General features: G+C 48.4%; 5 protein-coding genes across 19 annotated transcripts; 2 read left to right on the top strand and 3 right to left on the bottom strand.

Annotated features, from left to right (window-relative positions):
- Nucleotides 1-6,521: 6,521 nt before the first annotated feature.
- Nucleotides 6,522-36,828, top strand: SGF29 (SAGA complex associated factor 29). 4 transcript variants are annotated; one of them, XM_061401553.1, is made up of 10 exons: nt 6,522-6,716; nt 17,656-17,745; nt 19,812-19,887; nt 20,112-20,184; nt 33,949-34,013; nt 35,000-35,129; nt 35,205-35,351; nt 35,578-35,613; nt 35,711-35,873; nt 36,626-36,828. In XM_061401553.1, exons 2-10 carry the CDS (start codon nt 17,671-17,673, stop codon nt 36,740-36,742), a joined length of 882 nt encoding a protein of 293 aa, XP_061257537.1. In that variant the 5' UTR covers nt 6,522-6,716; nt 17,656-17,670; the 3' UTR covers nt 36,743-36,828. The 4 variants fall into 4 exon arrangements, with proteins under 4 accessions (XP_061257537.1, XP_061257535.1, XP_061257534.1 ...); XM_061401551.1 differs by lacking the exon at nt 6,522-6,716 and adding an exon at nt 6,780-7,041; XM_061401550.1 differs by lacking the exon at nt 6,522-6,716 and adding an exon at nt 9,576-9,782.
- A 153-nt stretch (nt 36,829-36,981) lies between these two features.
- Nucleotides 36,982-40,817, bottom strand: LOC133238443 (sulfotransferase 1A1). 9 transcript variants are annotated; one of them, XM_061401559.1, is made up of 8 exons: nt 40,729-40,817; nt 39,238-39,422; nt 39,005-39,130; nt 38,819-38,916; nt 38,177-38,303; nt 37,966-38,060; nt 37,289-37,469; nt 36,982-37,163 (listed from the first exon to the last, which is right to left on the bottom strand). In XM_061401559.1, exons 2-8 carry the CDS (start codon nt 39,383-39,385, stop codon nt 37,051-37,053), a joined length of 888 nt encoding a protein of 295 aa, XP_061257543.1. In that variant the 5' UTR covers nt 39,386-39,422; nt 40,729-40,817; the 3' UTR covers nt 36,982-37,050. The 9 variants fall into 9 exon arrangements, with proteins under 9 accessions (XP_061257543.1, XP_061257544.1, XP_061257540.1 ...); XM_061401560.1 differs by having other exon boundaries at nt 39,238-39,418; nt 40,729-40,815; XM_061401556.1 differs by lacking the exon at nt 40,729-40,817 and adding an exon at nt 40,282-40,371 and having other exon boundaries at nt 39,238-39,418.
- Nucleotides 40,818-41,658: 841 nt separating this feature from the next.
- SLX1A (SLX1 homolog A, structure-specific endonuclease subunit) lies at nt 41,659-44,745 on the bottom strand. Its single transcript, XM_061401565.1, has 6 exons — nt 44,579-44,745; nt 44,014-44,065; nt 43,514-43,852; nt 42,130-42,257; nt 41,866-41,953; nt 41,659-41,784 (listed from the first exon to the last, which is right to left on the bottom strand). Exons 1-6 carry the CDS (start codon nt 44,743-44,745, stop codon nt 41,755-41,757), a joined length of 804 nt encoding a protein of 267 aa, XP_061257549.1. The 3' UTR covers nt 41,659-41,754.
- A 421-nt stretch (nt 44,746-45,166) lies between these two features.
- BOLA2B (bolA family member 2B) lies at nt 45,167-47,918 on the top strand. Of its 2 annotated transcripts, XM_061401567.1 has the most exons (4): nt 45,167-45,250; nt 45,340-45,437; nt 46,830-46,898; nt 47,321-47,918. In XM_061401567.1, exons 1-4 carry the CDS (start codon nt 45,188-45,190, stop codon nt 47,499-47,501), a joined length of 411 nt encoding a protein of 136 aa, XP_061257551.1. In that variant the 5' UTR covers nt 45,167-45,187; the 3' UTR covers nt 47,502-47,918. The 2 variants fall into 2 exon arrangements, with proteins under 2 accessions (XP_061257551.1, XP_061257552.1); XM_061401568.1 differs by lacking the exons at nt 46,830-46,898; nt 47,321-47,918 and adding an exon at nt 45,738-45,880.
- Nucleotides 47,919-48,167: 249 nt separating this feature from the next.
- On the bottom strand, nt 48,168-53,592 carry CORO1A (coronin 1A). 3 transcript variants are annotated; one of them, XM_061401543.1, is made up of 11 exons: nt 53,507-53,592; nt 51,777-51,975; nt 50,491-50,613; nt 50,264-50,393; nt 49,993-50,177; nt 49,715-49,834; nt 49,419-49,523; nt 49,160-49,305; nt 48,991-49,048; nt 48,682-48,897; nt 48,168-48,381 (listed from the first exon to the last, which is right to left on the bottom strand). In XM_061401543.1, the coding sequence occupies exons 2-11, from the start codon at nt 51,972-51,974 to the stop codon at nt 48,277-48,279; spliced, it is 1,386 nt and encodes a 461-aa protein (XP_061257527.1). In that variant the 5' UTR covers nt 51,975; nt 53,507-53,592; the 3' UTR covers nt 48,168-48,276. The 3 variants fall into 3 exon arrangements, with proteins under 3 accessions (XP_061257527.1, XP_061257528.1, XP_061257529.1); XM_061401544.1 differs by lacking the exon at nt 53,507-53,592 and adding an exon at nt 52,908-52,998; XM_061401545.1 differs by lacking the exon at nt 53,507-53,592 and adding an exon at nt 52,878-52,964.
- Between the last annotated feature and the right edge of the window lie 14,399 nt (nt 53,593-67,991).

Below are 67,991 nucleotides of genomic sequence, written 5' to 3' on the forward strand. Positions count from 1 at the left end.
AAGAGTCGGGCACCACTGAGTGACTAACACTCAAAGAAGGGAAACCGAGACTCAGAGAGCGACTTGCTCAAGGTCACACGACTGATGAGTGGTGAAGGGCTCCTCTCACCGTTTGTCTGACCCTAGTTCCAGGCCTCATTCTAAGTCAGCACAGCTGACCAAACACTGGCAAAGATTTGACAGCCGTGTGTATGGAGGCAGCTGTCAGGGTTTCCTCCTTCTTCCCTTCCTCCCAAACAGTGCCTACCTTGAACCAGGCCAGCTACCCAAGATGAGAGGAATGACACATTGCGCCCTCTGGAAGTTTGGCGCCCTCTGGCGGAGGTGCATCTTTAGCAAATCAGTGCACATTTCCTATCCATAATACCACACAACCTCTCAGTACACTACCTTTTCATTTTACTTTCTCCATGGCATTCAATTATTACTAATCAAAACTATCTTTGTTTACTTCTCCATGATTTGTCCCCACTAGTTTTGTTGCTGTTGTTCAGTTGCTCAGCTGTGTCTGACTTTTGCAATCCCATGGACTGCAGCATGCCAGGCTTCACTGTCCTTCACCATCTCCCGGAGTTTGCGCAAATTCATGTCCATTGAGTCAGTGACACCATCCAACCATCTCATCCTTTGTTGCCCCCTTCTCCTCTTGCCCTCAGTCTTTCCCAGTATCAGAGTCTTTTCCAATGAGTTGGCTCTTTGCATCAGGTGGCCAAAGTATTGGAGATTCAGCTTCAACCCCACAAGTTTAGTTAGTAGTTAAAGGAGTAGGCTCTGCAGCGAGACTTCCTGGGTTCAAAGCATGGTTCTATTAATACCAGTTGTACCTTTAGACAAACTACTTAACCTCTCTATTCTTCAGTTTCCTCATTTGTAAGATGAGATTGATAATAGTACAATACCTACCTGCGAGGATTGTTGGGAGGATTAAAGGACCAATTTTTATAAAAATTTAGTACAATACCTAGGTGGCTCAGATGGTAAAGAACATTCAGTTCAGTTCAGTTCAGTCACTCAATCAGGTCCAGCTCTTTGCGACCCCTTGGACTGTAGGACACCAGGCTTCCCCGTCCATCACAAACTCCTGGAGCTTGCTCAAACTCATGTCTATCAAGTTGGTGATGCCATCCAACCATCTCATTCTCTGTTGTCCCGTTCTCTTCTTGCTTTCAATCTTTCCCAGCATCAGGGTCTTTTCCAGTGAGTCAGTTCTTCGCATCAGGTGGCCAAGTATTGGAGTTTCAACTTCAGCATCAGTCCTCCCAATGAATATTCAGGACTGATTTCCTTTAGGATTGACGGGGTGGATCTCCTTGCAGTCCAAGGGACTCTCAAGAGTCTTCTCTAATTGCAATTCAAAAGCATCAATTCTTCGGCGCTCAGCTTTCTTTATGGTCCAACTCTCACATCCGCACACTACCAGAAAAACCATAGCTTTGACTAGACGGACATTTGCTGGTAAAGTAATGTCTCTGCTTTTTAATATGCTGTCTAGGTTGGTCATAGCTTTTCTTCCAAGGTACAGAACATAGTAAGTGTTCAATAAATATATATATTTTGGCTTCGAACATGCAGGACCTTAGCTCCCCAATCAGGGTTTGAACCCAAGCCCCCTGCACTGGAAGCGCAGAGTCCCAACCACTGGACTGCCAGGGAAGTGCCAATGGATGCAGTATTGATAAGACTGTTAAATACACATACTCCCTGAGAAATCTCCTACAGAAATACCCCCAGCCTCGTTTGTAGTTATGAAAAACTGGAAACAACTTAAGAGTTCATCAGTAGGTGATTGATCAACATCCTTCTGTGAAATATTCTGTAGCCATTAAAAAGAATAAGCTAGATTGCTAGCCTTGATGAGAAAGCTGTCCATAAATCATTATTAAATGAAAATATTAGGTTAACAGAACATCATGTATACTATAATTCAAATTTTTGCATTACATCTATTGAAATAATATAGATAATGAGTTATTCATTTCAGCATAATACAGGTGTGACATTTCTCTTGGTAAGTAAAGAAGATACATGACCAGATAAAACAACAGTAGAAAACTCTAGAATAAGAAATTCTATTACTGGAAGTCTCCCTAGAGATCAGCAAACCCAACCCCATTTAGCAAACGAGGAAGTATGGACCAGAGTGACTAAGATTCTCTGCTCTACAGATGTTAGGGCATTAACCATATGCCAGGGACTTCCCTGGTGATCTAGTGGCTAAGACTTCCAGTGCATGGGGCCTGGGGTTTGATCCCTGGTCAGGGAACTAGATATAGATACCACATGCTGCAACTAAGAGTCCCTATGCTGCAACTAAAGATCTCGAATATGGCAATGAAGATTGAAGATCCTGAGTGCCACATTTAAGTCTCAGCACAGCCAAATAAATAAATATTAAAAACACAAACTGTATCCAAGTTACTTGTTTGGTGCTGGGATATAAAAGTAAGTGGCACATGGTACCCACATTCAGTGGGTTTGTAGACTAGCTACTGTTACCAGACAGTGTGATAAGTAATGAGAGAAAAACAAATTCAAACTGCAAGGTGGACCTCATCCAGACTGGTAATTCCCATAGAAGGTCATGTGTTAGCTGACTTGGAAAGGATAAGCAGAAGTCAGACCAGGAGGCTGTGAAACAGGGTCCCAGGAAGGGGAAAGGGGAGAAAGTGTAGTGCATCTAGTTAACCAAAGGAGTTGGAGTACAAGGAAATTCTACTCCTGGATTTGGGAAACAATAGTCTCCTGTCTTCCAGTTCAGGGCTGTTTTTTTAATACTGCCTGGCTCTCTAAGTCTGTTGACAAGTACAAGATGATTCAGCATGTCTACAATTTTCTGACATAAAGAAAAGAAAACATACATGACTCACACTTACCCAGGTGTAGACAATTAAGGTTTTCTAGGAACTTCCCTGGTGTTCCAGTTGTTATCTGCCTGACAATGCAGGGGACATGGGTTCAGTGCCTGGTTTGGGCAGATCCCACATACTAAGGGGCACAACTAGGCCTGTGTGAAGCCTCTGTACCACAACTAAAGAAAGGCCACACGTAGCCAGGAAGACCCTGTGCAGCCAAAATAAATAATTAAAAAAATAAAAAAGATTTTCCAAACCCTGTTGCTTAAAGTGTCTTTTTAAACTGGATCAGTTCAGTTCAGTTCAGTCGCTCAGTCGTGTCTGACTCTTTGCGACCCCATGAATCGCAGCACGCCAGTCCTCCCTGTCCATCACCAACTCCCGGAGTTGACTCAGACTCACGTCCATCGAGTCAGTGATGCCATCCAGCCATCTCATCCTCTGTCGTCCCCTTCTCTTTCTGCCCCCAACCCATCCCAGCATCAGAGTCTTTTCCAATGAGACAACTCTCAGCTACATGTAAACAAATGAAATCAGAACACTCCCTAATACCATACATAAAAATGAATTCAAAATAGATTAAAGAGAAAGTGGAAGACAGGATACCATAAAACTCTTAGAAGAAAAGATAGGACACTCTATGATGTAAATGGCAGTGAGATCTTTTTTGATCCACCTTCTAGAGTAATGAAAATTAAAACAAATGGGACCTAATTAAACTTAAAAGCTTAAGCACAGCAAAGAAAACTATAAACCAAATGTAAAGACAGCCCTCAAAATGGGAGAAAATATTTGCAACCTAATGCCCCTCTGACCAGAGAAGACTCTTAAGAGTCTCTTGGACTGCAAGGAGATCCAACCAGTCCATCCTAAAGGAAATCATTCCTGAATATTCATTGGAAGGACTGACGCTGAAGCTGAAGCTCCAATACTTTGGCCACCTGATGAGAAGAAATGACTCACTGGAAAAGACCCTGATGCTGGGAAAGATTGAGGGCAGGAGGAGAAGGGAACGACAGAGGATGAGGTGGTTGGATGACATCACTAACTCCATGGACATGAGTTTGAGCAAGCTCCGGGAGTTGGTGATGGACAGGGAAGCCTGGCGTGCTGCAGTCTGTGGGGTCGCAAAGAGTTGGACACACTGAGGAACTGAACTGAACTGCCCCTCCCACCACTGGGTGCCAGCCCAAGGCTAGATACCCAAGGGAGACCCTCCCCTCCGTCCCTACCTCCCACTCTCTCTACCCAGGGGAAGCCTGGGTCCAAGGGACTGCTGCCCAAGCATGTCTATAGTCCTATTTCTATAATAAAAACTATTTTAATTATTGAAAAAAAGGGGAGTGAGCAATGGAGTTGTGTACCAAACTCTCTGTAAAGGTTATATCCTCAGCTGGGATTCTGGAGAACTTTTACTTCCTCCATTACAGATGCTAGATCCTGTCAACATTTGACTTTTTCACAGTGTATGAGGAGACTGGTGGGCAACAGTCCATAGGGTCGCAAAGTTACCTGTTTTAGAAGGAGGGGAGAAAAGGAAAATGTTAAGGGTCAGTTTAATTCTTCCCTTTCCTTTACTCAATTGCACGCATACTATGCCACCTTCTGGTCAAGATATGGCTTTTTGTCTGTGTCAAGGAAAATCACCATTAAAAGTGAATACAATGGTTACAGTATCTCCCACCTGCAGGCCAAGGAGGTCAAGGTGAAGAGAAAACTTTTTGTTTTGCTCAAATGGGTGAGGAGTGGGTGTGAACAGGGTCAAGCTGAGTGACTGTAGGTTTTTTTACATAGAAGGTGCCTGAAGCCCTCTTGTAAAAAGCCAGTCCTCAAGCAGGAGAAAGCAAAGAGGAGAGACAGATGACAGCATGGCTTTCAGCAGTGTAACTCTATCAAGGGAGGAATTCAATTCAGTTCAGTTCAGTCGGTCAGTCATGTCTGACTCTTTGGGACCCCATGAATCACAGCACGCCAGGCCTCCCTGTCCATCACCAACTCCTGGAGTTCAATCAGACTCACATCCATCGAGTCAGTGATGCCATCCAGCCATCTCATCCTCTGTCGTCCCCTTCTCCTTCTGCCCCCAATCCCTCCCAGCATCAGAGTCTTTTCCAATGAGTCAACTCTTCGCATGAGGTGGCCAAAGTACTGGAGTTTCAGCTTTAGCATCATTCCTTCCAAAGAAATCCCAGGGCTGATCTCCTTCAGAATGGACTGGTTGGATTTCCTTGCAGTTCAAAGGACTCTCAAGAGTCTTCTCCAACACCACAGTTCAAAAGCATCAATTCTTTGGCGCTCAGCCTTCTTCACAGTCCAACTCTCACATCCATACATGACCACTGGAAAAACCATAGCCTTGACTAGATGGACCTTTGTTGGCAAAGTAATGTCTCTGCTTTTCAATATGCTATCTAGGTTGGTCATAACTTTTCTTCCAAGGAGTAAGTGTCTTTTAATTTCATGGCTGCAGTCACCATCTGCAGTGATTTTGGAGCCCAAAAAAATAAAGTCTGACACTGTTCCCACTGTTTCCCCATCTATTTCCCATGAAGTGTTGGGACCAGATGCCATGATCTTCGTTTTCTGAATGTTGAGTTTTAAGCCAACTTTTTCACTCTCCTCTTTCACTTTCATCAAGAGGCTTTTTAGTTCCTCTTCATTTTCTGCCATAAGGGTGGTCTCATCTGCATATCTGAGGTTATTGATATTTCTCCCGGCAATCTTGATTCCAGCTTGTGCTTCTTCCAGCCCAGCATTTCTCATGATGTACTCTGCATATAAGTTAAATAAGCAGGGTGACAATATACAGCCTTGACATACTCCTTTTCCTATTTGGAACCACGGATTAGTAAAAAGAAAGTACTCTGTGTAACTCTCTCCATGTGCCCTCAAGCGACCTTCAGTGAAGACTGCTGTGACTTTTCAAGGCTCTTTGGGAAAGCATTTCAGATGTGTTAGATGAAGATGGATAGACAAGGAAGCCCCAGATTTCTTTGCCACACTGTAGCTTTCTCAGAAGGGCTTCCCAGGTAGTTCAATGGTAAACAATCTGCCTGCCAATCCAAGTACTCGCGGGTTCAATCGCTGGGTGGGCAAGATCCCCTGGAGGAGGGCATGGCAACCCACTCCAGTATTCTTGCTTGGTGTATTCCATGGACAGAGGAGCCTGGCAGGCTACAGTCCCTAGGGTCGCAAAGAGTCAGACACGACTAAAGCAACTTAGCACATACATGTAAGAAATTAAAAGATACTAGGATGTAAACCATCATAGTTAAATACTTGCTCCCAGAACTGTAGTACAGTCCCGGAAAGATCCCCTAAAAGCATGATTTCTGGGTCTACAGGCATGCTTGCTTCTATTTATTTTTTAAAATTAAAAAATAAACTTTATTTTTCTAGCAGTTTTACGTTTCCAGAAAAATTGAGGCAGGAAGTCCAGAGAATTCTCATACGCCCACTGGTCTCCCTTCAATCAATCATCTTCTCGCTTAAAAAAAAAGTATTATTGTTTTATAGAGGCTTTGGGGAGTGGGAGAGAATACAGAAAACACACAAAGACCCTGGTTTGATAAAATAAGGTTCGGCCGAAAAGCCCGGAGCAGTGTGTCAAGGCGAAAACTACATTTCCCAAAGGGCAGCGCGGCACGTCACAGAGGATGACGGCGCATGCGTGGAGGGGGTCCTCCGCGCTGCGACTAAGCTCATAAAAGGGAAAAAGACTGTGTGGGGCTCATCCTGCCGCGAATCTCGAACGTAAAGGGCGTTGTCATCTGCAGACTCTGAAAAGCATTCGAGGGGTGGCGCGCCTGCTCCCGCCGTCGCAGTTTCCAGCGCGACGTGCTTGTTCCACCCGAGGCTCTGTCGGTAGGTATGGGTCGCGGTCTGGGACACCCCCCTTCCGCCGCACACCCCCGCCAGGAGGATGGCGGGAGCGGAGGACTGGTGGTCCCCATGCCCCGGCCTCGCTGAGGCGGCTCTTGAGGGGCGGCGCGCATGCGCCTTGGCGGAGAAAGGCGGAGCGCCGGGAAGGAGAGCTAGTGTAGACCGTCTGTACCGTCTGCGCGTGCGCCCGCCCGCCTTGCGCGGGTGGGAAGCCGCCGCACGTGGAGCTTGGCACAGTGGCCCGGGGAGGTGGGGTACCCAGGCCAGGTGCTAGAATACAAGGGCAGAGGATGGGCCCCGAACCATGGTAACATTTGTTATTTGCTCACGATATGCCTATCTTAACCGAACAACCTCATTCTTCATTCATATTTCTCTTGGCGCCTCGTTTCTCTGCCCTTGTTTGCTGCCAAAATTTCGGTCTGTACTCACTAGCACTTTTTCTCCTCCAAACCCACTCCAGTCGGGCCTGGACCCCCACCCTTCCACTGAAATAGCGCCTTGTCAAAGCCACCAGTCATGTCTAGTTCTCAGACCTGTAGCAGTATTTGATGCAGTTGATCTCTTTTTGCTTCGGAATGTGCTGAAGTGTGACAAAACTTGGAAGAGTATAGATTTTATAGTTTGCAGGCTTGCAGTGGCAGCTCGACTACTTGTATTTCCTGAGTTACCTAGCATAACTTCACCCAACTGAACTAAAGTTTCCCCAGCTGTAAAGAAGGTGGGCTTGTAGCATTGATGTACGCATAAATGAGAGTCACCTGTGTAAGCTTCAGTACCAAAGCCTGGTAGGTATTGGGTAGGGGGTGGAGAAGGCAATGGCAACCCACTCCAGTACTCTTGCCTGGAAAATCCCATGGATGGAGGAGCCTGGTAGGCTGCAGTCCATGGGGTCACTAAGAGTCGGACACGACTGAGCGACTTCACTTTCACTTTTCACTTTCATGCATTGGAGAAGGAAATGGCAACCCACTCCAGTGTTCTTGCCTGGAGAATCCCAGGGACGGGGGAGCCAGGTGGGCTGCCATCTCTGGGGTCACACAGAGTCAGACACAACTGAAGCGACTTAGCAGCAGTAGCAGCAGCAGCAGGGTGGGATAGGTGGAAATCATCAGGTCTTCTTAATTTAAAAAAGGAAGCTAATTGAGGGACTTCCCCGGTGGTCCAGTGGTTAAGAATCTGCCTTGCAATGCAGGGGACTCAGTGTCTGATCCCTGGTCAGGGAACTATAAACCAATGTGGAGTGGGGCAGTTAGGCCCAAGCACCACAACTACTGAGCCCACAGCCACAACCAGAGAGTCCATGGGTCCCACGTGATGCAGCGAGGATGCTGCATGCTGCAGCTAAGACCTGATGCAGCTAAATGAATGAATGAATAAATATTTTCTAACAAAACAAACTAATGTAGATTCTTACTGATGTGGCTAAATTGACGGTATGGGATCTGAATGTAGTCTTGGATGCCTTGCTTCCCTTTGACTCATGACAAAGCTTTTATTGTCCTAAGTCCTATGTGATTATTTTTAGAGTGGTTTAAGTATAGACTGTTTTCATTTGTATGAGAGGGTCAGACAGCAGTTTTAGGCTGTTTGTTAAGCAGTTAATATGTGCTTTTCCTTGCAGCCTTGGTCCCTATGAATTACCTCTTTTTAGTCAAACTTCTCAGTTGCAGGTAACAAAAAGGTAGCCCAAACTAGCCTAAGCAGAAAAGGAGTATCTATTGACTCTAGCCTAAGCAGAAAAGGAGTATCTGTTGACTCTAACTAAAGAGTCCCAGGTGTACCAGCTTCAGGTATGGCTGTATCCAGAAGCCTTGGTTATGTCACCAGTATTTTCTGTGTCTTTTCAGCTCTGCTTTCCTCCATGTTGATTTCTCCCTCAGGTAGACAAAAATCTCCATCAGTTCCAGGCTTCTATGCTACTTTCTTAGCCAACAGAAAGAGGTCTTTTTTTTTTTTTTTTGTAGATCACTTCAGCAAGAGATTTAAAATTGATGTTAGCCAGATTTGGGTCACATATCTCTTCCAGAACCAGTTGTGCTGGACAGGAAGACTGTAATACTTCTGTGGACCCAAGTGGTGTACCCAGCCTTGGAGCCAAGATAAAGGATGGTTTCCCAAAGGGAAATTAGAGTACTATTACAAGACTTAACTGTTTACTTAGGGAAAAGGAACAGGTTTCTTTAAAAAGATTCACATGTGACTGCTCTTAGCAGTTTTATTCATAATGGCCCAGAATGGACATAGACGCTATTCAGAGAAAACAGGTTAAATAAACTGGTTTGTTCATACAATTGATGCAACTCAGCTATAGAAAGGAACAAACTCCTAATACACACAGCAACACAGATGAATCTCAAAACACATTAAGTAAAAGAAACCAGACACTCAAGTATACAGATGGCATGGTTATATTTTTGTGAAGTTCTGGAAAAGGCACAACTGGTCTGTAGTAGAACACAGCAGAACAGTGGTTCCCCTTGTGGGTAGAAGTAGAAAGTCAGTGGAAAGAAGAGGGTTCTAGGACCCAAAAGGTTTAGGGTTACTGGGCCTTGCCTCAAAATTCATAAGAATTCTGAAACCTTATGGGGATTACGTAACCGCTCCTTGGTTTGAGACTAATGCTGAAATCAACTGGGACCCTTGAACTTGGATAACAGGCAGTTTGGGCTGAACATTCCGTTTCCTCCCAGCTGGGAGCTCCTTGGCTTTTTGATTTAGCTATGGTTCCAAGTCTGCGTTCCCACTTGTTTTGCAACAGCAAGCTTAGTGTTTTGAGAGTGGAGAGCTACAGGAACCTTTACTGAGAGTGTATTTTCTGGGGAAATTCAAGTTCACAGCTGACTGGATCTGGAGATAGTAGTGTGTGCTTGCTCAGGCACAGAGTTGTGTCTGACTCTTTGCGACCCTATGGACTGTTGCCCACCAGGCGCCTCTGGCCATGGCATCCTCCAGGCATTTGCCTGGAGCGGGTTACCATTTCTTCCTCCAGGGGATCTTCCTGACCCAGTGATCAAACCACATCTCGTGTGTCTTCTGCATTGGCAGGTGGATTCGTTACCACTGAGCCACCTGGGAAGCCCAGAGATAGCAGTAGTTTGTTGTAAAATGAGGTACTTCTCCCAGGCAGGGTGCTACCTAATGGGCAGAGCTCAAGCGGGGGAGGGCCCCTTAAATGATGGCGGCCGTGATCACTCCCACATGCTTGGGATGTGTCAGCATTTTCTGTTGCTTGTGCCTTTGACTGCTTTGCTCAACTTAATTATACAGTTCCTTATCTTTTCCTGGTACTGCCTTATCTACATTTCAGAATTACTTCACATCAAATAGAAAGGAAGTGAGATGAGAGCATTTAAAAAGTCACAAGTCAGTGTTTTTTTGTGTGTGAGTGCGTCCTGACAGTTGGTGTAGGGGCTTCTTCTGCCTTAAGACTGGCCTCTCATCAAATTTGGGGCCCTCCTTTCCCGCCACTGCCTTCTGGTTGCAGGATGAGGCCGTCCCTAGCTTGGTATTTGACCTACTCCTCCAGACCAGGTGGATCAACTTTTTCACTTAAGTTTGCTGACAGTTTCAACCGCAGTTTCGTGTGTCTGTTTCTGCATCTACTCATTGCAAAAGGTTCTATGAGACAGCACTTTTTTTTTTCTTAAACATGCGTGGGATCTTTGTGGAGAAATACCCAAGAAACAACAGTGTTTGCTTCAAGGAGTGGGCGATTTCCTGACACTGCTTATCAGTGGGATTATTGATGAAAGGGGCTTGTTGAAGACAGTAGAGATGATGATTATTGCCTGTGGAGCTTTCTAGGCTGTGTGGAGAAGAAAAGATCTACCTACATCTACTGGCTGAAAAGCTGTTATAGATCTAGGTGAAAGTGTTAGTCACTCAGTCATGCCCACCTCTTTGCAACCCTGTGGAATGTAGCCCTCCAGGCTCCTCTGTCCCTGGAATTCTCCAGGCAAGGATACTGGAGTATCCTTGCCATGCTCTCCTCCAGGGGATCCTCTCAACCCAGGGACTGAACCCAGGTCTCCTGCATTGCAGGCAGATTCTTTATCTTCTGAGCCACTAGGGAAGCCCAAAGGTCTAGATAGGTTCCAGGAAAAGTCAAATAAGAGTTAAGTTAGGCTTCTTTAGGGTTAGTCAGACAAAACCAGTCTTCAGCTGGTTGTTGAGGAAAATGTACCCTGACAAAGAAGGAAAGGGTAGGTCTTCCCTGGTGGCTCAGTGGTAAGAATCCACCTGCCAATACAGGAGACACAGGAAACATGGGTTCGATCTTTGATCCAGGAAGATCCCACATGCTTCAGAGCAACTAAGCCCATTTGCCAGAACTACTGAGCCTGTGCTCTAGACCCCAGGAACTGCAATTACTGAAGCCCATGCGCCCTAGATCCCGTGCTCCACAACGAGAGAGTAGCCCCTGCTTGCCACAGCTAGAGAAGAGGCCGCACAGCAGGGAAGACCCAGCACAGTCAAAAACAAATAAGTAAAATGAAAAAGAGGGAAAGAATGTGCCTTTCAGGCTCTTTGGAGGGCAGGGTGGGATGGGACAGGGCATCTGTGTTTGATAGTCTATAGATAAGACACATTGGATGGAATGTCAGCAGATGATGGCACTAGATAGGCCTCAGGGCTGGATCCCATCCTTCACCCTCCTGTCCCTTCACATGCAAGCCTGTTCTCTTATCCTGGGACTTGTTCTCAGTGTGCTTCTGCTCCTCAGCCAACATGCTTCCATTTCCTCCACCTGTAATCCCTCTGTCTACTTGCCTCCCCCCAAGCTTCTACCCCCGTCTCTGGGTCACAGCCCTGCTAGCCAGGAATTGCTGTCTTCATTGCTTCCACACCCTCCTGCCTGGCCCCTCCCGTTGACAGTGTTTCCCCCCTCCCAAGGTCATCAGTAACACCCTGGAGACCGTCCTTTTCTGTGGCATGTGGTATTATCCGTCACCCTCTCATGTAAACTTTCCTGCTTTGAGGGAGATTAAGATTTAGAGATATCATTGCACAGACAGGGCCGGGGGAGGAGGTTACGTAGGAGTGAGAGGGGACAGCAGCCCGGCTTGAGCCCTGAGGAGCGCCAGCATTTATGATTCTATTGTTTTATGTATTTTGCTGTGCTGGGTCTTCGTTGCTGTGCGGACTTCTCTCTAGTTGCAGTGAGCAGAGGCTGCTCTGTAGTTGAGGTGTGCGGGCTTCTGTCTTTGCAGAGCCCAGCCTCTAGGACATGCGGGCTTCACACGGCACATGGCTCAGCAGTTGTGACTCACAGACTTAGTTGCGCAGTTGTGGCTCCATGGCCTGTGGAACCTTCCCAGATCAGGGATCGAACCTATGTCTCCTGCGTTGGCAGGCAGATTCTTTACCCCTGAGCTACCAGGGAAGCCCAGCTCCAGCATTTAGAGAATGTTCAGGAGGGAGATCAGCCCAGTAGACTGAGGAGGAGCTGAGATGAGGTGTAGGCACCCCACACAGCAGGGAGGCCCTGAAGCCAGAGGTGGAGGAGGGAAGGGACACCTGTGCCTGCATGCTGACACATCAGGTCGGATAAAGCAGGAAAGGATCCAATGCTTTGGCCTGTAGGAAGTGATTCACTTTTCTTGAGAACATTTTCGCTGGGCTGGTGAGGATGAAGCTAGCTGAAAGTGGGTTGAAAAGTGAAATAGGGGTGAAGAAGTAGAGGGGCACATGCTTAGACAACTTTAATTTTAAAGTGGAACCAGGGATGGGTGGGTCCGTGAGGTGAGCATGCGGTTAAGAAGCTTTTATTTTTAAGATGGGTCCCTGCCCCAAAGTGTGCTTGTTTGCTTGTAAAGCATAGGAAAAACATGTCAAGTGGTGCAAGAGGAGATGGGGTTCAGAGCACAGATGAAGGAGATTTTAGTCTTCAGTAAGTGAAAGGACAGTCTTCTGTCTTGAGGGGAAGGCGGAATGGAGCTCTGCTGCACGGGGTCATGGTTTTGATGGTGGGATCGTTTGCAGAGACCTCATGGTCTCTGGCTTGTCATCTGAGCAAAGTAGGAACCTTGGACGTCAGTAAAGGAGACCCAAAGTCAGGTATGAGGGCAGGAGCAAAAGTACTGAGGAGAGACGACGTTTGAAGTGTCCAAATTATCAGAAAAGGTAACTGATTTTTCTAGTAGCAGAATGGGAATACTTGCTGTCAATGTTTGTATAAAGTAAAACCCACCTGTCCATTTGGGGGGCTTCCCCCTGTTTTAATATGCACAGGGTAGGCATGTAGAAGGCAGGTGGTTCCAACCAGGATTCTGCTTTATGTGGCAGGAGAGAGCAACATTTTTCCATGCTGATCTGGTCTTTCCCAGGATCTTCCCACGGGACTCATCCTTGGTCCACACCCTCACCTTGGTTGTGGTTCAGTGGGGGCTCTTTGCTCAGCAGATGACCCTTATGCTATTCATCCTCAAATTTATTCACTTTGAATCTCTTAAACTCTAGATTCCTGATTTCATGTGGTTCTAATTAGTGCAACTAGACTTTTTTTTTCTTAAGGGACATGTTATTTGTATTGAAATGCATTATATAAGGCCTGCAGTGGTAAAATCCCATGGATGGAGGAGCCTGGTAGGCTATAGTCCATGGGGTCACTAAGAGTCGGACACGACTGAGCGACTTCACTTTCACTTTTCACTTTCATGCATTGGAGAAGGAAATGGCAACCCACTCCAGTGTTCTTGCCTGGAGAATCCCAGGGACGGGGGAGCCTGGTGGGCTTCCGTCTATGGGGTTGCATAGAGTCCGACACGACTGAAGCGACTTAGCAGCAGCAGCAGTGGTAAAAATAGCACTGCACATGTGAGGAAAAAAAGATGTGTCACAGCTAAGTTGGACTTCATAAAAATTGAGAACATGTGCTTTAAAGGACACAATTCAGTAATCACTTTTATAAAACCAATAAAAACGGGCAAAGGGCAGTTCTCCCAAGAAGATACAAAAATGGCATTTGAACATTGGAAAAGATGTTCAACATCACTAGCCATCAAAGAAATGCAAAGCAAAACCATGGTTAGCATTTCATACCTACTCAGATGGCTGTAATCAAAAAGGTAGATAATATCACGTGTTGATGCAGATACCAGAGATAGCAGAACCCTCCTATGTTGCTGATGGAGATATAGATGGCACATCCACATTGGAAACAGTCCAGCAGTTCTCCAAAGCTTCAACATAGAGTTACCATATGACCCAGCAGTTGCACTCCTTGGTACATGCCCAGAAAATGAAAACATGTCTGCAAGTATTTATAGCAGCCAAAAAGTGAACACAACCCAAAATGTCCATCAGTTGATGAGCTGATATACAAAATGTAGTATATGCAAACATGGAATATTATTGAACAATCAAAGAAAATAAAGTGCAGAATAGGTAAATATCTAGAGACAGAAGGTAAATTAGTGTCTGGTGAGGGCTGGCAGAGATGGAGATGGACATGTATTTAAAATGTGCATTTCAATCCGTTCAGTCGCTCAGTCACGTCCAACTCTTTGTGACCCCATGGACTGCAGCAAACCCGGCTTCCCTGTCTATCACCAGCTCCTGGAGCTTGCTCAGACTCATGTCCTTTGAGTCGATAATGCCATCCAACCTCTCATCCTCTGTCTTCCTCTTCTCCTCCTGCTTTCAGTCTTTCCCAGAATCAGGATCTTTTCAAATGAGTCAGTTCTTCACATCAGGTGGCCAAAGTATTGGAGTTTCAGCTTCAACATCAGTCCTTTCAATGAATATTCAGGACTGATTTCCTTTAGGATGGACTGGTTGGATCTCCTTGCTGTCCAAGGGACTCTCAAGAGTCTTCTCCAACACTGCAGTTCAGAAGTTTCAGTTCTTCAGCGCTCAGCTTTCTTTATGGTGCAACTCTCACATCCATACATGGCTACCGGAAAAACTATGGCTTTGACTAGACAGACCTTTGCCTGTAAAGTAATGTCTTTGCTTTTTAATATGCTGTCTAGGTTTGTCATAGCTTTTCTTCCAGGAGCAAGCATCTTTTAATTTCATGGCTGCAGCCACCATCTGCAGTGATTTTGGAGCCCAAGAAATATCAGTATTAATAGTATAGCTGATTAACAATGTTGTAATAGTTTCAAATGAACAACAAAGGGACTCAGCCATACATAAACAAGTATCCAGGGTTTTCTGTGTACAAGGCCATGTTTTCTGCAGGTGGAGATAGTTTTACTTTTTTCTTTCCAGTCTTGGTCCTTTTATTTCATTCTATTGCCCTAACTAGAACCTCCAGAACAGTGTTGACTTGTTGCTGATCTTAGCGGGGAAAGTTTTAAGTCTTTCACCAGTAAGTATGATGTTATCTATGGATTTTCATAGATGCCCTTGATCAACTTGAGGCAGTTCTCCTGTATTCCTGGTTTTTATATTACTTTTTAAAGAAACAAAAGCAGAAATTTTAAGAAGATATGAATATTTACATACAAGGAATTCAGTTTACTTCTAGGAGGGATGGGGGAGATTCAGTGTGAAGCTGATCTTTGTGGATATGGAGATATATTAATTGAACCACCTTTCCCAGAAGGTAGGGGGATCATGTAAAATTTCAACATCCTAAAAAATTTTCCTTTTTTCTTCCCATCTCCTTTTCTCTTTAAGCATGTGTCCATTTTCACCTAGTTACAAAAGCTTACTTAAAAAAAATTTTTTTATTGAGGTATAGTTGATGTTGTGTTGACTACTGCTGTAAAACAGAGTGATTCAGTGTTTTATATATGTATATATATACAGACACACACACACACATTTTTAAAATCATTTTTTAATTTATTTTTACTTTCTGGCTGTACCATACGACTTGTGGGATTTTGTAGTTCCCCTGACCAGGGATTGAATTAAGGCTCTCATCAGTGAGAGTGCAGAGTCCCAACCACTGGACCACTAGGGAATTCCTGAAAAAATTTTTTTAAATATTCTTTTCCATTATGGTTTAATCATAGGATATTGAATATAGCTCTCTGTGCTATACAGTATGACCTTGTTATTCATCCATTCTATGTATAAAAACTTATATCCACTAACCTCAACTGCCCACTCCATCTCTTCTCCAGTCCTCTTCCCCTTGGCAACTATCAGTCTGTTCTTTGTGTCCATGATTCTGTTTCTGTTTCATAGATAGATTTCATTTGAATCATATTTTAAATTCCATATATAAGTGATATCTATGGTATTTGTCTTTCTCTTTCTGACTGATTTCACTTAGTATGATAGTCTTCAGTTACATCCATGTTGCTGCAAATGGTATTATTTCTTTCTTTTTTATGGCTGAGTAGTATTCCATTGTATATATGCACCACATCTTCTTTATCCATTTATCTGTTGATGGACATTTAGGTTGTATCTTGGCAAAACAGTAGCTTACTTTTAAAATTGCCTATTAAAAAAATAATAAAATAACATTGCCTATTATTGTCTTTTATCCTGATTATCTACTGTTACATTTTATTTTCATCAGAATACATTTATCTTACCTTAAGTCAGAAACTTTTAGTAGTTAATTTCTCTTCCCTCTACAGTAAAAAAAAAAAAAATCACAGTGCTTTATGACTTGGAAAGTGTCTTCATATAAGATCTTATTTGAGTCTTCAATTACAGATTTAAAAACAGGGCAAAGTGAAAGTCACTCAGTCGTGTCTGACTCTTTGCGACCCCATGCACTATACAGTCCATGGAATTCTCCACATCAGAACACTGGAGTGGGTAGCCTTTCTCTTCTCCAGAGGATCTTCCCAATCCAGGGATCAAACCCAGGTCTCCCGCATTGCAGGCGGATTCTTTACCAGTTAAGCTGCAAGGGAATCCCAACAATACTGGAGTGGGTAGCCTATCCCTTCTCCAGCGGATCTTCCTGGCCCAGGAATCGAACCAGGGTCTCCTGCAATGCAGGTGGATTCTTGACCAACTGAGCTATCAGGGAAGCAAAGTTAAAAAAAAAAAAAAAAAAGGCAGGAGGAGGGTAAACCAGAATGCTTTACAAGAGCTGGGGCTACGGCGTGCTGCTTTTGGAAGGTACTTACTAAGTACTCCTGACTTGTTTGAACACACCGAATCCAAGCATCACTGGACTGGGGAAGCATTCCAGAACCGCTTGCCACTGTATTAGTTTCCTAAGGCTGCTGTGAACAAATGACCATAAACTAGGTGACTACAAACAAAAGAAATGTATTCTTTCACAGATCTGAAGGCTAGAATTCCGAACTCAAGCAGTTCTGTTAGTTGCAGAATCAAAGGTAGGGTCCTTCTTGGGGGCTCAGAAGGGGAATATGTTCCCTGTCTCTCTCCCAGTTTCTAGTGGTTGCCAGCAATCATTGGCACTCCTTAGCTTGCAGCTGCCTAACTCCAGTCTCTGTCTCTGTCAGATGGCTGTCTTCCCTGTCTTCCCTCTCCACCTGGCATTCTCTCTGTGTGTCTCTTGTTTCTTCTCTTGCACGGACACAAGACATATTTGATTGTGTGTGTGTGTGGGGGTACACAGTCATGTCTGACTCTTTGCGACCCCATAGACTGTAGCCCACTAGGCTTCTCTGTCCGTAGAATTTTCCAGGCAAGGAAATTGGAGCATGTTGCCATTTCCTACTCCAGGGGATCTTCCCAACACAGGGACTGAACCCACGTCTCTTATGTCTCCTGCCTTGGCAGGCAGATTCTTTACCACTGCGTCACCTGGGAAGCTGCATGAACCACCAGGGAAGCCCTCATGTTAGATTGAGGCCCACCCTTTTCCAGTATGATCTCATCTTAACATGCATCTTAATTACATCTGCAAAGACGCTGTTTCTATATAAGGTCACACTCACAAGTACCAGAAGTTAGGACTGCAGCGTCCTAACCAGAAGAATGGTTAAACCCACAACAGCCACTAATAAGTTCTCTTTTCCTTCCCTCCCCGCAGGCGCCCCTGTATACCATGGCCCTCGTGTCTGCTGATTCCCGAATTGCAGAACTGCTCACAGAGCTCCATCAGCTGATCAAGCAAACCCAGGTAAAAAGCCACAGCCCTCCACTCGTAGAGGGGATCGTGGGCTGTGATACTGAACTGTGGAGGGGGCAGGGGTAGTTGTGTTCAAAGAGTTTGGACGTGCCAGAACCACAGTGATGTCATGAAGGTGAGAGGAGGAGCATGGAGGGTATGACCGCCGTGCCTATTGGATTTTCTGTCACGTGCAGGATTTCATGGTTCTTTTTGGTTAGTAACAGCAATATTGCGATACTGAGCTATATTCACATACAGTTCACCCATTTAAGGTGTACAGTTCAATTTGAATCCAATATTCAAAGTGTTGTGCAACCATCACCATCATCAAGTTCAGAACATTTTCAAAAAAAGCCCCGTACCCTGTAGCAGTCACTTTCTGTATGCCTCCACCTCCTTGTTCCAGGTAAACAGAGACACTCCTATCAGGCAAAATATTCCAGGTATGTTTAGAGGTTATTTCCCAAGAGCTGGTCAAGGGCCAACCCTGTTTTGAAATGCCCAGCGTTTGAAAACCCTAGCCTGCTGAATTAATCTTTAACTGGATACCCACCTCCCTAGCCCTTGGCCCTGATACAGCAAAATAACCATTCGAACATTTACATTTAGTATAGCATTTATAGACAAGGGCCTGGCAACCCACTCCAGTATTCTTGCCTGGAGAATCCCCATGGGCAGAGGAGCCTGGCGGGCCACAGTCCATGGGGTCACACAGAGTCGGACACGACTGAAGCGACTTTGCACGCATACGTAGCATTTATATAGCGGATACAGGTATTCCTGATATAATAGTATCAGGATGAATATGCCTGACATTTGCAGGAATCTTTGTAACGTCGAGATAGACTTAAAGAAACAACTAAATCTGTTCTATAGAACCATTACATGCACTTTCATACTTTTGTCCTAATTTGATTACCCAATTTCCTCTTTCATCTTCCACTCTCTGTACCTTACGATAGATTTATGTGAAACTGTTTGGTATCAAAATTAGCTGATGAGTCAAATCCAGTTCCTCCTCAGGCCAGTCATTTTTTATCAGCATTTCATTCTCAGAAGACTTTGACTCAATCCCCTAATACATTTGGTCATCAGTATCAGTGTTAGCCCATGACTTACTTAACAAAACATAGTTATATCTTACTGACAGTACCAGTGTGTTATAACATAATGAAGTGTGATCATAGTAAAATTGGTTTCATTATAGAACAGATCAGTAAGAATTACAGAGCAGTTTCTTTTACCTTTGCAACAGAATTGGCCCTGCCCATTTACCAGATTTATGAACAGGCTTTAGTACAGTTGGCCATGATTCAGTTATTTCTGAATTAGTGGGCTGTTTCAATTATGTGATATAACTGCATTCACTCTTAACTGCATTTTGCCAGATGGCTACCCTCTCAGGTTTTTAGAAATTCTGACATAAAGGTTAAAAGATAAAGTTACAATTTCTTTCTTAGGAATCATCCTAGCTCCCAGCATCTTCACTTGCAGCCTTGGTCCTAGGATCACTGACATGGGGAAGAATTGTACCAGTTTCCTTCCCTACCCCCGCTTCCCCAGATGAATTGCTCATAGATACATGTGTTAATTTCTAGACTCTCAATTCTATTCCATTGATTTATATGGCAGTGTCACACCATTCAACACTGCAGCTTTGTAGAAAGTTCTGAAATTGAGAAATGGGCATTCTCCCATGTTATTTTTGTTTTTCTTTTTTGAGATTGTTTTGGCTGTTCTGGATCAATTGAATTTCCATATGAATTTGAGGATGAGCTTTTCAGTTTCTGCAGAGAAGTCAGCTGGAATTTCGATGGGGGTTGCGTTGAATCTGTGGATCACTTTGTCTTTTTTGATAAAGGAGTGTCATTAAATGTATAACTTGTGATTGAACTTTAATGCCTTTTGTACTGCTTTTGCATTAGGTGGGGGAAAAATTCCTTTTGCTCTTAGGGATTTGGAAGTTGGATTTACAGAATGAGGGCCCTATTTATGGGGCCTGTGGCCAGGGCTGTAGGGTACTTACCACAGCAGCATGAAGGGCCCCTCATGTCCTGTCGACCTCATCCTTGCAGGAAGAGCGTTCGAGGAGTGAACACAACTTAGTGAACATCCAGAAGACCCACGAGCGGATGCAGACTGAGAACAAGAGTGAGTAGCTGGGCTCAGGAGAGAAAGGTGAGGAGGGGGGTGGGTGCCAGCTAAGACTGGCTGTCCTCATTTTCAAAAGCGACTTTTGCGTGTATCTGCCTGATCCGAAATGAACTGCTGCCTAAGCCTGAAGGACAGTTTTCACTCAGGCCAGGTGACCCAAGATGACCCAGAAGATGGATGACAGACTCCCATGCATCTGTCTCCCTGTGTTTACTCTGCAGTCTCTCCCTATTACCGGACAAAGCTGCGTGGCCTCTATACAACTGCCAAAGCCGATGCGGAGGCTGAGTGCAAGTGAGTACTGTCCCTCTGCTTTGCCGTTGCCTCCCTCCTCACCCAGGTGCTGGGCTGTAGGAGCCCAAGACCCCAGCCTGCCCCCGCTCCTCAGGGGTAAGCAGATCCTGACTCCTAGCCTCTCCTGTAGGGCCCAGCTTCTCTAGAGCCCACTCTTGTCCCTCTTCCCCGGCCCCACTGTTGTATAAATGGCAGAAGGGCATAGGTCAAATTGCAGTGCTGCCTTTTCCCTATCACTTGACCTTTGGTGGTCTCTTGAGCTGAGACTCAGTTACTCCCTCATTAAAATAGGGATAATAACTCCCTATAGAATTGTCAACGTAAAATGTGGTAATGCATATAAAGTCACTGATATCTGTATTTTCAAACTGTTTTGACCATGACCTATGGCGATGCCTGGTGCTGGGCAGTCTCCACAGAGACACACAGGATAGTGAGGGGCCTGCCTTCAGGGGCAAGCCATCCAGAAAGGACAGATGCTCTAAAAAAGTTACAGGACAGTGTAGTTGGTGGGCCGGCAGAGAGGTGCTCACTGGGCCTCGGAATCTGGGACCCTCTCAGGGAGGAGAGAAACTTGAGCTAGGGATGGGTAGGCGGACAAGATGGAGTGTGCCAGGGCCGTGGAGGAGCACGTGCAGGGCTCAAGCATTTGGGGAGTGAGAACTAGCCCTGTGTGGCTGGGGGAGGGGAGGGCATGATGGGGAGGGCCTTCAATACTCGGACTTTATCTTGGAGGCAATAGGAAACCAAAGATGGTATAAGAGCAGGAGAGAAATGCCCGGCTGTCAGGCAGAGAACAGACTGGGTGAGATTCAAGTCTCGCTTGGAGACCAGGCATAAGGTACGATGGAGTTGAGCTGAGGCAATGTCAGTGGGGCTGGAGAAACAAGAGGCAGGTTCTGAGATCAAATTGGGGACCAGATGGGAGAGGAGAAGCTTTCCAAGGTTTTTAGCTTAGACAAAGGGGTCTGATGGGGAACAGAAACAAAAGGGTGGGGCTGACTGGCGGGGAGGGGACACAGTGAATTCTGGTCGGAGGTGTTGCTTTCTTGGCTTTCCAGCCTGCCCTTGCCCACCCCCATCTTCTCCTGATTAGAAGGTTCATTGTGGGGCCCTTTCCCACTAGAGGGCCTGGAGTTTGGCTTGTATAGGTCAAAGTGACTCACACTCATTTGAAAGTAAAAGGCAGATGTTCCCTTCTCAGATTAACCGCCGGCAGAGTGAGGCGACAGCTTCTGCAGCCAGATGGTTTGGGCTCTTCTCTGGCCTCGACTTTCCAGAGTTTAACACTTAAAGCTTATTTCCAAAGTGCAGGTCCCTGGCAGTTGTGCTGCCATTTGACTTTTTTCAGACTCTCAGAACTTCTTACATTCACTAAATATTAAGTAAGGAGTCCTCCCCTCCAGATACCATGCTGGGAACAGAAAAGCGAATGAGGCAGATAAGACACCAGCCGTGCCCACAGGAGCTCCGCGTCTGGGTGGGGAAAACGTGGTGGTATTCGTGCCCACGCGGCCCTGACCCGGGTGCTGTGCTGCCTGTCAGCTCTTCTTCCTAATATTTGTGGTAAACCTCTCGTGAAACTGCAGAGGCCCCAGGAGCCCATGCTGCTTCATCACCTACTGTGCTCTTCCTTCATCTGAGCCTTCAGCTCTTCCTAGCCAGTTCTCCTCCTGCTTTTGCAGAAAACAGAAAACCCTCCGTCTTCATTTAACAACCGTCTCTTTTGGCAGGAGTCGAAGGAGACGGATCAAAGATGTCACTTTCCATGTGCCAGTGGAGATGGGTAGCCATTCCAGGGGGGACAAGATATTTTCTTTTTCTTTTTTCAAAATGTATTTTTAAAAACTTGTTATTTTATATTGGAGTGTAGCCAATTGACAATGTTGAGATTCTTTCAAGTGCATAGCAGAGTGACTCAGCCATACATATACATGTATCCATTCTCCCCCAAACACCCAGACTGGTGGGAACAAGATATTTTCTGACACTGATTCAGAAGGCGTTTCTCCGGATGCAGCTTCAGGAGGGCAGAGTGTCAGGGATGGTGTACTCCATGACTCTTTGGCCACAGACACTAACAGCCTCGCTCAGAGTTCCATTGAAGGAAGGTAGTTTGATGAGTAGTTAATCCAGTGCAGGCAGAGGTCAGTTTAACTTTGTGAGGACCTGGGCGGTCACAGCCTCAAACGTTAAGTGCCTGGAGCAGAGAATGAATGCCTTAGCACCTGGACTGTCTATCTGAGCCAGGCGCCAAGGTCTGGTCAGCAGGCTGCTTGTGTGTGGGCACCTGCAGCGTGGACACTGTCCTGTGGTGCTGACCGGGGGGAGGACTCTCGTCTCTGTTGAGGTCCTTTAATGGACCGGAACCTGGTGGTCTGGAGTCAACGATAAGAAAGTAAAAGAGAGAGGCTGATATTCCTTGGTTTAGGGAGAAAACCAATAAAACCCTTGACATGGGGCTTGCACTGCTTCACGTAGGCACAGGGCACCCTCTCACAAGGGTCTTGCAAGCCCGAGCAAGAAAGTGAGCTCAGTGGGCTTCTGCACTCCAAAGAATTAGCCTGAGAGAGAGAAAGAGAGAGAAACAGAAAGAAAGACACGGGGACCCAAGCTCTGATGGAACAAGGGTGTTTTATTCAACACTGTGGGTATATATACTGTCTTACAAGGTGGTTTTGTTCAGCAAAGATAAAGATCAAAAGTCCAGATTTACAATTATCAAGGAAACATAAGGCCATCCATATCAAAGAGAGAGAGTTGTAAATAATCACTTTTACCGTACGGTTCATAAAAAGGAAGAGGGTCGTAAATAGTTACTTCTCACCGTATGGAAAAACTAACAAAGGAAATGCACGCATTCCTCAGCCCCCTGAGCGGTTTGCCACTCCTCTTAATTCCTGAATGCTATGCTATGCTAAGTCACTTCAGTTGTGTCCGACTCTGTGCGACCCCATAGACGGCAGCCCACCAGGCTCCCCGTCCCTGGGATTCTCCAGGCAAGAACACTGGAGTGGGTTGCCATTTCCTTCTCCAATGAATGAAAATGAAAAGTGAAAGTGTTCAGGAATTAATAAGGAACAGAGGATTCATGACAGATCCAAAACAGCACACAGGAAGCCTCCTGTTAAATGCTTCCTGACAATTCCCCCTATTTTATTATATTTGTAAAAAAGGTCCTGAGCAATTGAGTTTGTTTAGTATTCACCAACCTTATAGAAAGGCAATGATAAACAACAAATATAATTACCAAGACAATCACCAAAGTTACAGTTCCAGACCCGATGCTGTGGGTGATAACTTTGAAACCATCCTCGTGGGTCTAGCCCAGATAATTGATCAGCTAGTTGTTCAGCTAGTTTCCAAATTAGTGGAAGAGGGCAGACATTTAGAAAAGGTTTCAAAGGTTTCCTTTTGCAGTAATTGTACGTTCAGAGAGGCATTATCATGTATGTTTTGTAAATGAAATTTGATTTGTTTCCAGTTGTAGGCGCTATGATTGAAATGAACAGGAGTAACACAAAACTGAGTAGAATTCCAATCACATTTTAGTATCACTTGTTTTTGCAAATCTATTAATTGATCTCTGACCCATTTGATGGCTGTTTTTAGTTCCTGTATTTCCTCTTGAATATCCTCACCTACCTGAGCAGCCTCTTCAGGACTGAGCATCTTCAGTCCAATTTTGGATAAAATTATATGTTTGAATCGAGGTATGTAAAGCAGCACTGGCAACAGCAGCAGTGGTGCAAATAGCTACTAACCCCAAAATGCCAAGAATCAGCCATCCAACGAATCGTTTAGATCGTTGGAGCAGTTTAGTAAGTAATCTGGAAGCAAGTCCAGCCATGGGACCTTCTTCCCAGGGTCATTGGAGATTTATTGGTAACCACAAATTATGTCAAGATCGAAGAATCAAAAGGGAATAATTTCTTAAAGAAATAGAGGAGTTAAGACAGGTATATAGTTTGCAATTAATACAAGTTACAGAACGTAAAGTCTTATTGTAAATTTCCTATGGCTATAACAAAAGGAAGTGGGGACACAGGCCTGTATAAAATATGATTGATGATAGTGAAAGAAATAGTTACTATGACTACGACTGGTCCCTGTGAAATGCCGGGTCCAAGTCCCAGGTTCTTTGGTGCTCGCAGCAGGTTTCCAAATGTCCCATTGTTCAGCCCACTCTGTTTATCCAGGACATCCTAGGACGAGGTGGGGCTAATCCACTGTCAAGCCACCCAAGAAGTCCTTTGTCATGGTAATGCTCTATCATAGTGTCATTAACCTTCCATGCCACTTGAGTAGCATAGTCACCCGCAGTGCTATTAACATCATCTGAGCAGTTAGATAGCCACATACCATGGGGTCCCCAATCCACAATCGTATGATTAGCCACAAACATTAATTTTCCTGATTTGGGTTGACATTTGTCCCAACGAACAAGAGTATATGTAAAGTTCTTATAAGTAAACCTTTCGCATAATGTTCTTTGTTCTTTCCCTAACTCTTTCCCCAAAGTCTCAGTAGTATAAACATGGTTCACAAAGAAAGGGCAGTAAATAATCCAAGCAACATCCGAAAATCCTTTTTGGGAGGCAGGCCGAAAGCACAAGTCTGTCGGCTAACGTTTATGCATAATTCTGCTGGGCCCATGCAAAAAGGAAGGACTTCATAACCTAGAGAAATATTAATTAGTTTTCCTTCTTCTTCAGTGTGTGAGGACCCTTTAATGCTCCAGGGAGAAGGCGTATGTATAGAGTCATTAGTTGAAACGATTGGTCCTCTCTCTGTCCATTTGACCACCTGTATTAGAGGGGGGTTGGGTATGTAAGCCCAGGAAGTATGATTAGTTAGAGCTTGAACAGGGGAGGCACAGGCAAGCAGACTGAGCATTGCGAGGAAAATGTATTCAGGACTCCAGGACTCCGAAGCATTCCCTGTTGAAAGATCAAATTTTCAGCTCGATTAGTACGCGTTTTTATTTGTCCCCAAGTGGGGAGATCATAAGGTTGATGCCGCCGAGGGTGGTGCTTCCTGGAGATCTTTAGAGCCGCCATGGCCCATATTGGAATTTCTTCCTCCTGGGGTTTTTGTTGTTTTGTCTCTATTTTGAAGGCCAGGGGCCCCCTTGGGTCAAATCTTCCGAAGAGGAAGCCATGTGAGTTCGTTGGATCCATCTGGGGAAATACAAGCAAACCCCTTTCCCTGTATTAGTTTCCCAGATTTCCATTGTTTCGTTAACCTGTCGTGGTTCCAAATGGGCAGGGGAAGTGAAGTGTCCTTCAGTTCCTCAAAATGCTTTTCTGCTCTTGTTAAGATATCTCCCTGTGGTAAGTTTAAAAAATTTAAAACAAATAAAGCTGTATTAACAATAGTTATAGGTTTTGAAAATATCTTATGTTGGAATCTAGTAAAGTCTGCTTTTGATAAGGAGGACAGTAGTGTTCCTGTGTATTCCCCCTTTAAAAATTTTTTAATTTGCAACTTTCGTGTGTGATGTGCTCATTTGACTATGCCTTGTGCCTGTGGATTATATGGAATACCTGTAATATATTTAATAGAAAAAGATTGTAAAAATTGTTTAAAGTGTCTAGAAATACAGGCAGGGTCATTGTCTGTTTTTATAGAACTAGGAGTTCCCATTACAGCAAAAGAAGCTAATAAGTGAGTTATAACATGTGTAGCCTCACCGCAAAGAGGTGTGGCCCAAATAAAAGAAGAATTAGTGTTGATACAGACATAGAAGAAAGAAAATGGAGAAAGTTCAGGGCAATGAGTTCATCCATTTGCCATAGTTCATTAGGTTGCAAACCGTGAGGATTAACACCTTGTGCAATGGGTCGAAGATGTGGAATCTGTAAGTAGAGCAATTACTAATAATTTCTTTAGCCTGGCGGTATGGGATTGTCCATAGCTGGTGTAGGGAGCCAGCATTGTTATGCAACAGAACATGCTGTTCCTCCAGAGTAGCAAAGGAAACCAGTTTATCAGCCTCTTCATTACCATGAGTCATGGGGCCAGGAAGGCAAGAATGTGCTTGAATATGTGTAATATAAATGGAAGAATTGTGTTCCATTTATATTGGAAGATAGTAGTTCGAAAAAGAGTTGTTGAATAATAGGTTGATTGGAGTTTATGGTAGAGGTTTCTATATTTTTTAATACAAAAACTGAATATAGAGTCAGAGACTATATTAAGGGGGTAAGGATGTAGGCAAGTAACTTGAATAAGAGCATATAATTGATTTTGTTGAGAAGAATGAAATTTAGTATAAAAGACTTTATATTCCTTAAGAGACCAGAATGAAGCTTTAGCGTTTTTAGTCCCATCTATATAAAAAAATCTCAGCTTGTGGTATAGGCTGTGAGCTGATAATATGAGAAATAATAAATGCAGTATTTTTGAAGAAATTCCACAGCTTACCAGAAGGATAATGAAATGAAATTTCTCCAAAATATTCCAGAAAAGCTATTTGGAAATCAGTAGAAGTTTGTAATGCGTTCTCAAATTGAGATTTATTGATAGGTATTACAATTTTATAAGGATCAGAGCCAATTAGAGTTTTAGTCCTATTTCTTCCATTGATAGTGATTAGAGCAATTAAATCAAGGTAGGGTATAAGTGACTTTATTCCCCTAAAACGGGTATAGATCTATTCTAGTGGGTGTTCTTATTGGGCAAGAAGTCCTGTGGGAGAATGAAGAGAGGGGAGTATAAACAATTCTAGAGGTAAATCTAGTTTGATGCGAGTAAGAAATTGTTTTTGTAACTTATTTTGCACTAAATAGAGTTCCTCTCGTGCCTCTTGAGAAAGTGAACGAGGGCTATTTAAATCAGGAGCGCCTTTTAAAGTATTAAATAGGTTATTGAGTTGATAATTAGCAATGCCTAAAGAAGGTCTCGGAGAAGGCAATAGCACCCAACTCCAGTACTCTTGCCTGGAAAATACCATGGGTGGAGGAGTCTGGTGGGCTGCAGTCCATGGGGTCACGAAGAGTCGGACACGACTGAGCAACTTCACTTTCACTTTTTATTTTTATGTATTGGAGAAGGAAATGGCGACCCACTCCAGTGTTCTTGCCTGGAGAATCCCATCCCGGGGACGGGGAGCCTGGTGGGCTGCAGTCCATGGGGTCACGAAGAGTCGGACACGACTGAGCAACTTCACTTTCACTTTTTATTTTTATGTATTGGAGAAGGAAATGGCGACCCACTCCAGTGTTCTTGCCTGGAAAATCCCATCCCAGGGACGGGGAGCCTGGTGGGAGGCCGTCTATGGACCCTTCAGACACGACTGAAGCGACTTAGCAGCAGCAAGAGCTTTTGAAAATCATTTAAGGTTGATAATTTATCAGTACGGATCTGAGTGAGTTGGGGAATAATATGTTGTCCATTAACAACAAACCCCAAGCAATGGTAAGGTGTAGAGGTTTGAATTTTTTCAGGGGCAGTGATTAATCCAGAATTTTTTAAGCATAGTTGAGCTATATCAAACATGTGTTGAGTTTCTAAGATAGATGGAGCTGAAAACAATATATCATCCATATGGTGAATAACAAGAAAGTTAGGAAATTGTTTTCTCACAGGCTCAAGGGCTTTGGCTACGTAGTACTGACACACGGTGGGAGAATTCATCATCCCTTGTGGCAGTACAGCCCATTGGTACCGTTTATGAGGTCTGATATGATTAGGATAAAGGAGAGAGAATGAATCTCTCTCGGTCTAAAGGGTGTAAAGGTATATTAAAAAAGCAGTCTTGAAAATCAATAATAATTATGTGCCAGTTTTGAGGAATAGTGGTAGGTGATGGGATTCCTGGTTGTAATGCACCCATAGGTTTCATAGATGCATTAACTTTTCTAAGGTCTGTTAGGAGATGCCATTTGTTAGATTTCTTTTTTATAACAAATATAGGAGAGTCCCAAGGAGAACAAGATTCCTCAATATGCTTTAATTCTAGTTGTGTATCTATAAGTTCCTTAGCCACCTGTAATTTCTCTATCGTGAGGGGCCACTGCTCTGTCCAAATAGGCTCGTCATTCTTCCAAGTTATTTTAATAATTGTATTGTTTCTTAAATGAGCAGTGGCCCCTAGGAAAAATGTGGAATGTATATCTGAGTTTGCCATTGCATAAGTAAGTCCCTTCCTATTAGATTAAGGGGTGCATCTATCACAGAAGGTCTTAATGTTGCAGGTTGGTGTTCTGGTCCCTCACATGGATAGATTTGAGTGCTCTGATAAACCTCTTGTACTTTGGTTTGAGAAATCTCTGCAATTTGGCAAGAAATTTTTGTACAGGCCAGGATTTGGGCCATAAATGTTTGGAAATAATAGTAATATCAGATCCAGTGTCGAGGAGACCAGAAAATCTTTTACCATTAATTTTGATATTTATAGTCGGTCAGTCAAATTCAGATACTAATGATGTCCAAAAGGACTGTTTTTGATCTGTACTGCCAAATCCGCCCATCTGTACACCATTATAGGAGTTAATAGAAATGTAAGGTAAAAGAAGTAATTGAGAAATTTTATCCCCCTTTTTGAATTGCCGTAAAATCTGAGATGACGTCATAATTTGAATTTCTCCTTTATAATCTGAATCAGTGACTCCAGGGTGAACAGTAATTACTTTAGAAGTCAAACTAGATCGGCCAAGTAAAAGACCGAACGTTTGTGGGGGCAGATTTTTGGAGGTTTTTTAGTAGCTTTCTTAGGGCAGTCCCTTTTTAAATGGTTCTTATCTCCACATGTAAAGCATCCTTCATTTCCTTTTCTTAAGGCAGCAACCATTGTTTCAGCTAGCATTTGCATCTTTTGAGTTTCTGATCCTAGATTGTGACAAGCCTTCAAATAACCAATAATAGTCTCTGTCTCACGAATTGGAGCTATAGCCTTTTGACATTCCTGATTTGCATTTTCATAAGCAAGTAATTTCTCTAGTTGCCTTTTGGCTTCTTCTCCAATTACAGTACTGGAAATAGCAGTTTCTAATCTAGCTAAAAAATCAGCATATGTTTCATTAGGTCCTTGCAGTATTTTAGTGTAGCTACCTTGTAGGCTCCCCTTTAGGAGTGATTTGATCCCAAGTTTCAGGGACCACTGTTTTTAATTGTTCATGTAACAAAGGAGGGCACTGTATTTGAGCTTCTGTAGCATCAAATTGTCCTGTCCTAAATGTCCTGTTAGCATCTCAAAAGTAATTTGAATTTGGTGAGTGCCAGCTCAAGCGTTTCTGTTAGCATGATCTCTGGCTATATCATGAAACCACATTATCCATTGAAGATATTCTCCTGGTTTAAGGAGAGCTTTTATTAAAGTTCACCAATCATGGGGAATAAAATTTCCAATAGAGGATACTACAGAATTTAGACGTGCTTTAGTAAAAGGTGAATGTGGGCTGTACATAGTTATAGCTTTTTAAATTTGTTGCATGTGATAAAAGTTAATACCCTCATATTGAGATATTATATGCCCTTGAGTGTCAGGATTTCTAAAACTGGAAAGGCGGAGAAACCTTCAGCTTCAGAGACTTGTGATTGCAAAGCCAGCAATTCAGAGAGCCTCTGTCATGAAGGAGAGTGAGTAGGTAGCAAATTCTTACAATTAAGAGTATGTGGTAAAAAACTTATTATTGTTATTCAGAAAGGTGTTGTTGGTTTTAATGTCAAAAGGTGTCTTAGGGGAGTTATTGCCAGAATCATTAGGTTCTAGCAAGGGAGAGACTTTGGGATTTGTGCCCATTGGCAGGGGAGGAGTACTTGGAGCAACCAGGGCAGGGCTTGTAGGAAAGCTCTGAAATATTTTATGTTCTAATTGGGCCTTTTGTAAGGTTTCATCATCTAATTCATATTCATGTAATAAGTGTTCTGCCTGTTGCTGAATATCAGGAGGGCTAGAATTACCTCGAAATGGCAGAATCACAGCTTTGATGAGAGCCCATAGGGGCCAGAAATCTATCGGAATATTTTTTCCCTGTCTGGCGGCTCATTGAACAGCTCTTTGACCTGGTGCCAAATTTTTAAATCAAAACTACCTTCATCAGGGAACCAAGGGTTACATGCAACCGCTGTCTAAAGGCAAGCCTCTGTTCGCTGGCGTGAAACTGAAAGTCCCTGAACTTTAAGTGGTGAAGTAAAGTAGAAAAGTGATGGGGCTTTCCAGCCATTTGGCCCATGTCTTAGTACTTACCCACCTCAATAGGTCCTTGAGTCACTCCATCCGAATCTGCCATGTGTACCAGGTCCCTGTTCTGGGTGCCACTTGTTGAGGTCCTTTAATGGACTGGCCACGACTGAGCGACTGATCCGATCTGATCTGAATGGACTGGAACCTGGTGGTCTGGAGTCGACGATAGGAAAGTAAAAGAGAGAGAGAGGCTGATATTCCTTGGTTTGCACAGAAACCCAATAAAGCCCTTGACACAGGGCTTGCACTGCTTCACGTAGGCACAGGGCACCCTCTCGCAAGGGTCTTGCAAGCCCGGGCAAGAAAGTGAGCTCAGTGGGCTTCTGCGCTCCAAAGAATTAGCCTGAGAGAGAGAAAGAGAAACAGAAAGAAAGACACGGGGACCCAAGCTCTGATGGAACAAGGCTGTTTTATTCAACATAGTGTGGGTATATATACTGTCTTATAAGGTAGCTTTGTTCAGCAAAGATAAAGATCAAAAGTGCAGACTTACAAATTATCAAGGAAACATAAGGCAATCCATATCAAAGAGAGAGGGTTGTAAATAATCACTTTTACCATACGGTTCATAAAAAGGAAGAGGGTCGTAAATAGTTACTTCTCACCGTATGGAAAAAACTAATGAAGGAAATGCATGCATTCCTCAGCCCTGGGAGCGGTTTGCCACTCTTAATTCCTTAATAAGGAACAGAGGATTCATGACAGATCCAGAGGATTCATGACGGCACACAGGAAGCCTCCTGTTAAATGCTTCCTGACAGTCTTGATCCATCACAGAATGTGTCCTCTGGGAAGCTGGCGGGAAGGTATTGTCCCTTCTCAGGCCTGATAGGGTCACGCACAGAGACAGACCAGTTACAGGAGGGCAGAGAAGCCGTGTGCCTGAGAGTCTAGAGTCTATTGTGTTTATCCTCCCGCTGGGCCTGGGGCTGAGGGAGACTGTGAAGCCAGCGCTGCTGCTAGATTCCTTCTTCTGTAGATGGCCAGAGGGTGGGCAGCTCCCGGGCAGTTCCATCTGTGCAGCACCCCTTGGCTTATTAGCTGCTTTCTGTCTGCCTCTGCAAGCATAATTCCAACTACCTCAGCAAGAGAGAAGAAAGCCCACAAGGAATTTTAACTCATTTTCTTTTTAAAAGTTCAGTCTAATCAGATAATTACTGTGAACTGGTATGCAGCAGTACTGGATTACTTCAAAGAGCCCACACTGGTTAGGCCCTTATTAATGGTTGGGGAGGGAAGTTAGGGCTCAGGGTTCTTGGCTGAGGACTCTTCAAAGGATCAGCCAGCAAGAGGTCTTTCCTCCACTATCCCAGGGGAAGCAAGCCTCTTGGGGTGGCCCTTCCCTGAAGGGTGCTGACAGGCTGGCAGGCTGCCTGCTAGAAGGGACAGACCCATGCTTTGCTGGGTGCTCATTCTGATTGACCTTTCTGGTTGGGAGAGGCAGAAATTTCAGTTCCAGAAAACTGCTCTTGAAATAGTAAATGATCTTAAAACATTGTTTCCTCAGACCTCCCCAGTGGAACTTCAGTAACTTTGTTGTGGTTCAGTAGCTAAGTTGTATCAGACTCTTTGCAGACCCCATGGACTGCAGCAATGTTACATTCCTTTCCTTGGAGATTCACAATGCAAGTTACAGTGGTAAAGGCTATGCCAAGTTCTGCAACAGTTTCTTTAACTCAGTATTAAGGAAGTATGCCAGTGGAGTACATTCACACACTATTCTCAAGGCTGGCTACGCCCAGAGGTTCTGATTTAACTAGGGTGGAACTCATGTATTGGTATTAACTTTTTATATGATCAGACTTATGTAAATATATTTTTATCACATTTGCTTTTATTGTTCTCTGTATAGTCAAAAATTTTTTTTTCTGAACCTTTTATGTTGCAGACACCATGCCTGATGCCTCTTGACCTCTAAACACATTATAGTCATCATGTGCTTTACAAAAGGACATTCTTATTAAACAACCGTAGCACATTTCTCAAAATTACGATAATATGCTGATATAAAACTATTAACTGAGCTACAGGTCTTATTTAGATGACCTTGATGGCAAAAGAACAGAATATTTTCCTAGTGTAGGTTAGTTTTCCTGTCTCTTTAGTCTCTCTCAATGTGGAACGGTTCCCAGGCTATCTCTGCTTCTCATGACTTTTACATTCTGAAAATGATAAGCCAATTTAGAATCTCCCTCAGTTGGGTTTGTCTGCTGTTTCCTCACAATTAGATTCAGGTTTTATGCTTCTGGAAGTGATGTCCTCCGTCTTCATATTAGAAGGCAAAACTCTCACTGGTACAGGTGGGCTCTTCCGTATTTCTCAAGTTAGGGCTATTTTCCATTGTGTAATTGACAGGTATCTTAGATACTTTGAGACTATGTACATAGCCCATTTCATATCAACACCCCCCGCCCACTAGTTTTGGCATCTGCTGAGGATTCTTAAAACAACTAGGATTCTTTGTAAAAAGCTCCCTGAGCATTCTGCTGTCCAGCTAAGGCTGAGAACCATGCCATCAGTACCTCATAGAATATAATTTAGGACATAACTACATAAAAGGATGTCCTCCCAATAGGCCCAGAAGCAGTGATCAGACTTTCAAAGTTCCCTTTGGCCTCCTGGATTTTACTCCTCTGCCTGGTTGCCCTGTGTCCCAGTGCTCACTCACAAGCCCATGGTAGGTCTGGCCGAGTGGTCCCTGTGTCGGATGCCAGCCACGCTGAGCTTCAATGCTCTGAGCCTACGGCAGGATGTTCATCCCTCGCTACTCTGTTTGCCTAGTTCCCTCTGCCAAGGCTGCCCCTTGCCCAGCCTTCTGGCCTCTGCCTGACAAATCCACAAGAGTCACACCCTCTGGGATACCTTCTGTGACCCTACTATGCTGTGTTCTCACGGGTCTCATGCTGAACCAAGGCCTGCCTTAACACGTGGGTTTTTACTAAAGGTTTGCTAGAGGAGTGGGCCGGAGAATAAATGACCTGAAGTGGATTCAGTGCTGCTTACTGCTGTTGAACTACCCTTTGGGGGAGGTCCCCCACACTCTGGGATGAAGAAGCCTTTTTCCAGCAAGGATTTGTGTGCACTTCTGCTAGGTTTCTTGGGTCCTGGCCACTCTGGAGCCCCCATAATTTAACTCCAGGGGTTTCCAGGGGGTGGGGACAAGTTCCCGCCACCCCCAGCCCTGCTGTGGGCCGAGACAACTCCCCATAGTCCTCCAGAGTGTCTCCTCTTATGTGTGCAACTAGGGCAGACTGCGAATTCTAACTTCTGTCCTCTGAAATCTCAATTGTTAGAGGCTGCCAGCACCCCACAGCCCTTCTGCAGCATTTGTCCGGTGCCCTCAGGCAAAGGGAGCCCTCCGCTTCGCTTACCAACCCTCTTAGGTTGTTTGTCCCACTACTTCCTCCCATCTCATCCGCTCTTTTGTGCTTTTAAGAATAAAGAGTACACATTTAGGGTCCATGGTTTCCGGCAGCAGGCTTGGTCTGAGCTGGCCAGCCTGCCGTAACGAGAAAAGGAAGTCTATGCTTTGTGCTTCACGCAGACCTCTTCTCTCCCTTCTCCCCCAACCTCAGCATCCTTCGGAAAGCCCTGGATAAGATTGCAGAAATTAAGTCTCTGTTGGAAGAGAGGCGGATTGGTGAGTTAGAGACCGCCCGGTGGAGTGATGGTTCCTGAGAGCGACAGTCGGGCTCCCTGTGGGGGCGCCTGTGACTTCAGTCCAGTGGGATTGTCCGAGGGCTTCTGACGGAGCAGCAGCAGCCTGGGGCTGGGAAGGGAATGGGGATGGTCCCCAGTGCTCCCTGCAGACCACGCTGATTGCCCTGCTCTGTCTACTGTCTGGGGCACTTACCCCCACCCCCTTTACTACTGCCACCTCCCATTTCTTTCTTTTTAAGTCCACACCCTCAGCCATGAAAGCGCAGAGTTCTAACCATTGGACTGCCAGGGAATTCTCCCCCCTCCCATTTCTTGCTCTGAAGAGAACCTGGCTGTGTTTTGAGAGCTGCACCCTGGGGGTCTTAAAACCAGCCTTCCACATGGAGTTTACCTACACGAGGCGCTGGCTTCCAGATCCCTCAGGCTCCTGGGGCCTTCCCGACTCTCTTGCCCCAGTGAACCCACAAACACACCTGCTCATCCATCAAAAATGCTGTCACACCGCCAGCTGGGTTTGTATAATGTGGCTGGGTGTGTTGAACCATGCCCAAGGAGATCAGGGGTCTGTCCACATTCGTTTTTAAAAATTTTTTGTTGTTGAACTACAACATATGTTAATAGGAAAGAACACAGATGTGAACACACAGCTTGCTGAAACTTTTCACTGACTGAACAAAATGTTCACCCAGATCAAGAACTAGAACGTGACCACTGCCCCCCAACCCCAGCTTCTGCCCTTTCCTGTTCCTTCCCCTTAGGGTATCCACCCTCCTGGCGGCTCTCCATCTGTCAGTCTGAGTGGTCTCACTGAGGGCATCTTGAGGAAGGGGCAGGATGGCACACGGGCCCTTGGTGCTCACTCAGGCCAGGGTGCTGCAGGCTGAGCTCTGAAGGCCCAATGTGGGAGGGCTGGGGTGGACGCCCTATCTCTGATATCCTGAGGGCTCACGTCTCTCTTTCCAACAGCGGCCAAGATCGCAGGCCTGTACAATGACTCGGAGCCTCCTCGGAAGACCATGCGCAGGGGGGTGCTCATGACCCTGCTGCAGCAGTCAGCCATGACCCTGCCCCTGTGGATCGGGAAGCCTGGTGACAAGTGAGGGCGGGCCCTGGGTAGGGTAGGGGCTGGCAAGGCGGGGGCTGGGACTGAACATTTTAATTCTGTTCTCAGGCCCCCGCCCCTCTGTGGGGCCATTCCAGCTTCTGGGGACTACGTGGCCAAACCTGGAGACAAGGTGGCTGCCCGGGTGAAGGCCGTGGATGGGGATGAGCAGTGGATCCTGGCCGAGGTGGTCAGTTATAGCCACGCCACCAACAAGTGAGTGGTCCCCCAGCCCCATGGGCTGTTCTCCCGTCACCACAGCCACATGGGCTACACTCTTACCCATCTGCAGGCTGGGAGAAAAGCTACACCCCTGGGTGCCTGTGGGGACCAGGGGACTGCTTCCCCTCCCTGCCCTCCTCTCCCTTCCTCACGACTCCCCGACTTGGACTGTGTCCCTGACCCTTTCTGCATCCAGCCCTTTCCTTTCGTCCACCCACAGGTATGAGGTAGACGACATTGATGAAGAAGGCAAAGAGTGAGTGTGCTGGTGGGGGGTGGGGGGGCCGTGGAAGCTGGGGGGGCAGCCAACCTGCGGGGATGGGGCCCCCACCTGACCTCAGCCCCACCTCCAGGAGACACACCCTGAGCCGCCGCCGGATCATCCCACTACCGCAGTGGAAGGCCAACCCGGAGACGGACCCCGAAGCTTTATTCCAGAAGGAGCAGCTTGTGCTGGCCCTGTATCCCCAGACCACCTGCTTCTACCGCGCCCTGATCCACACGCCCCCACAACGGGTAAGGCAGCCCCCACAGGAGAGGCCGTCCCTGGGCCAGGTGGCCAGGAGTCACCTTCCTACCTCCTTCCCCTCTTGTCCTCATCTCACAGCCTCTCTGAGCTCAGAGGGCCCTGTAAGTTGCTCTCTGTCTTCTTCTTAGTCTTCCCTCCAGCCCTGCCCTCTGGGGCAACACTGGCCCACCCTCCTCTTCCTGAGTTTCAGAGCCTTAGCGAGCCCTGAGCTGAATGGACATGATGCGTACACTAGTCTAACCTTGCTTTTGCATTGAGATAAGAAGCTCCATGCCCAGGGCCTGTCTTGGAGCCCTTAACTCCAGCCCCACTGCCTTTTCTTTGGCTGAACCGCTTTCCCTCATGCTCTTAACCACACTGCTGATGCCCTGGTCACCTGATGACAGTTGAAAGGCTATTCTTGCCTCTTCCTCCGGGATCCTTGCTGTTGCCCTCTGGGTTGTCCTCGATCCCTTTAACCCAGGCTCCCTGGTCCACACCCTCCAGTTACGGCCCACCCGTGTAGGTGGTGGTCTCCTTGCTCTTCATCCCTTACCCTTGGCCTTTTGTTGCTGAGGAAAGAGTTCTGTAGTAACAGGGACTGCGTTCACACATCTCCACTTCCTGAGTGACTGTGAGGACAGGCGTGTCTGGGGGCCACGAGCCAGAGGTTCCTGTCACTAGCTTAGTGGTGGTGCTGTGGGGCGGGGGGCTCGCCTGGAGCTCTCTGACCAGTCCCTCCTGTCTGCCTCTGCTGCAGCCCCAGGATGACTATTCCGTCCTGTTTGAAGACACCTCCTATGCAGACGGTTACTCCCCTCCCCTCAATGTAGCCCAGCGGTACGTGGTGGCTTGTAAGGAGCCCAAGAAAAAGTGAAGTGGCCTAGTAGACTCGCAATCAGCTGACACCCTCAAAGGGGGACGCACAAGATTTTGTGATCAAATAAATATTCTTCCTCCTTGTCCATGTCTCCTGGGTTTTGCTCTTCCAGACCCTTCTCTCCCTCCCCACTAGGGCGAGCTAGAGGCCACCAGGGGAGATGGCCTCATTGGGTCCCAGTGGGCATCTACCCTTCTAGCTCAGGTTTGTTCTTTGCTCCCAACAGAGGCTCTCTGTTTAACACACATCAGATTTTATTTCTGAAGCCATGGCTGGGCTTGTTTCACATGCCTCCAGAGGACCACTCACAGCTCCCAGCGGAAGCGGAGCTTGCAGCCCGCCATCTTCTTAGCATAGTGGGCTTCAAAGAGCTCATTCTGGGCCACAGTGAAGGTGGATTTCCAATCACCAGTGATGCCTGGGGAGAGATGGCAGGAAGGAGGTCCCGGCTGCAGAGGTGGCCCCGAGTGGCCGAAGGGCAGCTCCATTTGAGGCTCCCCCACTTCCCAAATGCCCACACCCGCCCCCTGGGGCGGCTCTCACCTTTCCTCATGAAGGCAGAGATGCTGTGGTCCATGACTGCAGTGGGTATGGTGCTGTAGTTGGTCATGGGGTTCTTCTTCATCTCTTTGAAAGATGTGCGCTGGACAATGTGATCCACAGTCTCCTCAGGCAGGGAGCGCCCTATAAACTCCAGGATCTTCTGAATCTCCCTTTTGGGGTCCTGGAGCAGTGGAGAGGCTCTTCAGGGAGGTTTGGATTACTTGCTGAGCAGAAAAGGGAGGCGCCTTTCTAACCCTGAGGGGATCTGGCCATTTCTGCCTAGAGACCTCAGGCCCTGTTCCTTGACTGTGGTCCTCTTTTCCAGGGGCAGGTGTGACTGCCTTCTACCCTGTGATCCTTGATCACAGAGGTCTGGTTCCTTTTGGCTGAGAGGAGGGACAGTCCCCTTTCATAATGGTGGTCCCAGGAGAAGCACTGGCAGTACAGAGCAGATGAATGTCTGCACGTGTTGCTGACTCAGGCGTTAGGACATAAAGGGCTGCACAGGGCGCTGCCGCAGAGGGGGCACTCCTACTCTTCAGTCCTGGGCAGGGGATCCAGGAGGGCTGGTCTGTGGGCTGCCATAGGGGAGGGTGCTGAGTGGGCCTCAGCAGGCTCTGTGAGGTTCCTGCCTTCCTAAGTGTGACACGGAGGGAAATGGGAGCTGGTGGTCTCACCTCCTTTATGTCCTCGTAGAAGAGGTAGAGAACAGGGTGGGTGTGACTCAGCTCCCACCACTCCTGCACGTGCTGGTACCAGGACCCGTAGCACACTGGAGACAGGGCAGATGGTCGGGACACAGAGGTTGGCATAAATTTTAGCTGGTGCTCCTTGACTCCACACACACACACACACCCCCCCCCCCCAACCCTCCAGAGTCAGCCTCACCTTCCCCGGCCATGAACTTCTCCAGGAAGCTGTCCCAGGTGCCAGGGTCAGGGTGCACCTTGGCCATGCGATAGAAGTGGTAATAGGAGACGGCCACATCCTTGGCGTTGCGGGCGATGTAGATCACCTGGAGGGGCAAGTGATCCCCCAACCCCAGCGTCGTCACCACATGGCACGCCAGGCACTAGGTGTCCCCCCTTTATGGCCTCCTTGCCAGGGAGGTTCTCTCAGTTTGGCCAAAGGAGAAGCAGGTAGAGGCTGACTCGCCTGCAGCCCTGGGGTGCAGGCAAGATCCAGCTGGGACCTGAACCCTGCTCTGATGCTAAACTCTGGGCTGAACTCTGGGTTCCTGAAACTGTTATTTTATACTAATCTAATCCCCTCAACACCACTCTGTCTGGATTTGGGACAAGGCATGCCGGGTTCCCACCAGCCCCTCCTCCACAGGCCTGTGAGCACCCAGACTGCACAGAGGAGTCTCATTTTCACCAGATACCTGACCCCACTAGAGCATCAGGCAGATGCCCCTCACCCCATCCTTCTTAAGATGAGACCAGGCTGGAGGAAGTGAGACCTTCCCAGAAGGCAGGGCCAAAGCTGGGATGGCCCTAGAAGCCTCCTCTGGCTCCCTCTGCCATTCACCTTGACTTTCTGATCCAGCAGGGTCTTCGGAAGCAGGGCCAGGGGCAAGTGTGTCTTGAGGAGCCGTGGGGCTGGTGTATCTTTCAGAAGCTCAACACCTAAGCCGTAGGTAGGGCAAGATCCGTGAGCTGGAGCCCCAGTCAAACCTCCCTCCATTCTGCTTGCCCCCAGCACCCTGCCACACACCTGTGGGAACCCCAGGGGCGCTGAACTCAAGGAAGGGCACCCGCAAGAAGACAGGGGCTCTCTGACACTTCTCCAGGTCACCCTCCTGGTAGATCAGGTCCAGGATCTCGCTCACCCAGGTGGTGCCTGGCGGGTGGGAACGGATGGGGGATGAGCAGGGCTGAGGCCACGCCCCTCCCAGCCCAAGGTGGGGACTGCAGCCCAATGGAGGCCTGGGTATCCCCATCACTTACCCGACTTGGGGTAGGTGCTGATGAGCAAGTCATCAGGCCAGGCTTCAAAGCTCTCCAGTGGCCCCAGGGCCTCTGCAAAGTACTTGATGAGAGGGATGCCCTTCACATACTTTGCTGGAGGGCGGGAGGTATCCTGGATCAGTTCCATGCTATCTTCTCAGGGGCGCCGGGGTGTGGCCTCCTTCCTTGAACAATATGTCAATGGTGCCAGCTGTTGAATTCTTGCTTTGAAGTAAAGAACCCAAGGCTGAAGGAGCCTGAGCCACTTGCCTGTGCTCACAGAGCTAGCTCACAGTGTGGTGGGGCAGGGATTCAAAGCCAGATCCTGTGTTCCTGCAGTGGATCACAACTCAGGGTGCATTTTCATTTGCCTGCAGAGCTTTTAAATCAATTAAATCACTCTCTGGAGATGGGACCCTGATAGCAGTTTTTTGGAAGCTCTCCAGGGGATTTCAATGTGCACTTGAGAAAACCTCTAGGGCCTGCCTGTCTGAACTTCTGGCCAGCTGCTTTGTCTTCTCCCTTCTGAGATAGGCCTAATCCTGATGGGCTCCTCCCTCTCGTTTCCCCCTTGAGCTCCCCTGGGCCCTCACATATGGAAAACTCCCAAAGGCCAGTTGGGCCTGAGATCCAGCTTGCCCAACCAGCCCCTCCCAGTTGGAGAAAAACACAGCCAATTGAGCAACTGTGTCAGAGTTTTGCAGATGAGTGAGCAAAACTGATGACTCAGCGGAGAATAGGAAGTGCAAGGAGGAGAGAGATTCAAGCCAGCCTGGAGACTGAGTTGAGCACTTCTAGGGGAAAGGGTACTCATTCCAGTGTTCTTGCCTGGAGAATCCCAGGGACGGGGGAGCCTGGTGGGCTGCCGTCTATGGGGTCGCACAGAGTCAGACACGACCGAAGCGACTTAGCAGCAGCAGCAGGGGAAAGGGCAGATCGTGAGAAGTGGGAGTGGAGAGATCAAGTGACAGGACAGGAGCCAGAGCCAGCAGCAGCGAGAGGTGAGCGGGATCCAGCCCTGCTGCCCCCCAGCCTCGCTCTCACCTGATCTCTCTGGATCTTGGCCTTGTGACCCTGCCTGTGTCTGCGTGGGGCTTAGAACAGGCACGGTGTGGTGAGTGCAGGACCGCTCTCTGAGCTGCAAGCTTTGTAGTTCCCAAGTGGGAGGGGCCTGGCGCCAGCACTGGGACTTGGCTGTCCTCCAGGAAGGAGAGGGTTACTTCTGGGGTGGGAGGACCCTCCTCAGCTGGAACCCAGCTTAGCCCGGCCTGAAAACCCAAGATGTGCGTTACTGTGTAGAAAACAAAAGGCTGAAACTAGACACAATGGTGCAATAGTTTTTCGGGGGTTTTTTTTGGTGTTTTGAGCTGGAATCCTGGCTCCTAACCTGCCCTCTAGACTCCTCCTCTGTTGAGAGGGCCAAGAGACAGCTTTTTCTAATGTGCCTTATCTAGAAAGGGCAGGGGAGAAGAGGTGAAACGGGGCACTCACGGTTCTGCCAGCTCCAGGCCAGGTTTGAAGATGCCAAGAGTTCAGGTGGAAGGCAGCCCGCAGGCCCCCAGCAGCCTGAACATTCCGGGAACTTCTGGCTCTGACCACAGGGCAAGTCCAGAGTCCAGAGGGATGTACGTGGGCAGGGTGACGGGGTTTGGGGTGGAGCCACGCAAGGCAGGCTCTTTTTGAGGCAGCATAGGATAGGAAAGAGCCAGAATGCTTGCGTCAACCCTGGGAGTTATTTGACTTCTCCACGTGCCCCTGCTCCACATGTCCCTGCTCCATGACTCCCATGGAGGGAGCTCCAAGGACAGCGTGGAGCCTCATTTATGGTTGGTAAAACAACGGCCCCCAGAAGGTGCTTTTCTTTCTCTGGGTTTGAACGAGGCTCCGCAGACAGAGACAAGAAGTTGGGGCTTCGAGAGGCACAGGACCTTGTTGGGGGAGAGCACCCTCCTCTCCTCCTCGGCCTTTGTTCTTACTCTTTGGATTAAAGTCCAGAGTCTTCCCTGTTGGCTCAGACAGTAAAGAACCCACCTGCAATGCAGGAGAACCAGGTTCAATCCCTGGGTCGGAAAGATCCCCTGGAGAAGGAAATGGCAACCCACTCCAGTATTCTTGCCTGGGAAAACTGATGGACAGAGGAGCCTGGCGGTCTACAGTCCATGGGGTTGCAAGAGTCAGACACAACTTAGCGACTAAACCACCAGCACCACCAGAGTCAAGCTGGGCACTGGAGCTGAGTGGGCTCTGCATCCAGGGTGTGAGTCTCCTAACCCCTCAAAGGACAGTGTGACTTCAGAGGTTGGGCCATGCTGCGGCCAGCAGCCCCTCCCCGCTCCCCTGTCCTCTTCAGGCCCCAGTTACCAGCAGGGTCTCTGCTTCCTACCCATGCTCCCCACCCCCGGAAAACACCAGCAGGTACCCTGAACTCAGACTTTTTATTGTATTCAAGTAAAAACTGGCCAGAGCCACAAAGGGTGGCAAAGAAAAGGAGTGGGTGGAGGTTGAGAATGCTGGGAATCAGGTCTTGAGCATGTCAGTCCAGTGCTCCTGTGGAGACAAGAGGGTTGGTGAAAGGCAGCCCAGGAGACAGGGTGGGGTAGAGAGGCTGGGGTCCAAGCCACTTCTCACCTCTTCTAATTCTGAGTCCTCCTCGTCCTCCTCAGTGCCCATCCGGCACAGCCAGATCAGGTCTCCCCACAGCAGTGAGTTCTTACAGCTACCAGGGGGTATGGTTGATAGGAAACAGAGTCAGGATCACAAGCCTCCTCCAGGCCAGGACCTGGGTGCCAAGAGAAGGCCTTGGCTACCCCCAGGCCTGGACTTGGGCAACTGGGCACCCCCTTCCCACCTTCCTGGAGTTAAACCAGCCTGGAGCAGGGATGTGGGACTCACCCAGGGCATGCGCCCTCTAGAGGCAGGAGCTGCCCTGGTTCCTCCTGCAGGAACTCCTCTGCCAGGCAGATCACATGGGCCCTTAGGGAGCAGCCAGGGTGCGGGCAACATAGGGGGCTCTCTTCATCCTGCAAGAGGTGGCAGGCAGGTAAGAGAGAACGGGGAGTAATCATGTAGCTAACAACGGACCACACACTGTTCCAAGGGCTTTACATAAAAAACCTTATAAGGCATGTGCTACTGTTATTTGCATTTATGGAAAAGAATCCACCTGCAATGCAGGAGACCTGGGTTTGATCCCTGGGTTGGGAAGATCCCCTGGAGGAGGACATGGCAGCCCACTCCAGTAGGCTCGCCTGGAGAATCCCCATGGATGGAGGAGCCTGGCGGGCTACAGTCCATAGGGTTGCAAAGAGTTGGACACGCTGAGCAACTAAACACAGCACATAGATAAGGAAACTGAGGCACCGAGAGGCTAAAATACTGGTCCACAGGGACTAAGCTGGCCAGTTTTCTCTGAGTGCTAGCAGTGATTATGTAACAGCATGGCTAGGGCAGCCAGACCTAGAGCTCCTTACAGGTTGAGAGATCTCAGATAGGTCACTTAATCCTTGAATGGCAAGAACTCAACTTACACTTACTGAGAGCTCAGTAGAAGCCAGACACATCATCTCAGTTAATTTATTAAATATTTATTGGCCACTTGCTCTGCACCAGACCCTGTTCTACAGTAGTGAAAAGGAACTAAATGCCCCTGTGGAGTTTAATATAGGGGTGGGGGTGGGAAAGACTGATAATAAGGTAAATAAAATATACAATATGTCAGACAATAACAGGCTTTAAAGGAAGCCAGGGAGATGTACAAGAAAGAGAGGCAATTTTAGATGGAGAGCCAAGGAAAAGCTGACCGGAGGAGAGGTGGCATTTTCTTAAGATGGAGGGTCTAGGGAAGAATCTTCCAGTCCAAGGGAAAGGTCAAAGGCCCTGAGGAGGCCTTGGCATTGAGGAATAGCCGCAAGCACTATTCCCATTGTAGAGATGGGAGCAGGACTTCCCTGGTGGTCCAGTAGTTAAGAACCCGCCTGCTAGGGCAGGGGACACAGGTTCGATCGTTCGTCTGGAAAATCCCACATGCCTGGGGAGCCCGAGCTTGTGCTCCACAAGAGAAGCCATGCCAATGAGAAGCCCGGGCGGCAAGTAGAGAGTAACCCCCGCTCTGAGCAACTAGAGAAAGCCCATTGACAGAAAAGAAGACCGAGCGCAGACAAAAGCAAAAAAAAAAAAAGGATAGAGATGGGGGTAGAGTGGCCAAAAGGTGTCAGTGGACTGCCCTGTCCCTTGATCCTAAGTCCTCTGAACCCTAAACTGCTCTGACCCATCTTACCTGGAGCGCACGTGCGCACAGGGTGCAGCGGACGTCGACGTCTTGCTGCGGCTCGAATCCCATGTCGTCGGAAGGACCTGCTTGGCTTCTCGGGGGTGGGGCCCGGGGTGGCGGCGGCCCGAAGGCCAGTGGCATGTGAGGTGGCGGCGGCGGGCAGAGGTCCTGGCGGAAGTCAGCGCGCAGCCAGCGCAGGGTGAGCGGAAGGCGCACCCAGGGCGGCGCGCGCAGCATGTGCGCCAGGACGCGCAGGTGGAATGCGAAGGTGGCCTCTCCCCGCAGGCGCCGACCCACGTGCGTCAAGCGGCGCGAGGCCTGTGGGTGTTGCCAGGCCCACTCGAACTGCAGGCGAGGGGGTACAGAGCTTCAGGACCAGCTGAGGAAGGGGTCCGCGGGGGGAAAGGGGTCGCCTGGGGAAGGGAGTCGCCCCGGGGAAGGGGGCTGCCCGGGGAGGGCCCTGAGCCCTAGCCCTGATCCTCCCGCTGCCCCCAACTCCTTTTTACCCTAAGGGCGGCCACTGCAGAAGGGAAGCCGTGTACGATGAGCACCATCTCCCTAGGGAAGAGAAGGAGGGCGCGCGACCCGTGAGCCCCCTGCCCCACTCCGTGTCAAACCGAATCCCCTGGCCTACCGGAGAGTGGAGTCACATCGGCTTCACCCCTATCTCACGAGGCCCTGCTCCCTTCGTGAAGATATAGCCAGCCCCTCGCACCTGCTAACCTCAGGCCCCACCTCTAGTCACAGGTGCTTAACAGCCCTCTTCAGTTCCTCTCCCTTCCAGGCTTTCTCTATTCTAACCCAGTCTTGTTCACCAAACTCCCTGTCACTGACCAAACCTAGATCAGTCCCCTTCCCACCCAATCCCGTCTTCTGAGACCCAGGCCCAAACAGGGCTCCTCCTCCGCGGCGATAGGCCCGCCCCCGTTACTCCCGCCCCCGGCCCTGCCCCCTCGCGGGCCCCGCCCACTGCCACAGGCCTGGCTCCGCCCCTTTCAGCCGGCCTCTCCCTCACCGGCCCCCGCCTTCTCCTTGAAGTCCTCCTCCAGACAGTGACCCGCCTTCTCTTACCACGGCCCGCGCCCACTGGTCCGCCAGGCCCCGCCTTTTTTGCGGCCCCCGTTGTGCTGCTGCACTCGACGCGCAGGGTTGACGGTGAACCCCACGTAGACGCGGCCCCGGTGCCGAGGGTTCAGACAGTAGAGCAGGTAGACGCCGAAGAAGCATCCGGGGCCCATCGCCAATTTGGGGGTCGATTGTTGTGGCCTGTGAGCCGGGGAGGGCTGGCCCGCCAGGGCCACAAGATGCTTGTTTCAGAAAAAGCGCTTGGGAGCTATCCCGAGGTACCCTAGAAGTCACAGCAATGCAAACTCGTGCACCCTCTCCTAGTTGGAGCTAGGGTGTCCAAACCAGCGCACAGAACCCGGGTTGCTGTTCAGGCGGCGGGTACCGATTAGAGTCTGCTGGAGCCTCATGCTGACTCTGACAGGAGCGGAAACCGAAGGCAGTTGGAAAACTGGGCTTGGGATAGGGCGGAAGTGCTGAGTTTACGGACGTCTTAGTAAGGGCGGAAGTAGGTGCCTCAGCGGAAGTGGCGCCAGTAAGGGCGGAAGCAGTGTGGCTGGGGTCAGAACTGGGGTCCCATCCCCGGTGGGCTGCCACCCTCCCTGGGCTGCCACAATGGAACTCAGTGCCGAGTACCTCCGGGAGAAGCTGCAGCGGGACCTGGAAGCGGAGCACGTGGTGAGTTGAGCGGCCTGAGCTCGTCCAACGAGGGGAACAGGGCTCTTGGGGGGCGGACTTGGCACCATCCACGCCATTCTGCCCCATAGGAAGTGGAGGACACGACTCCCAACCGTTGCGCGTCCAGCTTCCGAGTCCTCGTGGTGTCGGCCAAATTCGAGGGGAAGCCGCTGCTTCAGAGACACCGGTGAGATTCCGGGAACACCTTCTTCAGCGCGGCCCCAGCTCTGGGACCACATACCGGGCCGCTTCCTGAAACCTTAACTCTCACTCCCATCCATGCGGCCCAACCACAGACCACCACCCCAGGGATCCCGCCTTCGTGGCCCCAGCATCAAATATTGAGACTTAAGCCCTCTACCTCTCTTGTTCCCAGGTCCCGGGGACTACAACCTGGGGGACCCCTCCAGTCTCCCGGCAGACCCTAGCTTCAGGGACTGCGACCCAGGCCCCAGCCTGCCCATTTCTAACCCCATCTCTCTCCCAGGCTTGTGAACACTTGCCTAGCAGAAGAGCTCCTGCACATTCACGCTTTTGAGCAGAAAACCCTGACCCCAGAGCAGTGGGCCCGTGAGCAGCAGAAATAAGGGACCCGGACCTGCACACGCATTAAATTATGTATCAGGGCCAGCTTCTGTGTCAGTGTGTTGTGTGTATGGGAGGTGTGCAGAGGCTGGGTCTAGGGCCTGGCTTCTCCCTGCCCTCCACTCTCCATTGTTTTACTTTGGACAAGTCCCTCTCCACACATAGGCCTGTGTCCCTACTTATAAAGTGAAACGTCTGTCTTTAAAGTCCCTTCCGGCGTGGGCCTTCGTGGACTCCTTGGATACTTCCAATACTCACCCAACCCCCCATTCTTTGACCATTTCTGGGCATTCTGTTCAGTCCTCTTTCAAAATACACAGATGAGAAAGTGCCCAAGGTTTCAGGACCCTGGGAAACTTGCAAACCTCTCCTTCCTCCCAGTATATCACTCCAATGTCAAAGCATAATAGAGGATTCCACACGCCCCCTACAAGTCCTCCACAGCCTCAGGAACCTGGTCCCCCAGCAGGGCCTTCCCAGCGCCTGGAATGCTGGTGTTTTCTGGCCCCTGGAGAAGGTCCAGTGACCCTTTGGTCCTGGGCTTGATGTGGCCACAGCTGCCCCCGGGGTGAGGTTTTTCTGGGATGGAGAGGTGGGCTGGGCATAGGGGTAGGGTTACAGCAGGAAAGTAAGGTCACCAGAGCCACACAATTGGGGCAGGTGATGCCCTGGTGTCAACACGGGTGACAGGGTTGCCTAGGCCTTACACAGACAAGGTCTCCACGACCCAAGAGGAATAGCAAGTGTCCTAATTGGGGCCAGGGCTCTTTGGGGGAGAGAAATTGTGGGTTTCAACCATCCCACCCACCCTGTTCCTCTGTTTTCAAGGCCAGTTTCTTGGCCCCTAAATTACTGTCACACACACACCGCCCCCCCCCCCCCCCCACCACCTCTCTCTCTTGTTTCTCTAGCTCCTCGGAGCTAGGAGTCATGGTGAGTAGGGGCTAACCTTTCTGAGTTCCAGGGATCCTTTCCTGAACTTTTTTTTTTTCAGTTTCCCTGGACCAGGAGAACTGGTAACTACTCGCAAGTCTGCTTCACTGGGAGAGCCCAACATCGCATTGTGTGTGTGTGTGTTGGTAGGGTGGGGGTGGGGAGGTTAGGCTCAGGCTCCAGCTCCAGATGCTCTGCTTCTCTCTATGCCACACCCCTGATTGGATCCACCCCCCGTGTTCACAGAGCTGTGGCAGAATCCCTACCCTTTCTATAGATGAGCAACGGAGGCCTGGAGAAAAGGGACTTGCCCAGGGTCACATGGCTTACATAGAGACTGAGGCTCAAGTGGGCAGACAGGGACATTTGTATGGCAAGCCCAAGGGGAGTAGAGGTTCACATGGGACATTTCCTCCTTGCTGGTCCCTGCACGGATGAACGAAGCCCTGCTGTGGCCAGGACACCCATCATCAATAACCCTGTGTCCCAGCTCAGGGGGTCACCTGCTAAGTTGGCCATCAAAAACCGACTTCCAACCCCCCTTCCCCCAAGCCCCTCTCCACTCCTTGCCAATACAGGTCCCTCTTATAGAGGCCAGGCCCAGGCAGAAGCCACCGACAAGGCTCAAGTGGCAGCCGCACGGTGCAGGAAAGGCTCTGAACTGGACGGAAGACTGTGTCATAACTCAGGATCTGCCCTCTCCTGCTCTGCCCCTCAGTTTCCTCACTTGTAAACTAAGGTCGGGCCCACTATTTTGGGCCTAAGCTTCCTCCCTACAAAGAACCCCTTATTTTGATCCCTTGGGCCTACAGCTTGACAGCTGTCATGTAAGCGCTGGTTGCTTCATTTCCCCAAGCAGCAGGGTCAGGACAGCTGATGCTGTGGTTGACTAGCAAAGGCAGACTGGGGGGTAAACATGAGAATGACTGAGGCGCCATCCAGGCTAGAGCCCTGAGCAGCTCAGACCTACCGGCTGGAAAGCAGAGCAGGCTCCCCACCCGTGTCAGCACAGGGTGGCTCCCCCCTGCCCCCCAAAGGCCTGTTCCTATCTGCAGAGGGCGGGGGTTCCCAGGCCCCGGGATCTGCTGCCTGATGATCTGGGATGGAGCTGATGTAGTAATAATAGAAATAAAGTGCACACTAAATGGAACGCACTTGAGTCATGCCTGAACCATCCCCCAGCCCACCCCCACCCCCCTGATCTATGGAAAAATTGTCTTCCATGAAACCAGTCCCTGGAGCCAAAAATCTCAGGGACCACTGGTCTAGGGTCATCTAGAGGCATCTCTCCAGCCCCTTGCCAGGGGTCAGGCTCATCAAGGCTATGGAGAGGGAAGCACAAGGCAGGTCAGTTCAGCATACCCAGCATCCCCTTGACTAGTCATCAGAGTCTGCGAGGTACCAGAAAATAAAGCCATTTTATTATTATTTTTTTATCCGCCATTGTGGCCTGAGGAGTGGGAATGGAAGGGAGGGAGGCGAGGCTGTCGGCCCCAGCCGATGGTCCTCTACTTGGCCTGGACTGTCTCCTCCAGCCTATCCAAGCGCTTCTGCAGCTCCTGCACCGTGGCCTGGAGCTTTCTCATCTCCTCCTCCAGCCGGGATATGGCATCCTGGGGAACCCCAGGCAGCATTAGCCCCAGCCCCTCCTGGGCCACTAGGCCGCCTCCCATGAGCCCCCAGGGCTTGGACCCCTTTGCCTCATCCAGAGAACTGCAGGCCTATAAGCCTGGAACCTGTTTCCTGAGGCCTCAGGATTATCCACTCCCAGCCCCAAAAGGATCCCCAATATTGTGTATGTGGCTGCCCCCAAACGCCAGCCTCTTTCCACTGGGTCAGTGACCACATCAGTAGCAGCCCCTGCCCTACCCCACCTTCCTGCCCTGGTTCCCAGGCTCCCATCTGCCTCTCACCGAGCTGGGAGCACCACTGGCCTCAGGTGTCGTCCTCTTGCGCCCAGTGTCCAGGCCCCGGTTGACCCTCAGTTCCCGGCTCTTGGGGGGCACGTAGCCATCTTTGAGGGAGATGAGGAGGGGCCCAGCATCCCGACCCCCCAGCCACTCCTCAGCCGTGAGGGCAGCATCAGGCCCTGCAGTGGGCGGGTACAGGTCTTCCTGGAACAGGTCCGACTGTGGGGCAAGGCCAGGACTGGTTAAGAGAGTGCTCAGGCCACCCACCACCCGACCACTCCGAGAGCCTGAGGGGGGACCTGGGAGCATCACCTTTCTAGGCACCGTCATGGCAATGGGTTCACACTTCCGCTCGTGCAGCTTGTAGAATCTGTGGAAACGGGAAGGTGAGCAGTGCCCACAGCATGGCTGGGACTAAAGGTCAGCATGGGGGTCAGCGCTGCTCAAGGAGTGCACTCAGGTCAGGGGCAGGGGCAGTCACCTGGCAATCTCACACTTGTTCACCTCCAGACCACGTTTGGGCATGTAGCCCATTCCACGCTGGGACTCCTTGGAACTGAACATAGAGAGATAGTGCAGGAACGGGGCCTCAGAGGTGATCTCGAAGTACCGGATAGAGCTGTCCCCCTGCAGGCAGTAGGTGCATGGGAGGGTCAACACCAGCAGATGCCTCCAGCTGTGGTCCTTTCTAAGTCCCCCTGCCCACCTCACTCCCCTGACCCCCTGCCCAGCGGGGTCACCTTGCCACAGAGGTAGACGATGTTGGTGTCAGGGTCAAAGAAGGGCAGCAGGACACCACTGCTCGTGTCCAGTTCCTGCAGAGACAGTGGCTCCTCCAGGTGCTTCTGTAGAGATGGGCAAGAGACAACCATGAGCCGGGCCATGTCAGGACTCCACCACTGGAGGAGTGGGGCCCGGGGCTGAGAGGCCAACCAGCGGAAACCCCCATCTCATGGTGGGTAAACAGGCCCTGCCCTTCCAGCCAGGCACGTGGCGGGGCAGAGGGTACTAAACCTGGTCTGTGCCCAGTACTCACCGTGTCCCACAGTGCCACCTGCCGCTCGCTCATGCGGCTGAAGCCTGTGGTCAGGATCTTTCCATCGGATACAAACACGGCACGCACGGGCCGGGTCCCCTCATGGGGACGGTCTTTCTCCTGGAAGGAAAGGGAGGGGACCAGTCAGGCATCCGCACACACCCTCTAAGGGCCAGGCCCCAGCTGGGAGTTGGAGAGGGCAGCATCTAAGGGAGCCTCATCAGGGGTGGGGGGTGGGGGGGATTAAGCTCCTAGGGTCAAAGGTCAAGGCAACTCACAGCTACTATGGTGCCTTTTCGGGGCTCAATGATGCGGACTCGCTTGTCACGGCAGGAGGTACAGATGAGGGCGCCATCTCGGCTCCAGTCCACGCTGTAGATGGTGTCCGGGTGCACGTCGGAGCCCAGCGTCAGCACGGCCGCCCCCGTGCCCACGTCCCACACCAGGATCACATTGTCGCAACCTGGGTGATGTCCCCAGTGTCAGAAGCCAGGAGCCTCCCCCCTCACTATCAGGTAGCCAGCCCTCCCCGCATCTCCCCCTTGGCACCTGCGCTGAGCAGCACGTTCTGGGCCGTGGGGTGCCAGGCCACAATGCCCACGCGCTTGGTGTGGCCCTCCAGGGTGACGACAGGCTCCCGCAGGGGCAGCGTCAGGCCCCCATCGGGGATCTCCCACACCTGCAGAGAAGAGGCGAGCGAGCGAGTCTTGGTGGCACCCAACATCAGCTCTAGTGCCTGAGCCCCCTCCTGGCCCCTGGGTCCCCCCTACACTCACCATGACGGAGCAGTCCTCGGAGCCACTGGCAATGACGTTATCATTGTGTGGGCACCAGGCGATGTCCAGCACCGGGGCCGTGTGGCCACAGACCATAGGCACATTCTTGTCTACACGGCCAGTCTGGAGGACACAGCGGGGCTTCTGAGGGAGGTGCTCTGGCCCTCTAAACCCAATCCCACCTCCCCACGCCCCTTCAGAGAGGCACAGAGGGGAAAGTTGTGGGGTCCCTGGGAGGCAGAGAGGGGCCTAGGGTGGGAGCATTTGGGGCTCCTCCCCAGTCCCAGAGCTGTCTGGGCAACTCAGAGGGCTGGCCACAGGTAGCGCAGGATGGACATGCGGGCTTGGTCCTGCCCCTCTGTCAGACCCTGGCCAAGCTCCTGCCAGCTCCATCTCAGCTTCTTATCCATGTCCTGGGGCCTGGTACCCCCACCCTCACCACCACCCCAGATTCTTCCATGGCACGACAGGCCAGGGTCCCCAGCATGAGACAGGCTGAGGGTGTGGTTATATCAGGGCTGGGGCTCCCCAGGGAAGCGTGTGTGAATGATTGGCCTGTGGGAACAGGTCCCCACGAAAGGACAAGGATGGGGAAGTCTGTTATAACGGGTTTAAAATGGCTGCTTCCGGGGACGGCTGCTACAGCAGGGTTTCCTGTGTGAAGCGCGGGCCCAGCTCTTACTCCGACAACCACTTCCTCTTCTCTATGTTTCCATCGGGCCTTTTAAGGTAACAACTGAGGGCCCATCTCCCCTTCCTGTCTCACCCCCCAAGAGCACGGGAGTGTGCTGGGGCGGGGGGGTCCGCAGACAGCAGGGAGGGCAGGATTTGAGGGAGACCAGGGTTGGGGCCGGGGAGAGGGTCTCTTACCTCATCCCTGCCTGTGAGCTGGGAGCCACTGAGCTCGCTGGGTTCCCAGGGGCTCAGGGAGGTCCCTCCAAACCCTAAGAGCACTGCTGGGCCCGCCCAGACCCCATCCCAGGCCTCTCTCTGTGCAGGAGAAAGCTCCAGGCTGAGACTTGGGAGGGCTAATCCTGGGTCTGCAGGACTTGCTATTTGGCACTTCCCGTGTCACCCCCTACCCTGAGCTTCAGCTCCATCCGAGCGCTGCATGGAGGCGCTGCAGGAAGCGTAAGGTTCATGTGGCTCAACCCGGTTTTGCAGGGGACAGCACTGCGGCCCGGGATGGCTGGGTGACAGTCACCTCATCGGGGCCGCCAGGGAGCCACTAGTGACCTGAGGCCCCCTTAGGAGAAGGACCTGTCCCCAGGGCTCCAGGGGCTCACCTTGCCCAGGGGCAGCACCAGGAAGGCCCCTCCCCCACTGGCCTCACAGATCAGGGCCACGAATTTGGGGTTGACAGCACAGAAGCCACTATCCCAGGTGTTCTGTGAGACGCGCACATCCTCATAGCACTGGTCAGCCTTGGCCGGCTGTCCAAACACGTGGCGGAACTTGCTGGAACGGACCACCTGCCGGCTCATCCTGGTGAAAGAGGGATGAAAAGCTTTTCTCACCTCAGGTCAACCCTGACCTTCCAGTGGCCCCCATCTCTCCCAGGACACCCACCCCTCAGTCTGGCGGTCATGGTCTCAGCTAACTTCCCTGCCGCTCTCCTCTGTCACTGACATCCGGCTACCCTTATACATGCCTTGCCCACCCCTCCTCATCCCTGGCTGACCTGCAAGGCCCACCGTCTCAACCCATCCCAGGCCTGGCTTCCGTACCCTCGGCCTCCACAGCAGAGCCTGGGGTGAGGGGTAGCACCTAGTGCCAACTTGACCACGGACTGGCTGACAGACACAGGGCCCATCCTCTCTGATGGGCCACCCTCCAGGGCCTCAGGACAACAGCTTGGAGGGTGCACTCAGCCTCAGCGTCCAGACCTCACACCCACATGAGGAGTCGCCTAAAAGGCAGGGGCCCTCCCCACCTCTAGGCCCAGGCTGGACACATGGAGTGAAATGGCATGTGGGTTTGCCTGGGAGGCATGTCCCTCGTGGCCGGAGGGCTTCCCCAGCGGGTCTCGGCACCAGAAGCAGGCAGATGGCTGGGGTCCCAGCATCTCCTCCTTCTCACACCTCATCTTCTTGCCCCAACTTAAGCAGGTGCCCTTAAGTGCCTTCTCCACCCCACTGAAGCCATCCACAGGAAGGAAGCAGCCGGTGCTCACTTCTTGGAGGTGTAGCGAGAACGATTTTCCTCCACGGCTGGGTGGACAGCGAGCAGAGCCAAGGGACCTGCCTCTGGCTCTCCAGGCTCCAGGCCCCATGCTGGGGCCCCAAAGCATCTCCTGCCAGCCTGGTGTGGGGGTCCCACGGCCTCTCCTCCACTGCCTCCCTCGTGCCTAGCCCTTCTCCCTTGGAGCTCCCGCCACCCTCACCCACCCTGGGACTGGAGGAGGCTTGTGGATCCACCTGTCCAGAAAGCGGATGAGGCGCCTGTGAGAGGAGCTGGCTGGGGGCAGGGGACCCGTCCAGGAGGGAAGCCGGGGTCTGGGAACAGGGGAGCCCCAAATTGGAGGCTGGGAGACAGGAAGCCATCGCCCCACCCTGCCTCCTCCCCCACCGCAGGTACCAGGCCCCGGAAACCACGGAAAGGGGAACTTGGCCTTTTCTTGTTTTGCTCTCAACCCCTTCCTGTCTCCAAGCTCAGGGCAGCTACTGGGCTCACCCCACCCTGCCCCTCACCGCCACCCCAAAGACTCCGTTCTGGGGAGAGGCCGGCCGGCGGGTGTCCTGACCCCCGGGCTCCCCCACCTCCATCTTGGCTGCGTGGTCCCTAACCCTCGCCCCCTCACGGAGCTCTGGGACACACGGGTGGACCCTCCCACGCGCACCCACACGCTCAGGCGAGTCCCTCCACGCGGGGCGTGGACGGGCCCCGTCCCCACCTCAGAGCCAGCGGCTCTGACAGTCTGTCCACCCCCACGGCCGGCTTCTGCCAAGCTCTCGCCTGCCCCACAGGTGGCCCAGGGCAGCGATGCCGAGCCCGGGTCGCCGGGCTCCAGCCTTACCTGCGGCGGAGAGATGAGCGACCCCCCAGACGGAGGAGGGCGAGGAGGAGGAGGAGGAAGGAGCCGGCGGAGCCTGAGACCGTCCGCGGAGGATGCTCTTGTCAAGACAATGAATGAGAAGCGGCGGCGCCCGCCTCCTCAGGGGTGGCAGCGCCCCTTTGGGCGGAGCTCTTAAAGGGGAGAGCCCTTCCCTCCGCCGAGGCGCCGCCTCGCCCACCAGCCCGCAGCCTCCCCTCCCTTCCCGCCGCGGCGCTCAGCGCCTCAGCTGCCAATTCCAAACCAAAACAGATGCTGCTGGCCAGTCGCTGAGAATCTAATCTGCACTTTTTTAATGTCAAATATGCAAAAATAGCCTGTTCCTTCTTCCCTTCTCCAGCCCACCCCCAGCCTACTCGCCATCCTTTCCCTGGCATTCATAAAATGGCCCATCAGTTCCCTCAAAGTGGGTCTTAGTATAGCCCCCATCCTTAGCAAAGGCTGTGTTACCATCTCTCTGCCCCACCTCCAGTCAGGGAACAAGTGGCGGGGGGCAGCAAAGAGGAGGGGGAACGTTGTGTCCACCTGCACCCTGGAGACCTGGGGTCTATTCAGGCCCCTACATGTACAAATGGGTGGCCTTGGGAGGGTCACTTAACCTCTCTGGGTGTGTCTTCACCTAGAAGCACCCCACCCTGCCTGCCTCCCAGGGGCAAATGACATAATTTGGTGTTATAGAGGTGAAAGAGTCAGAGTTTCTGCTCCAAAGAGCTCTCAGCCCACTGGAAGGACAGGCACAAATAACAGCTCCAAGAACTAAGCAGAGGCTGGAGCCTGGGCTTGAGACTCAAGAGGAAGGGGTTCATTCCCATCCTTTGGTTCAGAGACTGTGTCATGGAGGTTGCCATGTGAAGGTTCAAGAAAGGCCACTCCAGAATCAGATGCTTTATGGATTTGACTCTCGGATGTCACACCTCCTGAGTGATCTTGGGCGGATTCCCTAACCTCCTTCGGCAGCCTCAGTTTCTCCATCTGAAACAGCGTCTGACTCACCTCATGACGTTATGAGAACAGAAAGCCTTCTGCACCTCACCCAAAGTGTAGCAAGTGCTTAATACTACTACCTGGCATGTAGGAAAAGTGAGCCCACACAGAGGACTGCAGATGCAAGATATGAGCAGACATATTCTAGACATCATTTGAGTAACTGGTCAAGCTGTGCCTGAATCCCTTAACCTTTAATAGGTTCCCTTTCCCAATTAAGTCAATGCATTTGAGTTGGACTTCTGGCATTTACACCCGAAAGAGTTCTGACTGGTACACCTGCCAGGAAGGAGACAGGACCACAGGCCCTTCCAAGGTGCAAGATACCCATAGTAAAGAGGGACTGAAGTGCTGAACTCAGAATATCCAACCTCGTTAGCAAGGCCCGAAAGATCTCCTCTGGTCTGTCCTGCCCTAAAGGGTCTGTAGAACATGATGCAGTCAGCCCAGAGAACCTTTGCTCCGTGGTATTCAGGATGCCTCAGCGATGCTTTCTCACCTGTATAAGGTGCACAGCACTGCTCACTTACCCTAGAGTGCGTACCCATCACCCAGGTTCAATAATTACCATCAATCAGGACTCTCTGGTGGATGAGTAAGGTTAAGAATCTGCCTTGTAATGCAGGGGACAATGGTTTGATCCCTGGTCCGGGAAGATTCCATATGCTGCAGGGCAACTAAGCCCATGCACCATGACTACAGAAATCCGAGCACCTGAGAGGCTGTGCTTCACAACAAGAGAAGCCACTGCAGTGAGAAGCATGTGCAACTAGAAAGCAGCCCCAGCTCGCTGCAACTAGGGAAAGCCTTCGGGCAGCAACGAAATCTCAGCACAGCCAGAATAAAATATATAATAAATAAAAATTTAACAGACGTCCCTGATGATCCAGTGGTTAAGGCTCTCTGCTTCCAATGCAGGGCACACGGGTTTGATCCCTGGTCGGGGGACTAGGATCGCATATGCTGTGTGGTGCAGCCAAAAAATAAAAATTAAAAAATAAAATAATCTTTAAAAATAAAAATAAAGGTCTTAAAAATTTTTTTAAACAAACAAAAAACCCAGTTACCCAATTACCATCAACTGGGAAGCAACAGTTAGAACTGGACATGGAACAACAGACTGGTCCCAAATCGGGAAAGGAGTACGTCAAGGCTGTATATTGTCATCCTGCTTATTTAATTTATATGCAGAGTACATCATGAGAAACACTGGGCTGGAAGAAGCACAAGCTGGAATCAAGATTGCCAGGAGAAATATCAATAACCTCAGATATGCAGATGACACCACCCTTATGGCAGAAAGTGAAGAGGAACTAAAGAGCCTCTTGATGAAAGTGGAGCCTCTTGATGAAAGAGAAGAGTGAAAAAGTTGGCTTAAAGCTCAACATTCAGAAAACTAAGATTATGGCATCTGGTCCCATCACTTCATGGCAAAAAGATGGGCTAACAGTGGAAATAGTGGCAGACTTTACTTTTTTTGGCTCCAAAATCACTGCAGATGGTGACCACAGCCAAGCAATTAAAAGACACTTACTCCTTGGAAGGAAACTTATGACCAACCTAGACAGCATATTAAAAAGCAGAGACAATACTTTGCCAACAAAGGTCTGTCTAGTCAAGGCTATGGTTTTTCCAGTGGTCAGGTATGGATATGAGAGTTGGACTGTAAAGAAAGCTGAGTGCCAAAGAATTGATGCTTTTGAACTTCAGTATTGGAGAAGACTCTTGAGAGTCCCTTGGACTGCAAGGAGATCCAACCAGTCCATCCTAAAGGAAATCAGTCCTGAGTGTTCACTGAAAGGACTGATGTTGAAGCTCAAACTCCAATACTTTGGCCACCTGATGCGAAGAATTGACTCACTGGAAAAGACCCTGATGCTGGGAAAGATTGAAGGTGGGAGGAAAAAGGGATGACAGAGGATGAGATGGTTGCATGGCATCACCGACTCAATGGACATGAGTTTGGGTGAACTCTGGGAGTTGGTGATGGACAGGGAGGCCTGGCGTGCTGCAGTCCATGGGGTCGCAAAGAGTCGGACACGACTGAGCGACTGAACTGAACTGGGACTTAGCTGGTGGTTCAGTGGTTAAGAAGTCACCTTCCAATTCAAAAGACATGGGTTAGATTCCTGGTCAGGGAACTAAGATTCCACATCACGGGGCAACTAAGCCTGCATATCACAACTACTGAGCCCATTTGCCACAACTAGAGAGAAGCCCTTGCTCTGCAATGAAAGATCCCATGTGCTGCAACTAAGATCCGAGGCAGCCAAAAATAAGCAAATATTAAAAAGAAACAAGAAACAGTTACCAACATATAACCAATACTGGTTCCATCTTCCACATTATTTTCTTGGAATCTATTAAATTCCAGACAGAATAGCACTTCAACTTAAGTACTACTGTATTTATTTTTAACAGATAAAGACTTTTCAACTCAGAGTTTTTAATAAAATTGCATTAACTTTACAGATTGATTTGAGAAGGATATTAAGACTTCCATCCATGAATGTAGTGTATTTTTCCATATATTTATGTCTTTTATATCCTTTAATATAATTTTATAATTTTCTCTGTAAAGTATATCATTAGATTTCTCCTCACAGGTGTTATTATATTTTTGTGGCTATTTTGAGTGGATTCTTCTCATTTGAGTTGTAACCTTATTTTATTTCCTTTTATTTAAAAAATATGTATTTATTTCATTTATTTGGCTGTGCCAGGTCTTACTAATACTTGCAGCACATGGAAATATCAGTCTTCATTTCAGCTTTTAGTTGCCGCCTACGGAATCTTTAGCTGTGGCATGTGGGATCTAGTTCCCTGACCATGGATGGAACCCAGGTACTGGGAGTACAGAGTCTTAATCACTACAGCATTACTTAAAAACTAAAATAAACTTTATTTCCATACAATAAAATTCATCTTTATTTCCATACAATATAACACACTCAGTTTAAGTACAATACATGGATCAATTAGTTTTGACAAATGTATATACCTATGTAATTACCAGGCTTCCCCAGTTGCTCAGCAGTAAAGAATCTGCCTGCAATACAGGAGATGCAGGTTCAATCCCTGGGTCGGGAAGATCCCCTGGAAGATGGCATGGCAACCCACTCCAGTATTCTTGCCTGAAGAATCCCATGGACAGAGGAGCCTGGCAGGCTGCAGTCCTCTGGGTTGTAGGGAGTTGGACACAACTGAAACGACTTAGCAAGCACACGCATGTAACTACCACCATTATCGAGATATGATTTTTCCATCATTCCCAAAAGTTCACACCCTTCTACAATCAATTCCCACCCTCAGACCCCAGCAACCATTGATCTACTTTCTGTCAGTATAGACTAGCTTTGCCTGTTCTAGAATGTTCCATACAGATGAAATCATACAGTATGGGTCTGGCTTTTTTCATTCATTTCATGAGAAACCTGTATGCGGATCAAGAAGCAACAGTTAGAACCCTGAATGGAACAACTGATTGATTGAGGATTGAGAAAGGAGTAAGACAGGGCTGTCTGCTGTCACTGTTTGTTTAATTTATATGCTAAAAACATCACGAGAAATGATGAGGTACAAGCTGGAATCAAGATAGGCCCAACAAACATCAACAACCTCAGATATGCAGATGATACCACTCTAATGGCAGAAAGCAAGGCAGAACTAAAGAACCTCTTGAAGAGGGTGAAGGAGGAGAGTGCAAAATCCAGCTTAAAATGAAACATTAAAAAAACTAAAATCATGGCATCCAGCCCCATTACTTCATGGCAAATAGAAGGGGAAAAGGTGGAAGTACTGACAGATTTCCTCTTCTTGGGCTCTAAAATTACTGTGGATGGTGACTGCAGCCATGAAATCAGAAAATGATTGCTTCTTGGCAGAAAAGCTATGACAAACCTAGACAATGTGCTGAAAGTAGAGACATTACTCTGCTGACAAAGGTCCATATAGTCAAGGCTATGGTCTTCCCAGTGGTCACATACGGTTGTGACAGCTGGACCATAAAGAAGGCAGAGCACCAGAGAATTGATGCCTTTGAACTGTGGTGCTGGAGAAGACTCCTCCTGAGAGTCCCTTGGACAGCAAGGAGATCAGACCAGCCAATCTTAGAGGAAAGCAACCCTGAATACTCATTGGAAGGACGGATACTAAAGGAGAAGCTCCAATATTTTGGTCACCTGATGTGAACAGCTGACCAACTGGACAAGTCTCTGATGATGGGGAAGACTGAGGGCAGAAGGAGAAGAGGGCATCAGAGGATGAGATGGCTGGATGGCATCACCAATGCAACAGACATGACTGTCTAAAAAATACAACCCAAAAGTGAATTTTGTTTGTTCTTAAAATATATTTATTTTTTAATTGAACGATAATTGCTTTACAGAATTTTGTTGCTGTCAACAAAATTGATGAAGAGAGGTTCAAGAGGGATGGGGCATATGTATACCTATGGCTGATTCTTACTGATGTTTCACAGAAAACAACAAAATTCTGGAAAGCAAAAGTGAATCTTATCATCAAAAGTAGGACAACCAGATATTATATGCCTCCTATAAAATAATAAATTTATGTGTAGCATCACCTTTGCAGTATTCTTGTCAAAATTATCATTGTCATCATTACCACCACCCAGAAACTAAGCAAGCCTCTAGATTTAACTTCCCTGGTGGCTCAGCTGGTAAAGAACACACCTGCCCAATGCAGGAGACACAAGAGACGCAGGTTCAATCCGGCTTTGGGAAGATCCCCTGGAGAAGGAAATGGCAACCCACTCTAGTATTCTTGACTGGGAAATCCCAGGGACAGAGAAGCCAGGTGGGCTACAGTCCATAGGGTCGAAAAGAGACAGACACGACTGAGCATGCACCTATACACATGCATATATATATGCATACACACACACACACACACACACACACACATATATATATATATGATCTTAGTTCCCCGACTAGGGATTGAACCTGTGTCCTCTGTACTGGAAGGCAGATTTTTAATCACTGGACCACCAGGGAAGTCTCCCACATAAGTCTTTAAGTAAAGCGGTGCCTGGGTCTCATTTGCAAGAAATTACTCTGATAGCCTGGACCCTGCCCCTGTGACCCCCAGGCCTTCTCACCGTTGTGGTCCTCACCCACCTGCAGGCTCTGCCCTGACCCACATTCAAGAAGCATTCTGGTTTTAAGTGGGAGGCCCCTAAGGATGCCTTGTGCATAGGCTCAGGCTTAAGCCAACCTTGCCGCCACTTCTCACCAGCCATCTACTCAAGCAACTTTCCCCAGCTTTATGAGACGATCACTGCTCCAATTTGATGGACAAAAGAGGTGAGAACTCTTTCAACCCCTCTGCTCCCACCAGCAACCACATCTTCATCTCCTATAAACAATCACAGACCGTCATCACAGAGTGGGTGTCCTCCTGGGGTCCAAGGTTAATTCTTCCCTCTTGGGACACATTCCTTCCCACTTCTTCAGTGACCTCACTCTATCGTTTAACCCCCTTCTCCTGCATTACCACATTCTCCTCTCCACAGACCTTCTCTCTTTAGTATCTAAAAACAAGCTGAGGTCCCCTGTGTCTTTGGGGGAACCTCTCTCCACTTAGCAACCTCAAACCACTTCCCCAACTCTGTCTTACTTCACAATCAAGTTACTTGAAAGAGCTGTTTACACTTGTTGAATACACTTCCGCATTTCCTACTTAGTCTCATGGGTCTGTCTTCTGTCCCCACCTTCCCACACAGACGTGTCTTGGCCGCGACCACCAATAATCTCTTGGTCATTACATCAAAGGAGCATGCTACTGATGCTACTCCCTCCCTCTGGAATCTTTTCCTTTCTTTGGTGTCTGGGCCTCACTATCTCATAATCACCTGCAATGCAGGAGACACAGAAGACTTGGGTTCAATCCCTGGGTTGGGAAGATCCCCTGGAAGAGAAAAATGGCAACCCACTCCAGTATTCTTACCTGAAAAATCCCATGGACAGAGGAGACTGTCAGGGTACAGTCCAAAGGATAGCAATGAGTCAGACATGAGTTAGCGACCACGCATGCATGCACGTCTCCTAATTCTCTTCTTTGCACTGCAGCTCTCTCAGGGCTCTGCAGGGTGTCTCTCCCTTTGCTTAACACACTGTCTGTAGGCTGCTCCCTAAGACACCACCTCTTCTCCCAAACTCCCTACACTGTCTCTTTCACATCAGCCACTTCAAATATATATAAATACATATATATAATTTAATTTGCTGCACCAGGTCTTAGTTGCCGCATGAGGCCCCCTGCATCAGGAGTGAGGAGTTTTAGCCACTGCACCACCAGGGAAATCCCTGCAACTTCACGCTTTGACAGTCCCCAGGCTGTTTCTGTGGCCTAGTCCTGTTCCTTGTGCTCCCTAGTTCTGACTACCAACTCCATGGCTCAACCAGTATGTCCCACTAGAACCTCAAGGAGAGGTTCACAAGAGGAGGAAGTCTTCACCTTGAATCTCTCTTTCTCTCTATGCCCACTGTCACCCCCCGAGCTTGCTTGGACCATCGTGCTAACTCCCTGACCAATCACGTTCCTCTGATTCATCTGTCACAGCATCACTAGAGGCAGGTGACACTGTCATAGTGTGATCCCTGTTCATTCTATGCCTACCTTACAAAACTTTACCAGGTCCTCAAGGCTTCCTGGAAAAAGCTGAGACTACCTCAGGATGGCAGACTTCCTTGGTGGCTCAGACGGTAAAGAATCTGCCTATCCCTGGGTGAGGAAGATCCCTGGGAGAAGGGAAGGGCAACCCACTCCAGTATTCTTGCCTGAAGAATTCCGTGGACAGAGCCTGGCGGGTTGCAGTCCATGGGACCACAATGAGTCATACACGACTGAGCGACTAACACTTTAACTTTTTAGCATGGCATCCAAAGCCCTTCATCATCTCCCCCCATCTACTCTTCTGGCTCATTGGTTCAGTTCAGTTCAGTCGCTCAGTTGTGTCCGACTCCTTGCAATCCCATGGACTGCAGCACGCCAGACTTCCCTGTCCATCATCAACTCCCAGAGCCTACTCAAACTCATGTCCATTGTGTTGGTGATGCCATCCAACCATCTCATCTTCTGTCGTCCCCTTCTCCTCCTGTCTTCAATCTTTCCCAGCATCAGGGTCTTTTCCAATGAGTCAGTTCTTCACATCAGGTGGCCAAAGTATTGGAGTTTCAGCTTCAGCATCAGTCCTGGTTCATCATCCAAGCTCAAAATGCTCCCTCATTCCTCTGGTCCATCCAGGGGCTGAGCCCTCAGATATCAACAAGAGGAGGAGTGGGGGTGGGTGTTCTGCTTATCTCTTGCAAAGGAAACCATTCAAAAATTTTATGACTTAAAATGACAACTGCAGGACTTCCCTGGTGGCTCAGTGGCCAAGACTCCATGCTCCCAATGCAGGCGGCCCAGGTTCGATCCCTGGTGAGGGAACTAGATCCCACATGCTGCAACTAAGACTCAGCACAGTCAAATAAATATATGTTAAAATGACAACTGCTTTATTATCTCTCATTATTCTACGGTTTTGAGACAGCGTCCCAAAAGAAAGCACTCAAGAGGCTAGGCCTGTGACTGGCACAGGGTTACTTCCACTGCATTCTGTTAGTTAAGCAGCCCAGGTCCCAGGGGAGGGAAAATTAATGCCTCCTTTTGATGCAGAGAGTTACAAAGAATTTTCAGCCATCTTTAAGCCACCACAAAGACGAGGGGGGTCACACACCTCGCTGATGCAGGCCAGGTTATTTCTAATAGGGGTGGAGGAATTGTGGCTGCCCTAGCCCTCTGTCACCTGGAGGGCCCAGGGTAGCCAAACCTTCTGTTAGAAATACAGATTTTTAAGTGAGAGCTGCAGATCTCTCAGTATTGGCAACCAATTCAAAAATTTCTAAAAATATTACATGAGCAAAACTAAATATATCTTTGGTTTGGATGTGTTTTTTTCTGGCCAACAGTATTTTTGGACTCTATTTTCTGCCCTCAGCACAGGGCTGAAATCTCTTGTTTGCTACAAAATTCTTCTGTATCCTACTTATCTTTTAAGACTCAGGTCAAAACTTCCTTCTCTGTGGGAACTATATAGTCAATGTCTTGTAATAACCTATAATGGGAAATAATCTGAAAAATAATGTATGTGTATACGCATAATTGAACTACCTTGCTATGCAATGGAAACATTGTAAGTCAACTATACTTCAGTAAAATATATATATTTATTTTTTTTTAATATATATATTTAAAAAACAAATTTCCTTCTCTGTGAAGCCGTCCCTCACAGTCGCCGCCCCCATACAGCCACTCCTCAGATGATCTCTTTTCTCCTCTGTGCCAGTGGCCCCAGCGCATCCCTCTATCTCATTAATTAGTACTTTAGATAGTAACTATTTATAGGTCCAGCTTCTCCATCAGACTGCTGGGCACAGGGCCGAACACGTGATGGGCACTCAATAAACATAAACCCTTCTTTGCCAACACTCTAATCAACCACCAACTCCTGACCACGCCACTGCCACCAATTTCCTTTCTGACTGATTCATCCTTTGTCCCAACTGCCATTACAGGAAATCCTCTACATATGAACCTTCAAGTTGCAAACTTTCAAAGATCCAAACAAGAGGTCACATGTCCAGTCACGTAAGTCAGTTCACATGAAGTTGCAGCTTGCTGTCTGTCTCCTATTGGTGATGATCCTTCAGCTCTACCATCTCCCACCTCCTCGCCCTCCTCCAGTCAGTAACTCTTCCTGCCTCAATGCCACCCCCTGGATGCCAGCTGTTGTACTGTTACTATTGTGCTTCTCAAGGCACTATACTGGAAGATTAGACATGTTTTCTTGTGTTTGTATTTTTTGCTTTGTGTGAAAAGTATTATAAGCCTATTACTGTACAGTACTCTGTTGTTCAGTCATCAGTTGACTCTTTGCGACCCCATGGACTGTAGCCCTCCAGGCTTGTCTCTTCTTGGGATTTCCCAGGCAAGAATACTGGAGTGGGTTGCCATTTCCTTCTCCAGGGGATCTTCCTGGACCCACATTTCTTGCATTGGCAGGCGGATGCTTTACCACTGAGCCACCAGGGAAGCCCATAGCTGATTGTATTAGTTGAATTACCTAGGTTAACTTTGTGGTACTTATGAACAAAACTGGACTTACAAACACGCTCTCAGAATGGAATTCATTCGTATGTAGGGGACTTATTGTACTCTAGTTCAAACCCTTCTCACTTCTGCCCAGAATGATTCCAAGAGTCTCTAACAAGTCTCCCAACTCCATCTCCTCTGTTGCCCTCAATTCCTGACCTTCACCCAGACTCCTCCCTAACACACAGATCTGACCATGTCAATACCCTACTCAAAAGTTTTAAGATTGCTCCTTTATTCTTCTGAATAAAATTCAAACTCCATGAACTGGGTTAATGGATGGTGATTTTGTGCCTGTTCAGCCCAGCTGGTTCAGGGGTGGGAGCAGGGCCATTTACGGTCTGCCTTGGCTCTTTCTCTGGTTGCCATTTCTGTCACTATGTGGGGCAAGCCTTCCTGCGAATGAAGCCAACAGGCAGAAACCATGTGGGAATGAGAAATGCGGGAGAGAGAGAGACAGAGAGAGATACAGAGGGAGAGAAAGAATGACCTTGTTGAGCCCCCTCGATCTAGCTGTGCCTTATGTACATCACAGGCTTTCCCAGTTCTAAGAGTCAAGGTGAGATCAACAGCCCACTAGTTAAGACTTGGGGGCCTGGTTCGACTGGTCTGAAAAGCAGAATTGATCCACACATAAAACAAGGATGTTCATCAAAGAAGTATCACACTGTATATTCCAAGTATTCCAACCATGCTGCATTCTCAGGGAACCATACCCACCACTGATCCACTTCCACTTTGGAATTGGCAAACCAAGCTCATCACACATGACCTATAAGGAGAATTTTATCCCAAAGCCTGGTCAGTCCCAGGTAGGATCTCTCCACGTGATACAAGTCCTTCCTATAGCTTACCTTGGGAGCTCTGCAATTGCATCTTGGGACATTAATACTAGAAGGGATCTTTGTCCAGCTGCTCCTTTTTATGGGTAAAGAAACCAAGATCCAGAGACCACCATTAATTTAGATAGAGTCTGAACAAAATCCTGGGTGTGGATTTCCATAGTACAACATTACCAAGTTTGAGAGAAGATCCTTGTCTCTCTTTCACACCCTTTTTTTGTGTCGCAGCTTAGACACAAAACAGTCAGTCTTTAGACATTTTCAAAGACCCACAAGGTATCCTGCTTCCTTTCTTATGATAAAGAAAACTAAATAGGGAAAGAAAAGGGGCTGTACTAGCTAGTGAGTAAAAATTTTTTTCACTTCATATGTGGCTATTTATGAACCCATTTTCTTTCATCTATGTACAGATTTTACTCTCATATTTATACCACATCAGAACATCTAATTGAAACTATAAGCAAATAATTGGTCTTTATTATCCAGGTCTTTTGGGTAATAAGTTACAGAAACCAGCTTAAATCAATGTAAGCAAAAAAAAGGGGGGGGGAATTTAGGGGGTCACACCACTGATCAAACGATGCTATCAAGATTATCAGGATTAAAAAAAAAAAAAAGATCAGGCAAAGATGACCATCAGATCTCCAGGTTTAAAACCTACCAGATGAGCAACTCCAGAAAAAGAAGAGATTCTCTTTCCCAGCAAACGTCATGAACAGACTCTCACTGGACCAACTAGGGTCACTTGCCCATCTTTGCACCAACCTCTGTGGCCAGAGGGATGGAATAGACTGTGGCCAACTTCTGTCAAGTGCCCACTCTTCAGGCCGGGAGGATGGAGTCAATCAGGGCCAAACCACTGGGATTGAAAATACAGGCTTAGACCAATCATTTAAAATAGAATGGGAGGACTTCCCTGGTGGTTCGGTGTAAAGAATCCTCCTTGCAATGCAAGATCCCCAGTTGGGGAACTAAGATCCCACATGCTAGACAACTAAGTAGTTGTCTTAGTCAACTTAGTAGACAACTAAGCCTACTGCAACGAAATATCAACAACAGATTCCCACATGGCATACCAAAGATCAAGATCCCACATGATGTAATGAAGATCCTGCATGATGTAACGAAGATCTTGCATGATGTAATGAAGATATTACCTGATGTAATGAAGATCTTGCATGATGTAATGAAGATCTTACCTGAAGAAATGAAGATCTTGCATGATGTAATGAAGATCTTACCTGATGTAATAAAGAACTTGCATGATGTAATGAAGATCTTACATGCTATAGCTAAGACCCAACACAAACAAATAAATGAATAAATATTTTAAAAAATTAAATAGAAACGAATATTGGAAGGCAAATATCATGACCGCTACAGTTTCCCAAGTAAAATCAGAGCAGAAGAGACACTAGTGTTCAGCAGGCAAACATATAGACTAAACTGAAATGATGTAGCTACTGTCACCAAATCACCTATGTTTCTGGGAGCCATATGGTAAGTAAATATTAGGGTAATAAGATTTTGAATGGTAGTTACCAAGGTTTTTATGTTCTTCTCTGAGTTGCTGAAAAGCATGAGCCATTTTCCATTGCTAGAAGGCAGGATATATACTAATCACAGTATTTCAAAGCTGGAAAGAACCATTTTATTTGAAGAAACTGAGGACCTAAGAGTGGAATAGTCTCTGGTATGACCCAATAAGGTAGTGACAGAATCCAGGATCCAGGCTGGTGATTTTTCTGTGTTCCAGCTGTTTCTGATGGTATTGTTGCTGCTGCTAAGTTGCTTCAGTCGTGTCCGACTCTGTGCAACCCCATAGACGGCAGCCCACCAGGCTCCTCTGTCCCTGGGATTCTCCAGGCAAGAACACTGGAGTGGGTTGCCATTTCCTTCTCCAATGCATGAAAGTGAAAAGTGAAAGTGAAGTCGCTCAGTTGTGTCCGACTCTTAGCGACCCCATGGACTGGAGTCCACCAGGCTCCTCCATCCATGGGATTTTCCAGGCAAGAGTACTGGAGTGGGGTGCCATTGCCTTCTCCATCTGATGGTACAGGAGACACCTATTGTTTCTGCCTGATTCTTGTGTATCCTCTCTGCTCTATAATAGGAACCAGAATTTCCTTAGTGATTTCCTTAGAAAGTCTGTAGTGACGGTATGATTGTTGTCTACCAACCTCCATTTCACTCCAAATGACTAGCCTAACTTAATCAGGGAAATGGTATTCCCGTGCCAGTAACTGGTTCAAAGATGGAAGTGAAGTGAAGTGAAGTGACTCAGTCGTGTCTGACTCTGCTCCTCTGTCCAAGGAATTCTCCAGGCAAGATTGCCGGAGTGGGTTGCCATTTCCTTCTCCAGGGGATCTTCCCGACCCAGGGATCGAACCCAGGTCTCCTGCACTGCAGGCAGACTCCTTACCCTCTGAGCCACCAGGGAAGTGGCTCAAAGATGGAGATTTGCCATAAACTGGACAATGAGACCAGAAGTCATTAGCGAGTGTGTCGTGTAAAGACATCCTTGCTCACTAAAAAAAAAAGGTTACACTGGTGATCACTTCCTTCCGAAACTTCTGATGATTATCTGTTTTATTATAGCCACCCTACCGGATGCAAATGAAATCTTATTGTTCTTTTTATTTGGATTTCCCTGATGATGAATGATTTATCTTTCCACGTGCTCATTGGCCATTTATATATTTTCCTTGGAGGAATGTCTATTCAGATCTTTTATCTACTTTCAGTTGAGTTGTATTTTTAATACTGAATTGTAGGAGTTCTTTACATATTTTGGATATGATTTCTATGTAAGATGTATGATCTGCAAATATTTTATTCTGTGAGTTGTTTTTCACTTTCTTGATGGTAGTTTTTGTCTTTCTAGAACTTTGTCCATTCCATCTACATTATCTAATTTATTGGCATATAATTGTTTATAGTTTTCCTTTATAAACCTTTTTATTTATGTAGTTAGTAGTCATGTCCCCAAGGTATCTCATAAGAAATTGGAAATCTCTTAATTAAATGGAAGCTGACATAAATCAACAAAAATAACTTTTGGAAAGCCAGGTACTATGTTTTAAATCTCTTTCATTTTGCTGATAAGAAAAGCTATCTATAAAAACAAAAAACAAACAAAAAAAAACACACACCAGAATCCAGAAGTTAACTAATCAGGGTAAGCAAAAACTTAATCTGTGGCCTGTCCAGAAAAGGCAAATCCAGAGAGACAAAAATTGGATTAGTGGTTGCCAGGAACAGGGAGTCTCAGCAGAGGATAGGGAGTGGCTGCTAATGAGTTTGGGGTTTTTTCTTTTAGATGAAAACATCTGGTATTACCTAAGTGATGACGGATGCACAAATTTGTGACTATACTAAGGACCAAAACCACTGAACTCTATACTTAGGTAAACTTTATATAATATGTATTTTAATATGCTGTTTTTTAAAAAAAGATTATATGT

Source organism: Bos javanicus, chromosome 25, assembly GCF_032452875.1.
Source record: "Bos javanicus breed banteng chromosome 25, ARS-OSU_banteng_1.0, whole genome shotgun sequence".
NCBI classification, from domain to species: Eukaryota; Metazoa; Chordata; class Mammalia; order Artiodactyla; family Bovidae; genus Bos; species Bos javanicus.

What these genes read in the sequence shown, in the direction of transcription:
- SGF29 (XM_061401550.1), top strand. Translation starts at nt 9,645, where the DNA reads ATGGACTGTTGCCCACCAGGCGCCTCTGGCCATGGCATCCTCCAGGCA. An exon ending in AGCTGATCAAGCAAACCCAG is followed by an intron (nt 17,746 to 19,811) that starts GTAAAAAGCCAC and finishes TCATCCTTGCAG; the next exon opens with GAAGAGCGTTCGAGGAGTGA. An exon ending in ATTGATGAAGAAGGCAAAGA is followed by an intron (nt 35,614 to 35,710) that starts GTGAGTGTGCTG and finishes CCCCACCTCCAG; the next exon opens with GAGACACACCCTGAGCCGCC.
- LOC133238443 (XM_061401559.1), bottom strand. Translation starts at nt 39,385, where the DNA reads ATGGAACTGATCCAGGATACCTCCCGCCCTCCAGCAAAGTATGTGAAG. An exon ending in GAAGTTCATGGCCGGGGAAG is followed by an intron (nt 38,061 to 38,176) that starts GTGAGGCTGACT and finishes CCCTGTCTCCAG; the next exon opens with TGTGCTACGGGTCCTGGTAC. An exon ending in TCTACGAGGACATAAAGGAG is followed by an intron (nt 37,470 to 37,965) that starts GTGAGACCACCA and finishes CCACTGCTCCAG; the next exon opens with GACCCCAAAAGGGAGATTCA.
- SLX1A (XM_061401565.1), bottom strand. Translation starts at nt 44,745, where the DNA reads ATGGGCCCCGGATGCTTCTTCGGCGTCTACCTGCTCTACTGTCTGAAC. An exon ending in TGTGCGCACGTGCGCTCCAG is followed by an intron (nt 42,258 to 43,513) that starts GTAAGATGGGTC and finishes CACCTCTTGCAG; the next exon opens with GATGAAGAGAGCCCCCTATG. An exon ending in CTAGAGGGCGCATGCCCTGG is followed by an intron (nt 41,954 to 42,129) that starts GTGAGTCCCACA and finishes ACCCCCTGGTAG; the next exon opens with CTGTAAGAACTCACTGCTGT.
- BOLA2B (XM_061401567.1), top strand. Translation starts at nt 45,188, where the DNA reads ATGGAACTCAGTGCCGAGTACCTCCGGGAGAAGCTGCAGCGGGACCTG. An exon ending in ACCTGGAAGCGGAGCACGTG is followed by an intron (nt 45,251 to 45,339) that starts GTGAGTTGAGCG and finishes TCTGCCCCATAG; the next exon opens with GAAGTGGAGGACACGACTCC. An exon ending in GGAGAGCCCAACATCGCATT is followed by an intron (nt 46,899 to 47,320) that starts GTGTGTGTGTGT and finishes CCTTCCCCCAAG; the next exon opens with CCCCTCTCCACTCCTTGCCA.
- CORO1A (XM_061401543.1), bottom strand. Translation starts at nt 51,974, where the DNA reads ATGAGCCGGCAGGTGGTCCGTTCCAGCAAGTTCCGCCACGTGTTTGGA. An exon ending in TCGTCTACCTCTGTGGCAAG is followed by an intron (nt 49,306 to 49,418) that starts GTGACCCCGCTG and finishes TACTGCCTGCAG; the next exon opens with GGGGACAGCTCTATCCGGTA. An exon ending in CCATGACGGTGCCTAGAAAG is followed by an intron (nt 48,898 to 48,990) that starts GTGATGCTCCCA and finishes CTTGCCCCACAG; the next exon opens with TCGGACCTGTTCCAGGAAGA.